This window comes from Trematomus bernacchii, unplaced genomic scaffold (assembly GCF_902827165.1).
Source record: "Trematomus bernacchii unplaced genomic scaffold, fTreBer1.1, whole genome shotgun sequence".
Lineage (NCBI taxonomy): Eukaryota > Metazoa > Chordata > Actinopteri > Perciformes > Nototheniidae > Trematomus > Trematomus bernacchii.
The window spans coordinates 12082853-12154157 of NW_022987803.1; the positions used below are offsets into that span (position 1 = coordinate 12082853).

General features: G+C 40.2%; 5 protein-coding genes across 9 annotated transcripts in view; 2 read left to right on the forward strand and 3 right to left on the reverse strand.

The window, feature by feature from the left end:
• LOC117498420 (E3 ubiquitin-protein ligase pellino homolog 2) overlaps window positions 1–11510 on the reverse strand; it is a 12140-nt gene extending 630 nt beyond the window's left edge. Inside the window, exons 1-8 of one of the 3 annotated variants that reach the window (XM_034150509.1) lie at window positions 11193–11273; window positions 10151–10588; window positions 6309–6438; window positions 5785–5886; window positions 5116–5313; window positions 4838–5023; window positions 3762–3979; window positions 1–3105 (exon numbers count right to left, since the gene is read on the reverse strand). The exon at window positions 1–3105 is cut by the window's left edge and continues 630 nt beyond it. In XM_034150509.1, coding sequence (XP_034006400.1) covers window positions 2721–3105; window positions 3762–3979; window positions 4838–5023; window positions 5116–5313; window positions 5785–5886; window positions 6309–6438; window positions 10151–10164 — 1233 coding nt within the window. In that variant the 5' untranslated portion in view covers window positions 10165–10588; window positions 11193–11273 and the 3' untranslated portion in view covers window positions 1–2720. Of the gene's footprint in view, window positions 3106–3761; window positions 3980–4837; window positions 5024–5115; window positions 5314–5784; window positions 5887–6308; window positions 6439–10150; window positions 10589–11192 lie in introns of all 3 variants that reach the window. The other 2 variants (XM_034150508.1, XM_034150507.1) reach the window with 2 other exon arrangements.
• A 9974-nt stretch (window positions 11511–21484) lies between these two features.
• arf6a (ADP-ribosylation factor 6a) lies at window positions 21485–24334 on the reverse strand. 2 transcript variants are annotated; one of them, XM_034150770.1, is made up of 2 exons: window positions 24179–24334; window positions 21485–24045 (listed from the first exon to the last, which is right to left on the reverse strand). In XM_034150770.1, the coding sequence occupies exon 2, from the start codon at window positions 23369–23371 to the stop codon at window positions 22844–22846; it is 528 nt and encodes a 175-aa protein (XP_034006661.1). In that variant the 5' UTR covers window positions 23372–24045; window positions 24179–24334; the 3' UTR covers window positions 21485–22843. The 2 variants fall into 2 exon arrangements, with proteins under 2 accessions (XP_034006661.1, XP_034006662.1); XM_034150771.1 differs by having other exon boundaries at window positions 24183–24315.
• Window positions 24335–26245: 1911 nt separating this feature from the next.
• On the forward strand, window positions 26246–34692 carry prpf39 (PRP39 pre-mRNA processing factor 39 homolog (yeast)). 2 transcript variants are annotated; one of them, XM_034150767.1, is made up of 15 exons: window positions 26246–26375; window positions 27335–27790; window positions 28048–28244; window positions 28362–28487; window positions 28793–28911; window positions 29077–29244; window positions 29400–29580; window positions 29993–30100; window positions 30210–30374; window positions 30800–30926; window positions 31540–31808; window positions 32166–32350; window positions 32445–32528; window positions 32724–32835; window positions 34030–34692. In XM_034150767.1, exons 1-15 carry the CDS (start codon window positions 26363–26365, stop codon window positions 34117–34119), a joined length of 2400 nt encoding a protein of 799 aa, XP_034006658.1. In that variant the 5' UTR covers window positions 26246–26362; the 3' UTR covers window positions 34120–34692. The 2 variants fall into 2 exon arrangements, with proteins under 2 accessions (XP_034006658.1, XP_034006659.1); XM_034150768.1 differs by having other exon boundaries at window positions 32445–32519.
• A 467-nt stretch (window positions 34693–35159) lies between these two features.
• On the forward strand, window positions 35160–37142 carry faua (FAU ubiquitin like and ribosomal protein S30 fusion a). The gene is made up of 5 exons (XM_034150812.1): window positions 35160–35254; window positions 36138–36219; window positions 36362–36506; window positions 36720–36775; window positions 36915–37142. The coding sequence occupies exons 2-5, from the start codon at window positions 36145–36147 to the stop codon at window positions 37038–37040; spliced, it is 402 nt and encodes a 133-aa protein (XP_034006703.1). The 5' UTR covers window positions 35160–35254; window positions 36138–36144; the 3' UTR covers window positions 37041–37142.
• A 615-nt stretch (window positions 37143–37757) lies between these two features.
• On the reverse strand, window positions 37758–39905 carry fkbp3 (FKBP prolyl isomerase 3). The gene is made up of 7 exons (XM_034150841.1): window positions 39765–39905; window positions 39254–39355; window positions 39037–39135; window positions 38786–38921; window positions 38512–38579; window positions 38311–38408; window positions 37758–38091 (listed from the first exon to the last, which is right to left on the reverse strand). Exons 1-7 carry the CDS (start codon window positions 39867–39869, stop codon window positions 38037–38039), a joined length of 663 nt encoding a protein of 220 aa, XP_034006732.1. The 5' UTR covers window positions 39870–39905; the 3' UTR covers window positions 37758–38036.
• Window positions 39906–71305: the final 31400 nt, after the last annotated feature.

The window sequence follows — 71305 nt, forward strand, 5'->3', positions numbered from 1 at the left end:
GTGACTGATGCTAGATTTGTGGCACTACACCACAGTACGCCCACTACAATTTGGCATTTTACATTAGATGGTTACTCTCCTATGAGAAAGACTGAAAGTGTCTTCTATCAGGCCTCGCCAGCTGTGAATCTGAAATCACTGATCCTGAGCTACAGTAATTATCAACACTACGTAAGTTATCCACCGCACTAAAGCAAGTTTAAATCTTGTATTGAGACTTCACATGGCATTTTGAAAATCAAATCTGGCTCTGAATAGCTCTGAATATACCACGATGGGTGTGAATACAAGATTGAAACGAGCGGACTTCTTTCCGCAGTGAGTTTGTTTGGTGGAAGATATTAGCATAGTAGTACAAAGTGGGATTAGGTCTCATTCACAAACGTCACACATCTATCAAGTATGAGGCTTTTTTTTCTTCTTTTCTTATAGAGAGGTCTTCCAAAACAAAGAACTGAAATTCTGAGGTTTTAACAGCCGAGGACTCGGAAGACATGTTGGTCTGCGACAGACGCTCTCAGCATGAAGAACAGGTTGGCGATCAACCGTGCAAAGTTTTTCAAAGTGTACGTGTAGTGTTCATACTGTGTGTGTACGTTCAGCACATGCAAGCTATACACAATGTTCCATGTGAGTGTGTATTATCAATTATACGTCTTCCACACTTGAGGCTATTATTGAAATTATCTGACTTTTTTTTTTCTCTCTTGAGCTAATCCACCAAAGCTACACCATAATAATCAGTTACAAAAATAGTATCACAATATAGACCATTCAATATGAGCACCAGGGAAGGCTAAATATAGCCTGAGTATTTGGCTACATTCATTGTCTGGGCAATGTTTTTTTATGGTAGCGGTGTGTATATAAGTGTGTGTTTGTTGGACACAGTGTTGGCAATGTTTTTCTCACTCACAAGCTCTCCTAGAACTACCACACGATAATATTTCCGAAACATACGGAACTTGCTTACACTGAGTAACAACGGTTAACTAAAACCCATAATCAGTTAGAAAAATAGTTTTTTTTTTTTTAACACTGAACATCTAAAATAATTCCCTCCCGCTTCCCCAAATAAATCCCTCCCCATTTCCTAACAAAATAGTTTTTCTTCAAAACAAAACAAAAGGTTATCTTTTGAGGTTATGCAGGTCAAACTTTCTGACACTCCACCGTACTAACATGGACCCTGTTTACGCATAATTCAATAACCAGAAGTGTGTTCAAATCATCACAAAGACGCTCTTTGATGACTTCTGCAGCCTAAAAACATACTTTAAACATTAAAATAATTGTTTAATCACTGATTCTGTTTCTCATCTTTCAATTCTAGTGCTTTGGTTACATCACACACACACTACATTTGGAAATAAAACAATTTGTGATATTGAACACACCTCTGGTTGAGCCCTTAACCTGGAAACCGTTTCAGCCACGTTCAAGAGTGACCACCGACCTCACACTTGGCTAAACATAGCACAACATCTAGCTTATCTATGGGAGTGCTATTATTGCTGTAGAGAGTTATGGAGTGGATTTCTTTTTACCCGGTTTCAATCCGAGCCCGGTGCTTATCCTCGCTCTGCTTGATTATCGGAATAGATCTGGCCTTAAGAGGAGAACTGGTAGTGGTGCGATCATACAGCTGGTAGCGTTCCCTTCAGAGAAGTCTGCAGGCTTTCATTCCAACCTTGTACTACACACGGGGTCTCATTCATGGGATCTTGCTGCATAGATTTCACACTAAAAAGATGCATGAGGAAAAAGGATGAAAAACTGCATACACTCACTTTAACAATGATTAATAATTCCCTGTATCAATCACTAAAAACGTAAAATTATGATTAAAAGACTCTGATTTCACCTCCCATATTCACAATTAGCAGTTAATATGTCCCGCTCAGGATTCAGATGAATCAGCAAGATGTTCAGGGGACAGGGAAATCAGATATAATATTATATTATAAAATAAGGAGTTTTTGATGAGAACAGATGAAAACTGTTTTATGAGTTGCAGCATTACAGTATTGTGTTAGGGATGATAAAAGTGGTCAGAGGTCAGGCCGAGAAGAAGTGCAAGAGGTGGGGTTTCACCGAGTTAAGGACACACAGGCGCTGCAGACGTGCAAGACAGCAGATCAACTGAGTAAAAAAGGCCATTCCCTATTTCTGTGCAAAAAGCTACATGTCATTTCATACATGGCTTCTGAAACAGTCAAATAAAAGGGTTGAGATCTGTTTGTTTCGCGTGACAAAGTGGAAAATTAGTGGGTAATTTCATCATGAGTTGAATTAATTTAAAATGGGTTAGAGCAGCATCGTTTAAGCTACAGTTTTAGTTATGAGAATCATCTCTTGTTGCTGTTAGCTAAGCAGTGTAGTGTTTGGTTGGAATGAAAAGCAGCTTCCCTGAAAGAGTAAACACTGTCCATGTGACCCTATCGATCACTCCATCATGTGTTTTAACCACCTACTCTCAAGATCTTACACCAATCAAGAAGCATTAAAGGATGAACAAGGGGAGGGATTTAGCTTTGAGCTGCATTCGGTAACAAAGCTGGACAGTGTCAGTGATCCACCCAGAAGCAGATCTGCTGTTGAAAATAACAGCACTCCTGATCCACTCCCTATCCCCACTGAACACTGACCCACGTTTGAAACATGAATGAAGCTCAGGCATCTTTGTGTTACTGTGTTAGTGGTTTGCCAAAGAGTGGCGGCTAGTCGATGGGGCCCTGGAAGATGAGCCGCGTCCAGCCGGGCGTGCTGAGTGCGCTGGAGCAGAAGGGGCAGACGGGTCTGAAGGCGTGCGTCCCGTGGGGGAGCGGGGTCTCGGCCCAGTACTTGGCTGTCCTCTCCGAGCAGACGTGGCCGCACGGCACAAAAGCGTGAGTGGGAGCTCCAGCGTCCACGTACACGGCGGGCTCACAGCCCAGCCACAGGGCCACGTAGGGGCCCACCGTCCGGCACAGGGGACACTCCCGCCTGGTGGTGGATACCTCGCCCTCCCCCGGCATCTCCACCCCCTCGGGTCTCTGGCCCCAGTCGTGGCGTCCGTGGACGTGGCCGCAGGTGAGGTAGACCCAGGGCTGACGCTCTTCAAGGCTGAAGCAAAACATCAACAGTGTGAGTATTTCAAACTTTGGGTGAACACCAGTGATTTATATTTTATATAAACTTATAACACTACAGATTGGTGCAGGAATGAGTCCTAAAACAAATAAATAAGTTAGCATTTTAGCACTTCCGAGGTCAACTGTTTTTTAAAGGAATCTGTGGTTAACACAGGCTAACAAGATTTTTCAATTTTAGGGTAAAAAACACGTCAGAAAAGTATCGTCTCATGATTTTCTAAAGCTTCTATGTGTTGTGAAAATGGTGGTTGAAAAAATGGCTAAATGACTTCTAGACATCATCACAACAAGTCCGACTTTAGCTTAGCGGTGGTAAGGTGCAGCAGAATATCAGGTAGTGTGGTCCTAAAATGTGGAGATTACGCTGCTAAACAAGACATGCAAGTATCAAAAATGTGTGTTTGCCACAGAGCCTTTTTTCCCCTGCAATATTCAAAAATCCAATCCAATAAAGAAATCCCATTAGCTTTTTGACAGGCCCATTGTGATGCTATCATTCGGGTCAGCATTACAAAAACACCAACTGTGCGCTGCTCCCGTATATTGAGGCTTTTTTATAGGCAGGCTACTGAAGATGAAACAAGACAAACAACCTGATAGAAAATAATGAGGATGATTTAAACATACTTTGGCTCCCACCTGTGGCTGCGTGGCAGGCTGGGGAAGGCCAGTGTGCTGAGGCCTACAGGACACTGGGGCCGGGACGCATTGAGCTCCTGGCGAAGGGCTTCCAGGTGACGGAGGGTGGGGGCCCGCATGAGCCCCTCACCTGTACGCCACAGCAAGGTGGCCCCACACAGGTCCACCAGAGAACCGTCACGTAGCGCACTGCTCTCACCCTCTGCCTGCACAGACACACACATGCTTAGGACCAAACAGCTGTAACCTCACAGCCTGAATGACGGCAAAAAGCAAAAAGGACAGTGGTCATTCTGGTAATGAAAACTATGAACAATATTATTTTAAAACCTTTTTTTTTTCAGGATGAGAGAGCCCCCACGTCATTAAACCTTAATGGTGAATATATAAAAATGCAATACGTAACTTTATTTATACTTTGTTGAAAATATAATACAACATTTTTATAGAGTAAAATAAAAAAATGTCTGATATGAGAATACAATAAAGGCTACAATCTAAAAAAATAAAGAAAAGTTATCATTGATTAAAATCATATTAAAATTGTTATGTTTTCTTTTGACTGTGAAATAGTGCCCTACTTTAAGTTAAAGGGGACCTATCATGCAAAATGCACTTTTGTACGTCTTTTATACATGAATATGTGTCCCCGGTGTTCCAGGGAACTCACCAAGTGTCAGAAAACACAACCCTCTTTATTTTCCTCCATACCCAAATCTCTAAAAAAGGGGCTGCAACGGATCTGATAAAAACTGATCCAGATTTGAACACTGTCCTGACGTCAGGACAGTGGCGCTACGGCTATTGGGCCAACTCCACCAATCAGGAGGAGACAGCCACGGCCATTGCCGTTCGAAAGCGCTGGAGACGCTGTAGTACATATGCCAGGCCAGTAGATGGTGAGATATTATTCAAATATAGCATGATAGGTCCACTTTAACTAAACCGACAAAATAATTGATTGGGGTTGACAAAAAAAAAGGACTTTTTACACAGGACTAAATCAACGAAATTGCTGACAAAAATGAACACTGGAGGACAAGATAACCAAACGGGTGCCTCACCAGTTTTCCCCGGGTGGGTCCAGAGCGTGTCTCCCGCAGGGCATAAACATCCCCGCAGACGGAGATCTCCCTCCACAGGCCCTGCTTAGGGTCCTCTGGAAACCCCTCCGGGTGCATCACCAGCACCCCATTGGTGGTCAGGCCGTCCATATGCCCATCAGGGTTTTTCCATTTGGTTGCTTTCTCCTGTGAAGGCACAAATACACCAGAGTATTTTTGAATAACTGATTCAAAAACTGTACATTTTAACAGAAACATGCGATCATCAGTCTACTCACCCCCAAGAAGATATTTTTGGAGGAGTCGAAGCCGGCGGCGTAGATTCGTGCGGTGTAAGGTGGGTTGCGTTCACACACTACTCTACAGGCAAAGCGTGAGATGGTGCTGGGAGCGATGGAGGGGTCCTCCCCCTCCTTCCCCCCTCCCGAGGTGTCTGTCACCACAAAGTCAATGGGACTTTCTGTGGAGCGTCCAATCTGCGTGGTAAAGCACAGACAGGGGGTCATTGTAGTTCATTGGCATTTCTGGACACTGTTCATCAAACCAACTGCATTCAAATCAATGTGTTGGTATTGGTATATTTAACTACAGAGTTATTAATACTTTCAGAATTACACTAGCTTGATGGTGTTTATGGAAATGTTTTTCTCCCTACGCTTGTGGCTTTTATCACCTTGTAGGAAAGATACGTCATCATTTGTTGATGGAAAATAAATAAACCTGTGATACTATTCTAAGAGCAGACTTTGTGTATAAAAATAGACAGATTTACACACTTTGTGGTCACAACAGAACCAAAATAACCTTCCTACTGGAGAAATTCCTTTGATGGCGTTACATAACATCATATTTCAGGAGAAATGTTAACGTGATCACAAATCTAGGATTAGGAGAGTTGTAAAGCGAGCCGTTGTTGACCCTGTTTTGTTGATTTCCTCGGTGGTTACCTGGAACATGTCTGTGCTGTTGTCATGGCAGTACTCCACCACCACTGTCTGGTTACGGGACAGCGTGAAAGAGATGCTGTGCTGCCCCCTGCTGTGGACCGCCTGCAACAACAATGGCAAAAAGCAGAGTTGATGAACACTCATCTTCTGTAAGAGTGTTTCATTTTCATCACAGAACACATATCAGACTTTTATTATGAATTCAAAGTCAATAATATATGATTTAATATTAAATTAAATTAGCCTCATTCTTTATTTTTAGACGTGACAGAAGCATTTGACAATGACATGATGGTTATAAAATCTTTATTCATCACCATGCGTCAATCATCATACAATCACACATCCGTATGTAGGCTGAAACACACAAAAACAACACACATAAAGGATAGACAGCCCACATACGCCAGTCAACATGCTTAGTCATCCTGCCTCTAGCACATTTATAAAAGACAACAGGGAGTCACAGGAAGGATGTTACACACTGATAAAACAGTACACACACGTCACACACACACGCCTACCTTAGTGTCCTGTGGGGTGTTGAGGATGTGCACAGCGCTGGGTTTGACACCGTTGGCCTTGGCCCTTCGGTACAGAGCGAAGCGGCTCTTTCTGCGCCCGCGGTCTCCGGTCGGTAGAGAGCCATTGTACCTGGAGAAAGAAATGTCAGCAAGAACATACACGAAATAAAACCAGCTTATATACATTAGCATGCAATACAGCTGAGAGGCAACAAGCTTGTTCGTGTTCATTCCAGTTTCTCTAGTTTCATTGAGAAAGCCTAATTATGGAAATAGATATCTTGTTTGCATATCGTATTTATGATCTTTCATTACTCGTGGGAAGAAGTTATAAATAAAAAGCCACTGATGGTGCCAGGATGTCAGGAAAAATAACTGCAATTAAGACTGCCGGCTCCATTGATTCTGTGCTGATTTACGGCTGCAGATTCTTTTGTAAAGCAGCACACGAGAACCACGCGTGATTCATACTTAACTGCTCAATGAAAAGGACAACCACCACTTGATCTCCCTCACTCAGCGTGTACTTGAGGCTCATGTGTACAGAAGCAGAGCTCACTCTTCATCTAACCTCGACTTATTTTTTTAGAATGAAAGGGGCTTTCAGCAGGACACAATCATTTTCACGACACCATGGGGCAATACCAATGAGAGGGAGGAGTTTCTCTCCCACACACTCTCTCCAATTTTTTTTCAATAAATGGATGTTTTCAGAGTAAATGGATAATCGTTTTTAATAATCGTGATATCAATTATTGACCCAAATAATCGAGATTATGATTTTTGCCATAATCGAGCAGCCCTAGCAGACTGGGATCTGGTTTCAGACAGAGGGTGAAAAGAGGTGCTGCAGCACAGGCAGTATGAGAAAAATAAAGACCTTGAACATTAAAACGTGTAAACATGTCAAAGAAAAGGCACAAAATACAAATATGAACCTGAAAATGAGCCTAATAGGGCCCCTTTAATAGAAACACTATTGAGAATTCAGATTCTTCTTACCAGAGTGGTAAATAATGTATTCCAGACCTTAAGAGTCTTATAATTCATTTACAAACCTTCTTAGAAGATGATGTCAGATTTGATGTTTTAATGAAAATAAGTGAGGCCCGATGTTGAAACCTTTTTGTTATTGGTGCGGACAAGATTATGACATTGTCCTTTTTAAAGTACAGTTAAATGTTCTTTTCAAAGTTGGAGTTCAGGCAGAAGGAATTATTCTGGTTTAAGGCTTTCCCGCTAATCAACAGGGCAAGGTCCTTATTAAAAACCATTCAGAGGACAACCAGCGGGTGAGAAGACTCTGAGGGACAATAGCAGACTTTACTGGCCTTCAGACTTGATCAGATCAGAGGACATCTGTTCTTCTGATCTGTCTCACAGTGGCCTCACGGCGTGGGCTGGAGAAACCACCGACTGCTCTGACAGTGTTTGTACAACAAAGCTGAACTAGGATTGATTCATCAAGCAGTCTCTCATAAGAAAATTAATCAATGCCAATTTTGAAAATTCATTAAATAATTAGTGCTTAAAAATCAAATGCCGATATGCTGCTGGTCAGAGCTTTTTAAATTAAAGATTATACTTGGATTTCTTAGTCTTCTTTCAAAAGAATTGTAAGACTTTTTAGTTTTTATGCTATCAGACAGCGTTAAGAGTTTTAACATGTCACTTTTGGCTCTGGTAAACTATAGTAGGCATTTGTTATTTATTGTGACATCATATAGAAGAGTATCAAATCATCTGACAACAGAATCTACAGATTCAAGTAAAATAATCACAACTAAATAATCGCTGACTATTAAAAACGTTGGTTTCGATAAATCATTAAGTATGGGAATTCATTTTTAGTGTTGAATCAGTCTTTCAATACACTTTAGAGATACACATATACATCTTTCACACTGGCAAAAGTATGTGTCTTGATGATAACACATAACAGCTAGGTTTAAATATTGGCGATCTTTATAGGAGGTAAGAGTGTACAAAGTGTGGCCATTGCCAACATAAAGCGTCCTCACAAACAGCACCTTCAGTTTTTTTGTTGTTTGATTATTATACATTCAAAAACTAAACTGAAGTTCAAGATTCCAATTGTTATCTTTTACTTTGAAACTTTTCTTAAAACACTTTTGAAAAATAACAAACCTAAAATCCATTCATCGACATTTCAGACCTGAGCTATGGAAAAGGCAAAGTGGAACTCACAATGGATAGCACATGTCTGCCTATATTAACCTCTCTTGTGTAAATGTTTTCAAATTTGAGTAATTTCAGTTACCAGTACTATGTTTGAGAACATAATTGTATTTGGATGATTATTTATTGGTTTTTTTGTTGGTCAGATGTCTGCCTGTGAGTTTGTTGACATTGTGCATTTTTTATGAGATATATTTCCATGAATTGCAGGAACAAAATTCCTTTTCTCTGTGAAGCACTCCTAATGCCAGATCAGGGCAGATGTTTGTGAGAGGATTGGGTATTTTAGTCAGAAAACACTTCAAACAGGCCACAATAACCTGTGATAATCACAGGAGATGCCTAAGTGCTACCTGCTCTCCGTATGGCCCTGCCTGTCAGTTCAAACTTAACCCAGGCTGAGAAGAAAAGGTCTGGGTCAGAAAAAGAAGAACATGAGGAGTAGGACTCTGAGGGGTCCAGTTAAAAGGCCGAAGGTTTGCAATGGAGTCGAGGATAAGAGGGCACAGGAGAGATATTCAGCTTATAGAAAGAGAAAAAGGTAAGCGTCTTGATAGAAATAGAGACAGAAAAGAAGTCAGAAGCTATTATGAGAAGTACAGATGGGAAAATAAATCCAAATGAATGAATGAAGAAAAGAGCAGGGTGTAGGGAGACATAATGGAGAGAGGGGGCTGAGAGAAGAGAGGGTTTAAGGGTGAAGGCCAGTGGAGGAGCAGCTCCACGTGGTAACATTTGCCTGGGCAGTTCTGGCCTCCATCACGCATGTGCGCACATCATAAAGCACAATATGAAATATTCACTCCTTCTGCCCCTCGACACAGTTTATTTTCGTTGCCACCAAGGAGGCCTGCTGCTGAGAAACTCAGCACTCAGCAAAACACTGGGAGGCTGGCAGGACAGGGAACTGGGCAGGAGATGGAGGAATGCGACACAGACGTTGTTAAGAGGTGTTACGGGTGAGATAAAAATGTGCGCAGAGAACAAGAGGAGGTAGTTACTGGAGTGGGTTAAGAGTGAGTTGCTGGGGGGATAGTGCAGCGCTGTACATGGTGTCCAGGCTAACGAGCGATGGCAGACAGCCACTGCAAAGATCACAAGGTCTGCAGTGACATCGACCACACAGGGCATGTGATAATCAAGGCTGACATAAGCAGAGTTGAACCACAGTTGCATAAAACAGACCAGGAAAATCTGATATCTGACAGGAAGTAGTTGAAGGACAGCCTGTTCTGACACCAGATGTTAAGAGTAACTTGCTGTGTTGAAAGAGGAACTGGTGGGTCCGAACCATAAGAAATACAGCTGACCTGGATATGGGTTTATATTGTTGTTAATAGGGTATCTGTAACTGTAACCAGAATGTGACATTTTAAACAGTTTACATTGTGTAACATAACCAAAAAAGCAATAAAAAAATAGCAAAATCTATTGTTTTCACTCAGCCCTTGTTCAAAACTACAGATATCTATAATAGTCTGCAAGCCTGTGGCCATCACTTTCACAGAATAAGATCAAACCAAACCTCCATCACAGTTTTAAAGTGAGCCAATACAAATGCATTTTCAACCCTCAATGAGGCACATTAAGCATTGCAGCGCACACCGCATAGCAGGATAGTGTTATAGTTGCATGCCCCAAACCTCAAATTAGGCATTAAACTATCAGTTCCTTATTCTGGTCTGGGGGATGTAAAAGGACCGCTGTGTTCAAAGAGTCAGATGACGAAGAAGACGACTAATCAGTATTCTTATGCAGGCGGGCTACAGCCTCCACACTCCATGTTCAGCCAGAGGGGAAGCGATAGGCCATTAGGTCAGTTATCTTTGGCATACACAGGAAGCTCTGCAGGGCAAGAAGAAGGCCTGTGTAAGCCTGGATATAACTGTGTGTGTGTGTGTGTGTTGTGGCATTTCTGGTCCCTGCAGACCCTGCAGAGTGTGAAGCTGTAGGGGTGGAAATGCTGTGGAAGCTGGTGGCTGTCATCAGCACATCCTGTCTACTGTGTGCTGGTGATGTCGAGGGGCTTGTCTCTTCCTCCTCCTCCTTCCTTGCAATGAGTGGTCATCTGGCTTTATTAACTAGTAATAAAAGAGACTTTATGACTAAATAATATGAGCAAGATTCATGTATTTTTCAGACAATGATATCACCCCCAGTGCTACTTTTAGCAAGCTCAGATCCAGCATAGTATGACATCATTGGGATTTTCAGCCTGAGCAATCCAGCGCTGCTGCTGCTGCTTACCCACACTACAACCATTGATGAAAAGCAGCTACATCCGTAGTAGCCTTATGTGCTATTGCTAAAGCTAAATTGTGCACCTTTTACACTCAAACGCACCACTCATAGTGTGGAAACAATACGGCGACGTAGTTTCAGAGAATATGCTTGCAATTGTGACATAAAGTTAGTTTGTAACACAACTACATAGTCATAGACTGATGGTATACGACGGCAATGTGCAATAAATGAGCTCAAATGTGTTACTATGATGGATTAACTATCCAAAACACGACTAATAAGAGGTTATATTGTTAAGGAAAGTGGATTAAACCGTAACTCACACGTCATCTGTTGGTTTATTGTGCTGATGGTGCCGTTACATGTAAACGTTAATTTGCCGCTGGACCTTTTCTCCGTCCTATTCAATTTTACTATCAGTTTAGGTTTCAAGAGACTTACCCCAAAATGACCAATTCGCCGTATTTTACCGGGTCTTTAACGGGCACATCATCATCTCCGTCTTTTTTCGGTGAATTCATCAGACTGGACTGCTCCAGAAGAAAAAAAAACGCGTCCAATAGTGCTGAGATAAAACAATGCTAACACACTCCAAACTGAAGGGAAGTGATTCGGGTTGTGGTCTAATAATGTTTGGGCACAGTTTGGCAAAGTTTTTCTAGACTTCTCGCTGTTTGTTTTATTGTTTTAATCCCGTGAATGAGCATCTTTTCGTGGCTTTAATGCTAGTGTGTAGCTAGTTAGTATCGCAACATATCTGTTCACTAGCATAGGATACAACAACGGCTAACGGCGGGGTGTGGGGCGTACCATATTTTGTAGGGGTGGTTATTCAAAATGTATCTAGAATTTTTGTACAGAATTTCCTCTACCAGGGGAATGTGTGTTTGTCAGGGGTTTCACACAACAACAATAATGTACTAGCGTTTTGGTTAATGAAATGCTTTCATATATTTAATATGCACATATACTTAAGCACAAACCCTCCTGTGGAACATAGAATGGAGGCAGCCTTGATGAGAAGCTGGCTCCCGCTGATAGAATAAAATGAGGCATTTCGAAATCCAGAGGAAGTGCCCACATCCCTTGGCATGTAGAGCCGCACTGACACATTTAACGTCAAAGACCCAGACCATTTCATGTAATTTAGTGAAAAACATACATCTGATCTCGTGGACCATTATGGAGTCTGACGTAATGAGATGCTTCGGGGGGTGTGGTGTAGATATAGGATGTGGGTCACCATTGCGCCCCAGACAAAACACCTTTTTTTCTTCTTTTCGGCATTTAATGTGGGCGATGGGAGACAGAAATAGGCCGACTGCTCTCTTTAAACATGTTGCGAATGTTCCCACACTTTTCTCTCTCTCTCTCTCTCTCTCTCTCTCTCTCTCTCTCTCTCTCTCTCTCTCTCTCTCTCTCTCTCTCTCTCTCTCTCTCTCTCTCTCTCTCTCAATAAAACGAGTAGTGTTTATGAATTTGCTCACAAGGCTGTGACCACATGAGGGCAGTGCACCTCAGTTTCAAAGTACAACTTTTCAGTCTATGACGAAGTCAGTCAACTAACTATTTATGCAAATGCGTATGTCCACACATCTTGTTTACCACCCACTGTATTCCACCATACAGGTTTTCTGATGGTTTTCAGCTATTTGACTCAAGTTCCTCCAATAACCTGGTTGCTGTTCATTGTTCTTTGATGAGATAGAAAGCAAAGCCTCAGCTGCAGGCTTTTTGGACGGAGCCAGGGTGTCCGTAACAGAATCTGTTCCCTCTCCAGCAGCCCGGCTTTCTTTATCTGGAACAGTATCCTCCTTCTTGGCAGGCGAGAGTAACATGTAGTGACTTGCATGCAGGGTAAGGAACATAGGCACCATGCATAATCTGCATGATTCTGCAGTGTGCAGTGAAGTTTGCCCTTGCTATCGGGTGTGTTTCCCTGTGCAAATGTACAGGTGTGACTGAGTGATATGATAAAACATTCAAATAGAAATGGCCGTGCCCCCTCTCCCACATTTCTGCATCTACAAGGAGACTGTTGAGGACACTGAAAGCAGGGATGACTCATGAATGAGTTTAAGCATAAACCAAAGCAAACAACCAGCCACACCCTTGATCTAGCAACGACAGCCCACTGAGTAACTAATCAACCAACTGGAATGCTGACTCACCTCATGAGGGTATTGGTACGCCAGTTGTTCTGTTTGTATCACATACTTTTCATGTGAGATACAAAGTAGAAACTGGATGGACCAGATGTGTGTGTGTGTGTGTGTGTGTGTGTGTGTGTGTGTGTGTGTGTGTGTGTGTGTGTGTGTGTGTGTGTGTGTGTGTGAGTTTCTCTCTTTCCCACTTGGGATTAAGGCCACACCCTTCACACTCTCTGTGTCTCTCTGTCTATCCATTCTCAATTGCGCTTTCCTCTGCTCTCCCCTTTTTCTTTCTGGTCGTCTATGTTTGACTGTATTACAGAAATAAACTAGAAAACATGTTTGGCTTCCGTCATGCAGGAGGAATCCTCGCATGCACCTAATTGATGTTGTTTATGACCATCATAATCAATCAGGTGGGGACTATAACCTCAGTTAAAAAGGAGTTTACAATGCAAAGTATGGTCTGAATGAATGACTTGCTCTCTCTAATGATTTTTTATAGCTTTATTATGTCCCCAAGATAATTTAACTTGGACCATAGAACACAGGGAGGGATTCAACAACTTGCTCAGGGATATTGAGCAATGCAGATGCTTGTCATTACAGAGTTTTGTTCATAAATTGTCATATTGCTCACAACATCGCCCACAAACAGGCAAGGAAACGGTAAATATAGTGACTGTCTTTCCTGCAGTTAATGTGATGAAGAGCAGCAGATGTTGTTATTAAAAAGAAAATTGGACATGACAGTTTTGATTGACAGGCACTTTGTACTATGATGGCCTCATCAGCCAGGAAATCTCTCAATGAGTGGATCACAGGCTTGCTTGCACATCTCGCTACTGTAGTTTAGTATTTATATTCACAGTTCACAATATAAACCAAAGTTTGACATAAGAATGCTGTACAGTAGTTAAAGTCAGTAAGTCAGCAGCACACAATTTGAAATCTCCATTTATGGCAGCTTGCTTTGACAGGTATGTCACCGGCATGATTATAAGAGATGTAACCGGCCAAATTGGAAAGGAATGTGGAGTCTACTTGAAGTCCACAGCGTGTTACAGCGAACACAATGTTAAATCACATTTAGAAGTTATCTAGGAACCATATTTGGTGAACATATCACAGATCAGATTGTATGCCTAATTTTGAACATATGGAATGCATTACCTTTGCTGTCATTACACATATTTCGGCAGGCTGTATTTCAACACAAGCAAAACACATTACAATGAGTGGCTACTCATCATTTTTAAGTGCATGCTCATAAAGAATGTACGCAAATATGACCCTTCTGGAGGACATGATAAATATATACATTTACAGGTAATCACAACAACATATTGAGTTCATATTTCAGTATGTGAGAGGCCCAAGTGTAAATCACATTTAGTTAACTTTCTATTTACACATAAATGCCACAGCTGATATGGCTGGTTTTATTTTTGGCCTGTGCAAACTGAACACATGTTCAGAAGGAGTTTATGAAAAACGTGACATGAATGTCAGAGTATCAGTGACGTAAAGATGCCTCAAGGCCGACTTCCTTGATCTGGATTTAGTTGACACTGATTTAAAAGATATAAGGCAGAAGAATGGTAAGTAAGGGATGGGAGATCCGACAGTCAATTTGACCGCTTAGATGTGCTTCAGCCACATGCTGCTGAGTCTTTGTTAATGTTGCCATAGAGACAAAAGCAAACAAAGAAAAGGTATTTCTGTCATTTAGTTACCCAGTTTATTTGAAGCTTAGAAGGACTTGTTAAGCAAAACCTATGACTTTTTGATATAAAACATGCCAAACAGAGAAACAATAGTAATTGAATCACTTTAATACAAAGAATGAAATCATGCCATGAACTATATTTTATAAGCCTCACTGTGTGCTAGGGTAAGTGCATGAGGTTGCAACAAAGAGACAGTGTGCTACCTGTGATGCACGAGTGCACACATGCCTACTGGGTGTGTGTCTGTCTGTGTGAGACACCATACTCCCTGTACTCGAGGAGGCAGACTCCTACATAGAGCAGGCATGATACTGCAGATGGCTCAGCATAATCCCGTTCTCGGACACTACAGGCTCCACTAGTGATTTTGGCTTCCTACAGGGAAGACTAATTACATACACAAGCAGGTTTGTTGCAAAACACCAAAAATGGATGGCATTAGGACCAATTGTGTATACTGAACATTATAACTACAGTTATGCAGTAGAGTTAAAATAGTTTTGATTTTAATAGTCCTGAAATGTGTGCTGATTTTTGGAGCACTTTAAATGCAAAAAAAAAGATATTGCTTTTAAGCCAGTCATTCAGCAAGACGAGTAAAGATCATGTGAGAAGCAGGAGATAAAGGAATTCATTCAATGACCATACAATTGACTTTTGAGCCAAATCAAAGTCAGATATAAACCAAAAAGATTGCTGCACATGTGAACGATTAACCTTTATAGTCAGTTGGTTAGGCATTGCATGGTTGATGTATTCCAGTTTTTAAATTAAAGCAACTATATGCAGCTAATTAACCTTTAAAAATGACAGCTTCAATATCATTTTGATGCTACACTGACTTGTAATAGGGAGAATGGTGTCTCTGTTATTCCCACTCGGGGCCCCAAAGGCAGTTTCTCACACTATGTAGAGTTAAACTCTTGTGAGCGGGTTGTAGAATTCCCCAGGGGCAGTGCATACTGCTTTATGGAACTAAATTGATTTAGCTGAAACTGGATAATATATTTTAAGATTGTTTTCTAGTTTGTCCTGTAATGCCCTCCGGCTGCTTTGCCTCAATTCCCGCTGATGTACGGAGTATCCTGATGGACCAGATGGACAGATAGGTTAACCTGTTGCTTAAGTAACGCTAACTGCTAACTGCTAACTGCTAACCGCTGCTTACCTGTTAGCTCGGTTAGCCATGCAGCCAGGACTGGGAGCTCTTTGCATGTTGGAGTCTTGATGGCTACAGGTTTATTTTCAGTCCAGAGCTGAATAAATGGAATCACTGCAACTAGAACCATCATTACAACTTAAATCAACTAGTATTTTGAGAAACAGGAAACATTGTCCAAGCAAATAATGCATTCTGAGGCCTTTTAGTAGGACTGCAGCTCAGCTTAAACACTGGCTAGTAAGCTAAGATTTTCTTCTCTTATTGCTTTCAGCACAAAGAGTCCCTTCACAAATCATTGAGCTCCTTGGAGCACCTGCCAACAACCTACATGTACATGACCTGAGTACTATAGGCTACACACACAGCTGCCGGTGCAAGTGCCTTACACAAAAGCAGATGGCTCCTCAGACAGGTCATTAGTAAGAGCCGTCGGGGAGGCTGTGTGTGGTGGGTTATTTTGGGATTTAGTGTTGTGTGTTATTTAGGGATGAAAGTTGTAATTGTGACTCCATTTCGGTGTTTGTATGGGTGGTTGCCAACAGGCACCAGAGGGGAAAGACAGAGACATTTAAGAGTAATTGGCTCACCCTGTTCATGTTGACAATATTCCACAGCCGACCTATTAATAATTACACAACTAGTGAATGGCAGCCTTTGACCTGATTCAACAGATTTTATTACAGAGGCTTTTGAAGAATGTAAGTTGCACTTGCTGATTCTGTTATTTCAACTAAAAATGAAGCAACAGAGGATGACTTACTGAGAGATAAACAGAGTTTTAAACCATGTTCTTTCCACTATTCTTGGTCCAACTCTTACTAAAGGCGGTCATGGTTTCTGCTTAAATAATGCATGATGTCCCTGCTTTATAACAGATAATCTGTCCAGGTAAGTACAGCACTGTTTAAAAGACACATTATCAACCTCAGAATAACATTGGTTGAACCCTGTGTGGTTGTGTTTGAGACCCAAGCAGACAAAACTATTGTATTCTCTACTACCCTGTTCATTGTTTTTTTTATTATCTCAGTGTCCATCTGTTGCTCTGGTGTGCCATGTATCACACAGGAAGGTTGCAGAATATGTCACTTCCTGTCAAAAATGAAAACACAAATCAACATTTACCCATATGGTCTTTATCTATATAGAGGAAGAGTACCTCTGTAGTAAGAGAATCATGTATCTTCCTGTTTTTTTAATACATATCTCAAAGGTCTGTTCGAATGGTAGTTTGTTTGTCTATCAGCATCATTACAGAACAACTACTGGATCGATTTTAAAGAAAAATAGTGAAAAAGTAAAGCATGGCCAATGGAAGAACCTTTGGAGCATATCAGAAACAAAGGGTGGATACATGCAATACATTATGTTTCACATGGGAATGGCCTTGGGAAAGGTCTGAACTTTCTGACCCTTTAGTTTCAAATAGTTTCAGCAACAGGGCCCCAAGTCATCTGTGAGAAGATGTTTTGACATTATGGCACAGACAAGACTCAAATAATAGAATCGATCACAATTGCATCGAGGACATTTAAAGTGTAGATTAAATACATTGTAAAACCTAATAAAGCAAATAGAAAAATCAGTTTCCCTGCTTTATGCAAACATTAGATCTCTCCACCTGCTCTTTTTTTTCAAGATGTTGGAAAATAAGCGGTTTCTATTTGAATGATGTCGAAAAACAATGCTTTCATTTCACAGCCTCCATTAATTACATCTGTGAGTCTGAGTCATTACTGCTAAACACATCCCTCCCACTGCACAACTTCGCCGCCAAATGCAAGCACAGGCCTCGGGCTCCCTGTAATTATTAGCACATTGTCCAAAGACGAGGGGAAATGCAATGTGCGACACATTCTGAGGAGCTTACAACTGTCTAAAAGCTGAATGTCATGCTGCACGCTGATTTTACGACACTGTTTAAACGGGCTCCATGACAACCGAGACATTGAAACTTTTTGAGCTGTAGCTTGGGCCCATCCAGCCAGTCCTAACGTCCCTCTGTGTGTGACAATAGTGGACGTTGTTGGACAGGAAATGCCTGTGAAGATAATCATTCAATCAAAAGACAGTTGTTTTTGAAGAAGATTGAAAACCAAAGCGTGAATTGTATCCTTGATGGACTGAAGAAGAATTGGTTTGATAAAGAAAAGGCAGGGGAGGGGTGTTGAGTTGGATAATCTATAAATATTTAGAATTAACTTCATGGACACTTTTCTTAGGAATTTCCAATTCAACAGTCCTTGAAATACACTTAATCACATTTTCGCAAAAAGTTAGATGGGGAAATGAATACCACTTTTTATAATTTGTTTATTTGTAACAACCGAAGTGTAAAAGTGCCAATTTGCCAATTTGTGGGGTTATGTATTGGATTATATCTTGGTAGCAGGCTAGCAGCCACCAGTGGAGACACCAGGAAGTGCTTGTATATTTGCATTTGGTGTGAAATTATACAAGCTTGTGTTGGTAATAATGTGGTGAGCTAAAGAGGAATTGGTCACATTTTGGACCGATCTGAGCTAGCTGTTGCTCTTGACTTAGCTAGCTTCATATTTAAATAACAGATACAATACCTTTTCTAACTCTCGGTACTGGTAAGTAAAACACAAATAAGCATATAACCCAAAGTGTCAAACTATTTAATTTGATCCCAAATAATGAAATAATTCATATAATGTGAAGTTTTATAACACAACATTCGGTACCACTTTACAATAAGATACCCTTATAAAGGATTCATGAAGGATTTATAATTAGGTTATGAATTAGGTTGTAAACACTTTATTAATCATTAAGAACCATTTATAAACCAGTTCTAACATAGTTTTCATATATCAACACAGGCTCACTATTTGGCAAGATGACTAAGCCTTATATTGGCTACTTAGCGAGAATCCACTCAGTGAACAACAGATACCAAGGATGCTAGCTGATGAAGAACACGAAGTAAGCTAAGTAGCCAATATAAGACTTAGCAGTACAGATAAATGTGGGCTCTCTATTTGGCAAGCAACCGGTCACAGTTGCCCTGTTTATCTCATGTCTTATAAAAGATTATTAATGATTTATAAAGTGTTCACAACCTAATTAATAAATAAATTACAAACTATTCGTAAACCCTTTATAAGGGTATCTTATTGTAAAGTGGTACCCAACATTCATTACTGTTGTTGTGTCTACGCCTTAACTTGCAGATTCTGTGCATATCTACACCAGCCGATGAAACTAACTCTTAAGCACATTTGTACAAACCGAATGAGAAAAATCTTGAGGCTGACACCCTCATCGAGAGCTTCACTTGGCCTCTGACTCTTCAAGTAAAGTGAGAATACCATCTCTAAACTCCCCAGCGCTATGGAAACAACTGTGGGCAGACAGCGACTGCCTGAGGTGTGAGGAAAGCAACGTTGAAAAGTGTGATTATTCAACTCTATATCTCAGTACATGAGTGTATGTGGGGTTGTAGTGACATCAACACAATCAGTGCTTGTACTGCATTCATGTACACGATGTATTTACTCAAATAATTAACTTCTAGTTCAGGTAAGTACTCCCGCAAATAAATGTTAGAGGTTTTGATGTCATATTTTACTTGATTTAAAATCAGCTTCATGTTGAAATATCTTTATGTAACGGTGTCCTGGTTAGCTGATTGAAGAACTGAAATGAGATTAAAATCAAAGAGGAACGCCTGAGTAAACACATGACAGAGGAACTGCCAATGAGTTCCATTTAAAAGTATTGTTTCGAAACCACCCCCTTCAAAGAGGCGTACAATAGTCAAGTCCACCCCCACCCGGCGACATACAATGGCAGTGCTCGGGGCTAAAGCTTAACACGAAAACAAAATCAGCAGGTCTGCTCGGGCTTTCATTCAAATCCAACACTTCCGTAGTAAGTTTTTACAGGGAGGCTGGTCACAGGAAACACATTTGAAGTGAATCACTTCTGATGTGACTGATGATGAGGAACTGAAAGAAATGTGTCATTGTATCAATGAGGTTTCAGGGGAACTACGGACAACTTTCAAAGCAAAATGAGTGCAACTTCTCTGCTCGCACTGAAGTCTGAGTGACATGTTTTTTTCTTGACACAAACGCACCTTAAGTAGGAGTGACAATCTTGTAAATGGTGTCCTTTAACTGAGGGCTACAGGTGAGCCTGACAGCCAGTGACACCAGCCAATGTGTGTGCAGTGCATCTGCTGCTTAGTGCAGTGACAGCTGCACAAAAGGCCTCTGACATGTGCAGCATGACTCACTGGCGCGCCGCTGACGCAACATCAGGAGTCCTTTTCAAACGGCTCTCTGCCTTTCCATATTTCCTTTCCTGAGACACGAAAAACCGTTTGTAGATTTCACTTTAGAATGTCCACATCCACAATGGAAGCCATGAATTGAAAAGTATAAGCAAACAAGATCATACTTGACACAGCAGAGGCGCTGCCCTCGACTGTTCAAATAAGGAGATTTCAATACAATAGCATGTTCTGAAAATGCAGGAAATTCCTGTTATTGATGCTTCACATTTCCAAAAGATGTACTGGAAAGTGAGCAGTTTCAGGAGAGATGTATTGGTATTTGTGTGTCTATCTCAGTGTACCTCTCCCTGTCCTTCATGCTGGACACGTCACATGCATGATACTGCTTCAACCGAGCAACAGGTCAAACTTCAATTCACCAGCTAACAGAACAAACACCACATGAGCAAACAGAGCAAATACTGAGATAGAGAGCAGGCATTCCTGTAACAGGAATTCATTGACTCAGTTTCTCCTGGACATTGCTAGAGTAAAAATTAGGAGAAATATGCAATACCTTCAAAATGTGACATTTTCAGAAAATTGGAGAGTGATAACTGTGCTGCTACTGCTTAGCACTTTCCGGAATAGAGAAATAACCTGCACTTGAAATTAGTATTTTACCTGTTTATCTTTACAGATCAACCTGACACTTATACTGTCACTGTTCTTGCTTTCCAAGAGACAACAACCCATAAACCCACCGATTTACATGATAACTATTTTCCTATTTCAAGCATTTCCTGACTTCACACAGTGATGTCACTTCACTACCCACAATTCACACCTGCCTCTTTAGACGCGTGTTAAGAGATAGGGAGTATTAAACGCTATTTTGATTCTTCTTACAGTTTAGGAACATGTACAACTCTCAGTTGCAATATACATTAAGTGGTTTTAACAAATAAAAGATGAACGATCAAGTCTGTCCCTTATGGAGATTTAGAAAGAAACCAAGACGGTCTTTTAGGCTGTCACCCTAAACCTCAGTGAAACACAAGAATAAAGCACGACACCGCTCTTGTTACATTCTCTGTGACCCAATTTCACTCTTTCTAAGGACAAATTCTTACAACAATGTAAGATATATTTATCATAATGTTATTGAGCATGGTTTGTGAGAAATGTGTAGTTTCCTGCTTTAATTAGCACCTTAAAATATGCAAAAGTGAAGTTACCCATTACCAAGTACATACTATAAGTGTCCTCACGTACCCTACTGAAAAGTTCAAGCTTGTTGACTTTTACCCTTTCCATGGTTCAGGAGTTCGGCCAACTCCACATTACTCTCCTCTGTTAGAAAATATCAAAAGCCATGAGGAGTCAGCTCCCCGCTGGACAAAGGGATACTTTAAGCACGCTTTACCCGACAATCACAACTCGGAAACTAGAGATCTCATCATTTATTCACAGCCAGTGAGTCACACATGCAAGTGCAGAAAGCTAACGGGCCTAGGCTCCCTTCACTTTGTCCTTTGAACAATTCTAACGCCCTGAACTCTCACTTCCTCCTTTATGAGTTACACTTTTTCAGAAGTTAAATATGACTTTAGCTTCTAACGGCTGCAGCTGCTTATAGAAAAGGCATCACATTTTCGTACTGATCTGGATATATTTTTTTATTATTTCAACAGCATAGCAAAAGAGAAAGGGAACACAATTAAAACAGCGCAGTATCTTTTGGAATTTTAACAGATAGATAACTTAACTTCCTTAACTTAGGAACTTAAGTGTACAGGCAAGACACTGAGCACCTACATTGGAGGTGGAGGGGGGTTGGGAATATCGTTAACATTTGCTGGGGTCCAAAAGTCAGTCGTCTGAAATGTGCACAGCCAGCTAACTGGTTACCAACCCCCCCCCTCCCAAAGTGCAAACTCAACATTTGAGAATACCTTCTGCCGCTGTCTTGATTTTGGGGCACCTGTAACCCGGGTCGCTCCTGAAGGCAGCTGAAACTACAAATACTCGACAGTAATGGAAGCTCTGGGTGAAACACAAGTGGCAGAAATGAGACTGGTGGTAACGAATTCAGACCCTGAAACAACAAAAATATATATCCATATCACAGTGCGAGTGTGTGTGAATATCCAGCGTCCACATAGTGTCTTTCAAACAGACCGCCACAGTAGACATGATGGATGTGATCACTGCACAGGAAATAAGAACAAACACCTCTCCTCAACCATCCCAGTACAATCAATTATGAAAACTGTTTTTTTTTTTTCTTGAGGTCCAAACATATCCAGAATACACATTCTTACAAATTACAGAGGCAGTTTGGGCCATGAAAGTGATATGCTGATGTAGGCAATGGTTTCTGGACTTTCCCCATCCTTTGGATATGTAGCTGGGTCATGAGAATACTGAATGAGAGTCAAGCATAGGCAAAAGTGTCCCAAAGAGTCCCCTAAAAAGACATTATACAAAGAGAGGAGAACAAAAGAAGAGCTCAAAAGAAAGCGTCTTGTATATTTAAACAGTACTGATTATATAGAAAGTGAACCAAAGCAAACTAAAGAAAAATAAAGCCAGAAAAATAAATTGTCTTTTGTTTAAATGAAATCTGGGGTTATATTGAAGTCAATATCAAAAAAGGAAAATAAAACAAAAATATAATTGCTACTCTCTTTGATATACACTCAGCAGAGAGGTCATGGTATTAATTGCTTCAGATTGCATTTTTTTTTTTCATTCTCGGCTACTTTATTTGCCTCAAAGTGTCCAGGCTGGTGAATGGAGAAACATTAAGATTTGTAATTTGAGGTAAGCCAGGTCAGGCCCTCGTATAGTCCATCCCCTGTTGTCGCACACGAGGGCTGAACGTACCAATTCCTATCTCTGATCCGGGTAAGGCCCAGCTTCTCCTGGATCTCATGGGGTTTCATGGCGTCTGGAAGGTCCTGTTTGTTGGCGAAGATCAGGATGATGGCGTCCCTCATCTCTCGGTCGTTGATGATTCGGTGGAGCTCCTGCTTCGCCTCATCGATCCTGTCCCTGTCGGCGCAGTCCACCACGAAAATGAGGCCCTGGGTGCCTGTGTAGTAATGTCTCCACAGTGGTCTGATCTTGTCCTGCCCCCCCACATCCCACACGTTGAACTTCACATTCTTATACGTGACCGTCTCCACGTTGAAGCCAACGGTGGGGATGGTGGTGACCGACTGTCCCAGCTTCAGCTTGTACAGGATGGTAGTTTTACCAGCAGCATCAAGTCCAAGCATCAATATTCTCATCTCCTTGTTGCCAAAGATCTTTGACAGCACTTTGCCCATCTTGTTTGCCGTGCATAAATACTTTGATGGAGGGAAAAAACTTCTCTTATGAGAGACAAAGTCAAAGTTGCTTTCAATACAACTGAGAAGTTACAGTATCAGTGTGTCTGAAAGTCCACGTGATGGCAGCGGTGGGCTGACAGTGTCAATATTCAAAAGGCGGTGACTTTCAAGTTTGTGCAGTTTGATAACCGACAACAATTAGCTGGATGATCTGACCTGAGAGGGTGACTTCAAGGGGAGCAGTATGTGGGTAGCCCTCGCAGAATTGGCTGGGGATATATTTTCATGATCCACTGCCCTCCGATGTAAGGAGAAAAAATGACATCCCGTTGTTTCAAACTAGACTTCCTTCAAAATCCACATTTCAAGTGTTTCTTCTCGGTCAAAAATCTTCTTTCTCTCATTTGATTTTAAAAACAGAGTGGCTTTTTTTGTTGCCTAGCTTACTATATAAATCAGGCCCTGACCAAGCCCGGGGTTCCCACTTCCTCCTTGGCTGCCGGCTGTCCAAACTTGCCCTTAGCCGATTCCAGTCGATTGATTTCCAAGCACAGTGTTTTTCGTATCAAAACACGCCCAAAAATGAGCTTCACGTTCCGTTTCTGCACCGGGACATCCACAGGAAGAGCGTTCAAAAGGTCATTGATTCATCCGACTTTCTTCTCTTCCCCCTGTGTGACACAAGAGCGGTCCAGAGAAGGGAGGGGTGTTAGTACAGAGGACAACTTTGAATCCGAAAAATAATTATATCTGCGGATAGAAAAGCGAAACAAAAGAGTAGAAAATAGAGAGCGGGATTTATACCTACGTCTGCGGCAATCATCCCCCAGTCCCCGGGCCGTTTCTCCCCGCTCTTGCCGCTCTCTGTCTCTCTTCCTCCCTCTCTCTCTCCAGCCTTTCAGTCACAGCGGTGCTGTGTTACCGGAAAAGGTGCGGACCCAGATCAGCCGCCACTTCCTCTACGCTGCTCTCACACACTGCTGCTGCGTTCAGGGGCTGCGCAATAGCTCAGACATTTCATAACAGAAAAAACATTCTACCACAAGGGCGTTGCATGAAAGCCTGGAGTGTGTTAATATATTTTGTAGGTAGTGTTACTCAACGTATTATCTCTATTATAATGTTAGTGTGATTATATCAGATTATAATTAAATGAATGTTATAATAATGTTAACATTCGCAAGTAATATCAGTTATAAGAAGTATAGCTATTGTGTTGTTGGCTCTTTATTCTCTTATACCCATACTTTTCATACCACAGTCCATACTATACTATAGAGTATTCATTTTTTCTACCACTGTAGGCTGGTACATTGGATATAAATTACATCCTATTCACATCCTGTTTATTCTGAAAGGAGTTCTACTATTACCATTTATTGTACTTACAACTGCACTATACATAAGTATATCTATTCAGCCTACAGTAACTGCTGGACATATTTTACTGTTCATACTGTATCATAATGTATTCATTACTCACATGTCAAACTGTTCATAGTGTATACGTTAAACATATTCATATCTCACTTTCCTGTATTTAAATGTTTTCCATACATTACTGTTCATAATACTCATATTATACATCTGGTTAAATGTCATTGTTTCAATACATGTAGGCCTACTCTTTGCAGCGGTTCAAAGCAACTGGCGACGGTTGCAAGCGGTTGGTTGCAAAGCAACTTCAAAAAAGAGGGTGTGACCCACAGTCCTGATGAAGTAGAATATTTGAGTTTATGAGTAATTTATGATGTTGCTTCTTAATCATGAATATTAACTGTTGTGGATAGCATTGATTCAATACTACGTTTCCAAGGGCTTTAATGTTACGTTGAAGCAGTGTTGCAATGGTCTTTTGTTGAAAATATCTGCCCCTGATCACACATCACACAGCATCGGTACTGTCTAGCTTGACACTTGGCATGACACTTGGCATGTCATCTGGCTTATAATTCAAATTAGTATTAATTATTGTTTTAAGAGAGCAATAATAAGTAAACGGCTAAGTTTTACTTAACTAGGGAAGGCAAGGGAAACAAGCACTACTCACTTTTATTTGGGATTTCCGACCGAACTTGAAGGCGCCATACGCCATTTCGCATGCGCGCTTCAAGCAACTGAACTGCAGACTGGTCCATTATTAGACCAGTGTTGACGCCATTTGAGCTTTCATTGTGTATTAAATCACCTTTAATATGACGTCTGCTACAATATTTACTCATAGGACTCTACATATGAAGCAGATCTAAAGATTTAGTAGGCACAATGATCTGGAGAGGGTTTTACAGCCGGGTTTTCCCCGACATGTCTGATCATTCATTCAAAAGCGTTCCTTGCACGATTAAACTGTGACGTGGAGGTTGTGTAGTGCTGGGGGAACTTCAGTTTCACACGTTGTCGAAAGCAGCCCATTTCTTGCATTTAACAAATACATAAAAATGAATACAAACTATTATCGTAAAACGTACACTGCTAGGGCTAATATATTAATAGTGCAATTACTAAAACTATGAAAAGGCCTACTGATATTAGTAAAGTGATATCGAAAGAGAACTGTAGGCCTACTTCTAAATAATGGAAAGGCAACACTTGTTAAGTATTGAAAAATGCTGAATTCTACCTACAGTCTACAACCCAGCTCACAACTGTATAACATGTTGCTGTATTATAGGCGTAATTGTTCTACCTATATTATATGGTTAACCACGTGTATGCCTCTTTCTATTTCTGTTTCTTTAATCTCATGACCTTGCACGTACACTTAATCAAAAATGTTGCATGAATGTTTTTTCACATGGATGTATCAAACCCTCAACCCAACACACATATGGGCGGGGTTAGACCTAACTGAGCATGCGCACACAGCCTTTCTAGGTTCTTCCTCCAAGTCAAGTATGGTGGGCAAAGCGCGCCGGGCCGTAGTGGGTTAGACACAAATAAAGTGACTTCGAAGACCGCTCACAAGTCCTTAAGGTTGGCCAACATTTCATGGAAGATACTGGTAAGACTCCTTAAACGCATCTTTGTTTATGAAATTGGTTAAATGTGACTAAAATCATGGAAACTTAACAGCCAGCTTATACTAGCCATTAGTGGTAACGGTAGCTAGGGAAATTGCCGACGTTAGCTCACTAGCGAACGTGGAGAAGCCGTTGGTGCCGACTACTAACTGGAAATGGATGCAAATACGTAGCACGTTGTAGTTCAAGTAAGCATTAGGTAATGAAATTGTATGGTTATCAATCCCTGCTGGGTACAATTTATATCAACATTTATGGCCATGGTAAGCTAGACATTGTAGTAAACTGACTAAATGCTAGTGTTAGGCTAACAATAACCTCTGGTAACTTGAGTACCGCGGTTCATTCCAGGATATAGATGGGACCCAAAGTAAGGCCCAACTTATGATTTGAACTTTGACTATCCAAACACTCGCGGCTGCAACAGGGCCTCAAACAGCAAACAAGGCTAAAGCTAACATACCGATTTCGAAAACACGCACGGTAGTTAGCCTTTTAAGTTCAGGAGCTTATCGTATGGTTATTTAACTAAGAAGCCGATCACGTGGCTACAGTATTTTTAGTAGCTGTATGTAAGGGTCTTATCTTAAGCTTCCGTCTGTTTTAATGTTAGAACAAGGAAGTATCCTGTAGCAGCAGCTGCTGCTGACGGGGTGACCTTTTTTTTTTGTTGCTGTGAAGCTACCTAACTTAGATACCATTTCTTAAATCTGCCCTAATTCGGAATGAATTAGTCGTTTAGTCAAAATCTATGTTATTATAAATATCGAAGAACAAAAAAAAAAAATACAATGAGGAAATCCTCAAGTTAGGAAGCCCAAACTGGTATTTTTCCTTTTAAATTACAGAAACAATTTTACCTCATGATTGTAGACGATATGTTAGCGACCAGCAACTTAATGTAGCTTCTCAAGTGATGATCCATCCTGCTTCTCTACAGGCCTGCAACTCTCAGACAACACTTTTATTGGAATGCTGGACACTGAGTCCCCTGTCATGGAGAGCAATGGGGATGCATTTCTTCCTGACCTTCCGGTTCTAGGCCAAACTGCAGACTGGTCCCCAGACCAGGTTACTCCTGACCCACTTGCCAACATCTTACCTGAAGACTCAGATGAGTCCCAGGACGCTCCCGAGCAGCACCAGCAACCAAATGAGCAGATGGATTCCACAGAGCTGGGATCTGTGGAGAAAGCTGTGGAGCAGTTTCAGATTGCCAGTGCTCAGCTTTTCCAAGATGAGCAACCACCACCACCGCCTCCACCTCCACCTCCTCCCCAGCCAGAAGAAGAGTCGGAGCAGCCATCATTCCACAAAGCAGACTCTGGAGAGTCTGATCAAGACAGCCAGGAGATGACCGTTATGCCAGAAGCTTCTACTCAGGATAGCAGTCAAGGTAATCAAAATATCTGATGTTAAGTTATTGCAATTTATCTGATTCGATTAATATATATACCTTGTTTATGTACTGCACATGCACAAAAGGAGGCACGTTTCTGTTGGCTAGTTAATATGCATGTAAAGCTTAATTTAAAACTCTCAATACCGTCTAAATAAAATTCCTCCAGTTGCCTTTTTGTATTAAAAATGTGTTTTTTAATTATTATTCCTCTACCTCAATGCCCCTTCATAATTCCTTGTTAACTTCTCCAGAGGCGAGCGAGGCACCACAGGTGACAGAGGAGGGCATGGAGCTTGAAGAACCCAAAGAAGCCACACAAGAACCGGCTGTTCCTGCCGAGCCTGAGCCAGAACCGCCTAGTGAGTTTGAAAAACTCTTTAAAGCATGTGAGGAGAGCCCAGAGGACTTCAATGGTTGGGTCTACCTGCTGCAGTATGTGGAGCAAGAGGTAAGCGAAGACATGCTAATATTTTCTCTTTGTATATTACAAAAATTGACCAGAAGCATTATTGTACTTTCTGGGAAATACTAATATAATTAATCCTATTGCTCGTCTCCCTTGCAGAATGCTCTTCCAGCTGTGAGAAAGTCATTTGACATATTCTTCCTACGCTATCCCTACTGTTATGGCTACTGGAAGAAGTATGCTGATATTGAAAAGAAGCACGAGAATATACAGGTTGCAGAAGAGGTAAATATTGATATATTTGGCACTTTTACTTATTTGCTTTCTTTTCTATCGTTTTGCTGTATGTGCTGCTATGTGTAATAAAATATTTGGCTTGTGACAATTGAACAGTTCTGGCATTGGCCTTATTTATTTTGAAGAGAACAATTATCGAAGACTTTCTAGATGTTCCTCACTCTTCGTTGTTTTAGAGAAACAAACAGCAACTGGTACATAAATAAAAAAAAGGGGCAAAGAGCTACTTTAATGAATAAAGTCAAATCATTCAAACTGTTGACATGCTTTTCTTTGGTCTGGTCTCTTTCAAGGTATACAGAAGAGGCTTGCAGGCCATCCCTCTCAGTGTGGATCTGTGGCTGCATTACCTGACCTTCATCAAAGAGAACTCTGACCTGAGTGACCCAGAGACAGAGGGACGCATTCGAGCGTAAGTCAAACACATTTATCTTAAAGCATTCTTCTGTTATGTGACTTTTTTTGACCGCAGAATTTACAAAAAATCTCATGATTGAATTTAACCGAATACTTGAGGCATACAAAGACAAATAGTTGCATAAGATTCACAAACTTTTCTCTTACATTCTACCATCAGTGCTTATGAGCATGCAGTGCTTGCTGCCGGCACAGACTTCCACTCGGACCGCCTGTGGGAGTCCTACATCACCTGGGAGACGGAGCAGGAGAAACTGGCTAACGTCACTGCCGTCTATGACAGAATCCTGGGCATCCCAACACAGCTGTATTCCCAGCACCTCCAGAGGTAGACAGAAATCTGAATAACAACTCTATTTATCTGCTTTATTGTTATACTCCAGAAACACCAGGTCTAGTTGGTTCTGTTTAATGTGTGTAATTACTGCTACATGTACACTATTTGATGCCTAATCTTGTGTATCTGTTTTTTCATCTTTGCAGGTTTAAAGATCACGTACAAAACAACAACCCCAAGCACTTCTTGTCAGAAGAGGAGTTCATTCAGATGAGGCTCGAGCTCTCCAAAGCCAGCCTGTCGGCGATGATCTGCGAGAGCGAGGACAAGCCTTCTGCTCAGGATGACCTACCACCCGGTACCGAGGACCTTGCGGACCCTGCTCAGGTAAAAATCCACTTTCCTCCTGCAGGGGAGACACATTTACAGTAGCACCGCCTCCAGGCATTAGCAGGAGCTTGCCTGCTCTCCATGATGAGTAAGCTTTGTTTAGGTTTGAAGAGGTGTCTTTATGTCAGCAGCCAAGCCAATGAATGCCAGGGGGATTCAAGTTGGCATCAGGGACTCGCCCTAAAACTAAAAGGATCAACTGAGGCCCAGCACCTGCACCCAGAAGCTGATATGCAGGGTGCATACATACCTCCCCCCCCTCTCCACAGGCTTCTTGTCTCTGGCAAGCTCATGGTGATGTAAACCCTTGGCTGCAAGACTTGCAGTTTCTACATCAAGTGGAGAATGTGATTGGGTGACAAATGCACAGGAGTGCTGACCAGGTGTTTTTCTTTGTGTCTTTGTGTAGAGAGTGACGGAGATCGAGAACATGCGCCACAAGGTGAACGAGGTTCGGCAGGAAGTGTTCAACCACAACGAACATGAAGTCAGCAAGCGCTGGGCTTTTGAGGAAGCGGTATGTGTTCCTTTTCCTCCACAACTCTGAAGCAGAAGACACTTTTTTCTTAAATATTATCTCATTGTTATGAAGAAAATGTCTAAACGCTTTACTCTTGTATTTTCAGATTAAGAGACCCTACTTCCACGTCAAATCCTTAGAGAAGAACCAGCTGAACAACTGGAAGGAGTACCTGGACTTTGAAATTGAGAACGGGACTCCGGAGCGCGTGGTCGTTCTTTTTGAACGATGCCTCATCGCCTGCGCACTCTACGAGGAGTTCTGGACCAAGGTAATTCAACCTTTAACCTCTCCTTCACTCCCGCTACTTCCCTGCACTTCCCCACCAACGATGATATCACATCGACACAGTAAATCGTCCTGCACTCCTCTTTGCGTGTAACGTTGATATGTGACTGTATCTGTTGTATTAGGGGATGGCCAGCTTGCCACACAAGATTTGACTGCAGCATTTGCCAACTACTACGTTGCATCTTCTTCGTCTCCCACTACCTTACAGAAACTTATCTAATTGGTTCCATGAAGGTGCTGATGGGTTTACACAGAAAATTTCTTAAAACGATCTTGTCAATGAAGAAATTCACTGTTTCTGTCAACTGAAATTTTAGGTTTAAAATGTTTTGTCTCTTTTGCCTTTCTCCTCTGTTTCTTTTTCCTCTGTCCTCTCCTGCATTTCTTCCAACTCGCTGTCTCAAGTATGCAAAATATCTAGAGGGCTACAGCACTGATGGTGTGAGACATGTCTACAAGAAAGCGTGTACCATCCATTTGCCCAAGAAGCCAGCGATTCACCTGCTGTGGGCTGCCTTCGAGGAGCAGCAAGGTAATGACGCTCATTCAACCAAGCATGCAAATTAAACAGTCAAATCACCAAGGACTTTGTAAAGGGAACGAATAAACTACATCTGAGGCCAGTGTAAGAACAAGTTTTTAGAGAGTACTTGTCCATGTAAAAAAAGATCGAACGGCATCACATTTTCCCACGGTTTTTAACGACACCGCTGACGTAAGTGAGCGGTAAGATTTTACTGCATCACACATAGAGTTGGGTATCGTTTGGGTATCGTTTGGATTTGAACGATTCTGGTTATGCTTTGCGAAACTATAACTAGTTTAGGTAGTTTGAGAGGTAATTAAAATAGCTACGTGTGATATTCAACCTGAAGTGTGTGTTTTGCTCAGCTCACCGCTGCAGGTGATCATGCAGAGCTTGTCAATAAATAAGGGCGAAAAATGTCACTTGTCCATCGGACAAGTCAATTGAAAGATCTACTTGTCCGATATTGTAAATAACACGTCCAGGACGGTGGGACGTGTGCTTTTTTTCGCACACTGTGAGGGTGTTGATATATGTACATTATGATTACAGACTTTTAAATGGCAACAGTTTCCATGATTTCACATGTATTGATAGCATTCTGCTTTTCTTGGTCCAGGTAATGTAGAGGAGGCTCGTGACATCCTGAAGTCCCTGGAGGCATTAGTCTCCGGTCTGGCCATGGTGCGTCTGAGGAGGGTCAGTCTGGAGCGGCGCCACGGTAACTTGGAGGAAGCGGAAGCCATGTTGAGGGAGGCCATGGAGTCTGCGAAGAATGCTACGGAGACATCGTTCTACGCTGTGAAGCTGGCCCGGCAGATGATGAAGGTGCAGAGAAGTCTGAGCAAAGCCAGGAAGGTGCTGCTGGATGCTATCGAAAAAGACCAGGTGAGATGCATAATGGTCATCATGGAAACTTAAAGAGCCAGCTAGACCTTTTATAAAATCATAAAATATTGCATTATGGCAACGTTAGTGTTTTCTTCCGCAAAAAAATTACCTTCTATGCATCTGTGACTTTTTCAAGAGTAGGTTATATTTGAATTCTACCAGATGGCAAGTTTTGCATTTGATGGAAATCAAAGGTTACACTGCTATTAAGCTATATTCTTGTAGAATAAATTAAACTAGGAATGCCAAGAGAATCTCCAGTCCTCATGCAACAATGGTGAATTGTACCACATTCCACTAAGGCTGTTTTGCACTCGTTGTGTGACGCGCATTAAAACTTTTGTGGCTTTACAGACAAGTCCAAAGCTCTATCTGAACCTGCTTGAGCTGGAATACAGTGGAGACGTGACACAGAATGAGGCTGAGATCTTGGCCTGTTTCGACCGGGCCCTGCAGAGCCAGATGCCTCTGGAGTCCCGCCTCCTCTTCTGTCAGCGCAAGGTTGAGTTCCTCGAGGACTTTGGCACTGACGTCAATGTGTGAGTTTCATTACTTTAGGAGTAATGTCTAAAATTGTTTCCTTTTTGTGTCATGTTTGATACTGACTATTTTTCTTTATCATACACCTTTTAGGCTTGGCGCTGCGTATGAGGAACTTCAAAAACTACAGAAAGAAAGCGAACCCGCGAAGAGGAAAGCCGAGAACGGGTATGACAGGTGGATAAGGGAACAGGGATGGGCCACAACAACACATTTTCATGTCTTCAAGAACAAGATTAATAGCAGTCAATTAAAGTGTTTTATAGTGTATTAGTCATTGTATCGCAGTAAATGGTAATGCACTCCTAAAACTTTGTTTCTTTGTGAACTGCTTTACAAGGGATTATACTAATTTGACATTTTCGTCTCCAGCGCTCAGGAGCCTGACTCTAAGAGGCAGCGGGTGGAGGACGGTTCAACGGGTGCGGCAACAGCAGCGACGGACCCAGCGGCAAACAACACTGCATACAACAACTGGTACCAGGTGGGTTTTCTACTTGATCTCTAAACAGGTTTTCACACCAAGCACGCATGGCCATTTACAGATGTTATTATGAGCATTTTTAATTATCTATTTTGATCAAAAAGGACTGACGAGGTACACTGAAGTTGTGGGTAGAGCTGCAGAGGACTAAGGCTCCACAAACATCTCCCTTGTGGCCAGGTGTTGCAGATTGATAGATGGATTTCATGATATTATCATTGAAATTAGTTTATGCTAGCGTACGTAAGCACCATTGTTAATTTCGTCAACGAAAACTATGACAAAATGTTCGTCAACGACCTTTTTTTACATGACTAAGACGAGACGATGACGAGCTAAAAATATATTCTTGATAATAAAAACTATGACTAAATGTATATTTAGTTTTCGTTGACGAGACTAAAGTGTTAATGGTGGACTATCGGACATTCATAATGCAGGATATTTCCCCCCAATTGTCCGTCTTGTCTGTCAAAATGCATCTTACGTTTCTAAATTGCAATATCATTATTTCCGCTCTCTTCACTCCAGAAGAGCGATCTCCGTGTCTCGTCTGTGTGCGGGGGCGGGGCCTAACAGACACGCTGCAGCGGCGTGCACACAGATTTTTGAGAGTAGTACCGTTTAAAAAAACGTAACGATACCCATCCCTAGATATTACACAAGTAAAGTGTTGAGAGTGAAATGTTGCTATACGAATTTCAACACTTGATACTGTCACATTGATTCCAATTTCAGATACCTGTATTTAACTGAATTATTTTAAAGAGAGAAAACATTTTGACTAAAATCTAAGGATTTTTCATCAACCAAAACTGGACTAAAACGTTTTGAGTTGTCGACTAAAACTAGACTAAAACTACGAAGGATAAAAAGGACTAAAATGTGACTAAAACTAATAACCATTTTCGTCTTAAGACTAAATAAAAAATAGCTGCCAAAATGATCACTGTAAGCACACATCGTGTTATGAATACAGGAAGAAAATATGATTGGATTTTTATATATAAAGTACAGAGAAATTGAGTTTTTTGTATTTTTCATATATTGCTTAATACCGGGATTGTGATTCTAAATGGACATTTCTCCTTTTACCTTGACTTTAAGTTCATGTTTTATTTAACCATGCTGAAATGTTTTTAGTATTTGTAGTAATTTGACTAACATTTTCTCTTTTCTTTCCCTCTTCATCAGCAACAGTACGGTGGTTGGGGACAAAACTCCTGGGGACAGTACAACCAATATGCCCAGTATAACCAGTACTACCCCCCTCCCCCAACATAATGGACAAACCCCTAACATGAAGATGAAGACTCAGAGGAAAGCATCCATTGTGACCTGCCTAAATCTCTGTTCATGGTTACATAACATGATGCCTTAGAGATTTCAATCCAACCATGAAAGCTGTTTTGTTCCTTCTTTCTGGATTAAATTGTACTAATAAATTCAACTTTGTACCAATTGGTTGGAATATAATACTCATTGCCCTCTGTGACATCGTGTTGATCAGTTATGATCTTCAAAGAACACTCGATATGAATTGTTATTTTTTTCATCTCCAACACTGGCTGTTCCGAGTTCTTTAATGCATGTTATTTGTGAAGGCAGATATATTTTTCTTGTGTGATTAAAGCTTTTCAATTTTTAGTTTTGATGACTTAGTTTGGTCTCTTTCTGTGTTTAACATTTGAACTTGTAAAGGAGGCTTTCATGGATGCACCTCTTGAGTCGTGTTTTTCTCCCTCCCAAAACTGAAAGATTTTTAATATTACATGGTTACGTTTCCATACAGAAAATGAACAGTTCCTCCTTTTTTTATTTTGAATTTATTTCATAATAAAGAGATTGATATCCTAACGTGTCACTGGTTGAATCCATCATTCATTTCATTCCTTATTGGTAAATTATGTTCAGAGGCATTACACATTCTTAAATTCATGTTTTTAGTACAGACACATTACAATAATCACTATGGAATGTAAAAGCAATTGTGCTCCATAAAGCTGCTGTGTTAGAGCTGATGGCTTTTATATTTATTTGTAATTGTATTTTAGTGAGTGAAGTGAATTGAATCTATAGTTATAAACCGGTGAATTGCCCTGATAAACCAAGGTCTGCTCAAGCCACTGCTTGTTAATAGAGACCTGGTTGGCTAGGAAATGTATTGATTTGGTTCTAACTTAAAATAAAGGGATATTTATAGAGCTTTTGAGCATAATGTTTTGATAAATCACATGCACTTGATTAATATATGGTAAAAAACTAATATTTGCAACTACAATAACTGCAGCACCCGACTTCAAAACGTAAGGGGAGTGGCCACAGCTTCCGACGTGGCTACGTAATTCAGCACATGCGCACTTTCAGCCCTTAAACAGCCCTTTCTATGCCTAGCGTTGAACGACTAGCATCAAACGAGGTAAGGCCTGTGCAATTTTAGTGAAAAACCCTATATTTGTAAAACCCTGAAACGTTTTGGTTTAGCAATAATGTACCAATATCCCCATTTCTACCAAGTTATACTTTATTTGAGCAGTTACGAGACATTCAAGGGTTTTTAAAACGACTTTTTGAAACGCGTTCCCCATGTGGCTAGTTAAGCTAGCATAGCATTAGTGCTAGTACCGATAGAGACAAGGCTGTTCCAGTTCCCGGCATGTTGCTTTGCACTGCTGCTCCTGAGGTTTCAACATTTCCCTTTTTATTTCGTGCTGTTCTTTTTTCGTTTATTACGTTGACGTTAGTCAACAATTCCTGTACATCGGCTCAAAGTTACGGGCCTGCCGTACAACGTTTACTGTCACAGATATTTCTTACGCCACTAGCTGATATCCCCAATACAGCTATAGTAGTTTCCTTCCAAATCATATTAAATACTATTCTTAAAGTCTGATCAGTTTGAAATGTACTTCACAAATGCTGCACTTGGCAATGTCCCTTAGTGACACATTGTGTAAAGACCTAACTTTATTCTGGAATTCTTTGGATAACATTGACTTTTTTCTTTACTGGGAAATGTATAAATATATATATTAAAATGAAATGTTATTTTTTAGCAAAGTATTATTCAGTCATGAATCCTCTTAACTTTATCTGATTTTGAAGCTTCCCCAGGGGTAGTGCATTCTAAAAAAAACTATTTTAACTTGACAAATAACGCTGCAAACATTTGTGTTTGTTTGTCAGCTTTAACGTTTTGTCTGAATTTGAATACATTTGATATCAAGAACAAAAACAAGTTTCCTAGCAGAGTGACCTAGTAATGACTAATGTTGCTTTGCTCTTTTCTTGTTTTCTTGCAGCATCAAGATGCAGCTCTTCTTGCGTTCCCAGAGCACTCACACCCTTGAGGTGACCGGACAGGAGACAGTTGGCCAGATTAAGGTAAAATCTTTACACGTTGTTGAAAAGACGCCACACCTTTTTGATCTCGAATAGAGTACTGTTTTCAATAATCTATATGAAATCTAGCAATGATTTTGATGCAAAGTGCTTTGATTAAAAACGTTCTTGTTGTGCGTCTTAGGCCCATCTCCAGGGTCTCGAAGGTTTCCTGGTTGAGGATCAGGTGCTGTCCCTTGCTGGGTGCCCACTGGAGGATGATTCTTCCCTGGCATGCTGTGGAATCTCAGAGAACTGCACCCTGGAAGTAGCTGCTAGGCTGCTCGGAGGTCAGTACACTGATGCAAACCTTTTCCTTTTCTATTGGTTTGGTCTGGCTATACTTCTGGCTGTCATGTTTCGAAAAACCACCACCCCTAAATCACAAGCCATAATTTGCAAGATCATTTAGCCTAATGTTTTGGAGCAGTATTTGGCCTGAACAATTGCAGGAGCTTTAGTTAGTCAGGAAAATATAATGAACCCTTTCCTTTCCTCCTCAGGTAAGGTTCACGGATCTCTGGCCCGTGCTGGAAAAGTGAGGGGACAGACACCCAAGGTATGACTTTTTCTTCTTTCAATATATTAACTCATCTTTTCATATGAACAACTTAACTGGCCTCAAGAATACAGTTGGAATGTGAATTTGTTAAGAATAAAAAATGATAAGGGATTTATTTTTCTGTCATGTTGTCCAGGTTGAGAAGCAGGAGAAGAAAAAGAAGAAGACCGGCCGTGCTAAGCGTCGCATCCAGTACAACAGACGCTTTGTGAATGTGGTGCCCACCTTCGGAAAGAAGAAGGGACCCAACGCCAACTCCTAAGTGCACCAATGCTTAACGGGAGGAAAACGACCACCGCTCTTTTTTGACCAGGCATAATGTTATCTTTCTGTACAGAATAAATATTTGGCTTGGAAAAAATTGTTTTGTGTTATGTCCTTTAATTTAAATGATTCCCTTACATTTGCTGGGAACTGTTAATCTTTAACGTATTACCCGGTTACAGAAATGTACTGGTTAAATAGTTGAACTTTATATGCAGTTTGCCTGCTTTTTTAAAAATAAATTGAGCATCTGGTATTGATGGACAAGATACAGCTGTGACCAGAACATGTAAAATATCTGAGACTAAAACAACTTATTTTGTGTATGTCCTTCAATTTAAATGATTCCCTTTGCCGGGTTTTGCAGAAACTAAATCAACGTATTACCGTTACAGAAATGTATGGTATCCCTTTTCAAATGGCAGGCTTAGTTTGTTAAATGGTACTGGCTGAACTTTATATGCAGTTTTTATAAATTGAGCATCTGGTATTTTATGTTCAAGAGATACGTGGTTGTGACCAAAATATGTAAAATAACTTTGACGAATGCACATTAACTAGTCATGGCTTTTATACCAGAACGGTAAAGATATCGATGTTCTACTTAATGGATCAAAATAGTTTTCCTATACCAATGACACCTTTGTGTGTAATTAAATTACACAATTGTCATCCAAACCTATAGTTGTACAATTGACTGAGATGGAAGCCATATGTTTGGTCTCTGAAACAGGTTTATTAATCATTTACATTACACATGCAAAAGAACAACAAAAGAAAAATACAGAGAATAAGGTTTCAGGGTGTCTCATTATGTACAATATTGACAAGCCATCACATTCTGGCCAAAACTTACAACGCTGCAATAACTGGTAATCGTATTGATGAATGAGACAAAGTAGGAACAGTATGGCGCAATCCAAATGCCATTTTAACATGATCCTTTACAGCCAGGTCATTTGAGTATTTATTTTCTTTTCCTGGCACTTGACGGTTAGTCCACAGCAACCAGCTCAATCTCGAAGAACAGTTTCGCGTTGGGTGGAATTCTGGAAGAGCTTGAGTTAAGGAACATTTGGCATTCAATACGAAATGAACATGTTTCCAAAAAAATCAGATTACAGCTGCAGTACATGAGAAAAAAAAAAAGTACCAACCATACAATACCTGATTACACATGTAGGTGAACAAATGTGGGAACTAAAATGACACTACATAATTTATATTTTCATGACATAATAATACCACAAGTCCAGCAGAAAGGATACTTTGAGTCGGGGAGACCCTTTCTTCCGTAGGCCCACTCTGGTTCAATCTCCAGGCGAGATGTTTCGCCCTTGCTCATCGTCAGAATGCCTTCGTCCCACTGTGAAAGTAAAGGATTATCAATAATGGCATGCGGTGGAGGAGAAGTGTCATGATCAGGAATTGACAAGAGTTTATATGCAGAGCCTAAACATCCAACTTACTCCTCTGATGACTCTGCCAAGGCCAACTTTGAAGCTCAGGGGTTTAGATTGCTTCTTCTTTCTTGCCGCTGCAGAGAGAAAACACAGTCAGCTAAACTGGCACAGATTTTATCTGTATTCATAACCATAAAGGACAAATGCCATTACAGATCAAAAAGTGAAATTGGTAATGTAAAAAGGGATGGTTACATTACAGGTCAAGGTTTCTCACAAGCATTGTTTCTTAAAACATATTATGGGTGCAGTATCACTTTAAAGTAGAAGTTTGTCATACTTGTGGGAAGATTAGTGTCAAAGACGGTTCCATCCTCCAAACTACCAGTGTACCAGCAGCTCACGTTCTCGCCTTTCTTTGGAAAGTTGGTTTTGTCACCTTTCTTCAGCACTGCCTTTTTGAATTTGGGCGGACCCTGAGAAAAAAGCAACACAGGAGTGGTTAAAAGTAGTTTGAATGTGTGCAAATTAAAATATTGCAAATAAAAATTCTTCCCAAACCCCTCAAAATTATACACCCTGGACCAGTACCTCATCAATAACCTCTGCCGGTAGTTCTTTCTTATCTTCGATTTTCACAGTTCTAATCTGCTCGGTCACATCTTCAACTGGCTCTGTGCCTTTAAACCGCTGCAAAGGATAAAGCAAGTATAAAACACATACATTTTTTATTGAATGTGAGGCAGTCCACATAGATTAGACCATCCCCACTTTCATGTGTGCAACATCAAATCTCATTATCACTTACTTTGCTCTCAAAGAGCTGATTATAGGCGATAATCAGTTGTTCTTTCTTTGCCGTTTTTGCAACACTTTTTAAGTTTCCCAGCAGCTTGTGCTCGTTGAGGAACTAAAAGGGAAACATAATGAAATAACAAAGAGAAAGTTAGCAGAAAGTTAGCAGATGATAACTTATTGCACCATCATGCGTAGGCTCTTGCTCAATGAATAGTTTCGGTCATGGCAAAAATAAAGACACATAAAAACCACGTTTTCATTTTTTTTTTTTTTTTTTAAATGCAACCGTTTCTGATCCGGGTCCAACTCAAGCGAATTAGCTGTGGTTACTATTCAAACAGGGCATCACATTTCGTATAAACATGTCTGTGTTTCTGCATTGAGTGCTAAAACACAACAGCATTCCTGATGTTGCTACGCTAAGCTAACCACGCAGCATGCTGCATCTTAAAGTGTGCGTTAATGTTTATCCTGCAGAATTTCAAACTAAAATAACATAAAGGCTAACGCTATAAACATACCGAGTGTGCTGCATTGTCCTGAATGAACGTTATTACGTCTTTTTTGGGCAAATCATCACTTTTGAGCTGCTCATCGCTCCATTCCCGTGTTGGTTCATCCGCCATTTTGAGAGGCGAATGGTTAATTTTGACCCTCCTGGCGTATCTTAAAACCCGCAATGACTTTTATTTTTTATTATTTTTATTTTTATTATTATTTAAGTGTTTTAATCATTGAATTATAAACCTTTGACTATATAATCAATTGTAAAGTGTTATCCTTCACGATTTAATAATTTTAAAAAAACGCAGTGAAGTGGGTGAAATGCCCCCCCCCCCGAAAAACATTAAATATGTGAGAGAGGGAAATTACATCTCTCTGATTTGTGTCCTGCCACCTAGTGGACAAATACAAGATTACACAAATAGGCATGCACTGCAGTGGAAGCATACTGGAACTAAACATAAACAATAATAGAACTATTTTATTTGACACCATTTTTGACATACTATAATATGTTGTTTTTATTGATATTTTTGACATAGATACTATTACTTTTTAACTGATATTTTCCACATACTATACTTTGTCGTTTTATCTGATATTTTCAACATACTATATTTGTATTGATATTTTCAACATACTATATTTGTATTGATATTTTCAACATACTATATTTATATTGATATTTTCTACATACTTATACTATTTTGTTTTTTCTTATATTTTCAATTTCAACCAATTATATAATGACATCGGATATTTTCGACATGCAATGCTTTTTGATATTTTTAAAAGCGTATACTATGTTTTTCTTTCTGATATTTTGACATACTTTACCATTACTGTTTTTGTGATATATTTTGACATACTATACTATTACTTTTTTGGGGATATTTTCGCTTCTGATATTTTTGACATACTAAACTATGACATAATGTTTGATATATTTTGCAATACTATGAATTTTTTGGGGATATTTTTGACATACTATACTATGACTTTTTTCAGACATACTATAATATGACTTGTTTTCGACAAATTATACTATGCATTGTTTTCTGATATATATTGACATACTGTACTATGGTTTTTTTGGGGGATATTTTCGACATACTATACAATGAAAAATGTTCGACAAACTATAATATGACCTTTTTTTTCGACAAACTATACTATGCTATGTCTTTTTTTCTGATATATTTTGACATAGTATACTATGATTTTTTGGGGGATATTTTCAACGTTACTTTTCATTTTTTGTTAAATCTTTCAACATACTCCGTGGATTTGTATGTTGTTTCAACAAACTATTACAAGTTGTTTAAATGATATTTTCAACATACTGCTATATGATCTTTTTGAAGGCAAGGCAAGGCAAGGCAAGGCAAGTTTATTTATATAGCACCTTTCAACACAAGGTAATTGAAAGTGCTTTACAAAAATGGAAGACATTTTAAAAATGGCATTTAAAATCAGTCATTAAAAAGGAAAGATAATAAAATAAACATTAAAAGAAAAAATACATGGATAAAAGTTAAAAGTTACAGTGCAGTTTAAGATGTGAATAGTTCAATTAAAAGCAGCGGCAAAAAGAAAAGTCTTCAGCCTGGATTTAAAAGTAGTAAGAGTTGCAGCGGACCTGCAGGTTTCTGGGAGTTTGTTCCAGATATTCGGAGCATAATAACTGAATGCTGCTTTACCATGTTTAGTTCTGACTCTGGGGACAGAAAGTTGACCAGTCCCTGAAGACCTGAGAGTTCTGGATGGTTCATAATTTAGCAGTAGGTCAGACATGTATTTTGGGCCTAAACCATTCAAAGCTTTATAAACCAGCAACAATATTTTGAAATCTATTCTTTGACACACAGGAAGCCAGTGTAAAGACTTCAGAACAGGAGTGATGTGATCCACTTTCTTAGTGTTAGTGAGGACTCGAGCAGCGGCGTTCTGAATTAGCTGCAGCTTTCTAATAGATTTTTTAGTGAGGCCTGTAAAGACACCATTACAGTAGTCGAGTCTACTGAAGATAAAAGCATGGACAAGTTTTTCCAAATCCTGCTGTGACATTAGTCCTTTAATCCTAGATATGTTCTTTAGGTGATAGTAGGCTGATTTAGTAACTGTTTTAATGTGACTGTTGAAACTCAGGTCAGAGTCCATGACTACACCTAGATTTCTGGCTTTATCTGTTGTTTTGAACATTGCAGACTGAAGCTCAGCGCTAACTTTTATACGTTCTGCCTTGGCTCCAAAAACCATTACCTCAGTTTTATCTTTGTTTAATTGGAAAAAGTTCTGACACATCCAGTCATTGATTTGTTCAATGCACTTACTCAGTGTTTGAATTGGAGCATAATCTCCTGGTGAAATTGTTACGTAAATTTGTGTGTCATCCGCATAGCTATGGTAACTTATTTTGTTGTTTTTCATTATCTGAGCCAGTGGTAGCATGTAGATGTTAAAGAGAAGAGGCCCCAAGATGGAGCCTTGAGGTACCCCACATGTCATATTTGTCAACTCAGATGTGTATTTACCTATAGAAATAAAGTTTTTTCTGTCCTTTAAGTAGGACTCAAACCAATTTAGAACTGTTGCCGAAAGTCCCACCCAGTTTTCTAGTCGGTCTAGTAATATGTTGTGGTCAACAGTGTCAAATGCAGCACTGAGATCTAATAATACTAACACTGAAGTTCTGCCACTGTCTGTGTTTAAGTGGATGTCATTGAAGACCTTTACAAGAGCAGTCTCAGTGCTGTGGTTTGGACGAAATCCTGACTGGAACACATCCAAACAGTTATTTAAATGCAAGAAGTTACTCAACTGTTGAAATACTACTTTTTCAATGATTTTACCTAGAAATGGCAGGTTTGATATTGGCCTGTAATTGTTCATTACTGAGGCATCTAGATTATTCTTTTTTAAGAGCGGTTTAATGACTGCAGTTTTCAGGGCCTCTGGAAAAATACCTGAGTGAAGAGATGTGTTTACTATATGAAGTAGATCTGAGGCCATGCAAGGAAAAACATCTTTGAAAAATCCTGTTGGAATAATATCAAGGCAGCAGGAGGAGGATTTCAGAAGTTGAATAATGTCCTCTAAGTTTTTACCATTAATCTGATGGAATTGTGTCATGGTGTTTGAATTGATATTAGGTGGACATAGGGACAAAACATTTGCTGTACCTGATGTAGAGGCACTGACTGCTTGTCTAATTTTCTGAATTTTGTCAGTGAAGAAGGAGGCAAAATCATTGCACGCCCTGGTGGATAGAAATTCAGAGGCTACTGACACTGGGGGGTTAGTTAGTCTGTCGACGGTAGCAAACAAGGCACGTGCGTTGTTTTTGTTTTTGGTAATGATGTCAGAGAAGAAAGACTGTCGTGCGTTTTTCAATTCCAAATTATAAATTATAAAGGCAGGTAACCATAGAGTCTCATGTGTTCTGTCAGTTCGCGGCCTCCTGCTGCCTTTCCAGAGTTATCATGTCAGTCTCATCTTTACTGCATCACTCTGCCTTTCAGTTGGTGCCCCGCTGTTGGACTAAAAGTGTTGCCTCTATTCATCAATAACCTTGAAAAGCAGTGAGATGATGATTTGCCACCACTACAGCTAGCTGTAGCACAGGATCACACAGAGATTTTACATTGTTGGTTACGAGGCAACTGTGAGAAGCTTTTGAAGGAAGAGGAGAGGGCTACATATCTTTAGAGAAAATCTACCAGAGGCCTGGGGGGTATACTACGAATCAGGATTTTCGTTTAGCAAGCTAACTTCAGGGGCTTCCGGTCCTACGAAGCTGGTTCACTTTTTAGCGGGCTAGATAACTTATTCTGAACGGCTAGCCTCCGGAGCAGGATAGGTTCCAGGATAAAAGCACTGCCTGCTGACCAATCAGAGCTCAGTGTGCGGAGTTTAAAGCGATCAATTCATATGACAGGAGGAGAAAGGAAATACAGTTTAAACTGCCGTTGCAGGAAAGACGGCCGGCCAAAATCACCGACTGTGTGAACGTGAAAATGAATAGAATATCACCTCCCATCTTCAGAGCAATCTGACTATTATAACATTAGCGTTAAGAAAGCTTACTTAAATATCTGCCACGACATAAGTAACCGGATCAGAGTAACATTAAGTACAGTCCGCGGCACTGTGAGTGCAGACGTCGATGTGTCCCATTATCATTCATATCATATCACATCATAATGTATCATATATTTCCTTATTTGAGTCAGCTTCTTGAGCCGTATCTGGCCGTGCAACACTCACAGTGTCACATACTGTATGCAGAAGTATTATTTTAAGCAACACATTAAGTTGACGAAACACTCGAGTCAAATGTAATTAAAGTCAGATCCACTCGTGTCTTGGACGGGGCAGTGATTTCATAAACCTGTTAATGTACGCATTCAAACGCTTTTTCTTTTACCAGCTGTATTCACCTTGCAGGTGCAGCTATGTGGCTTTTATCCTGGATAAAGTGTTTAAGTCATGGATGTTTAAAGTTTAACTTCTTCATATTTGACTAATATTAAAGTTCACTTTTCATTCAGGAAGTATGACGCTGTGCTGTCAGTACGCTTGTCCATGTTTGAGATTGGTCGAATGCTCCAAATACCACCCCTTTCATGTGAACGCGCACCTAACTAGATAGGACACGGCTGGCTTGAGCGATCCACTTGATATCCAGCGTCGTAGTACAGCTTAGCGAGAGCGCGTATGTTTTGGATTGGGCCAACCGGCTAACTCAAACATATCCAGGTTAGGTTGAACCAGCTTCGTAGTACAGGCCTCAGGTCTCATTCCATCTCTTTGGATGCCTGTGAAGGAAAGATAGTCACAACAATACAAGCTGTGAAGGTGAGTTGGATTCAGGAGAATATAAATCCTTTTACAATGTGGACTGTATAAAATAGGCCTCCACTGCCTTTTGATATTGCAATGTGATGTTTCTTTATGGTTGCATATACTTCGTATGAATCTGTGTATAGTACACCCTTTAGTTACACTTGGCCCGTGGACATACTTAAAATCAATTGTTCTCCTTTCTCTCTGTCTCTTTCCTTGATTCTTGTGCTGCCAGCAGTACCTTTCTTTTTGCATTAAGAAGCGACTAGCACGTCTCTCTGTGTTTATGAGTGTCTGGATGAAAGTTGCATTACAAGGGGTTTCAGGAGACAAGGTGACTGAGGATCATATCTGGTGCGTTGTGTTGTTGTGATGAAGTATATCTTAAAAAGCTGAGGAGCTTAAGTGAGCTCACATATCACACCGGGGAAGAATCTTACTTGATGCAGCCCTTGAGAGCTCTTCACATACAGGTTACACAAACAAAGTGATACACATTCTCAAAGTGATGTGCCTCTCAGCACAGAGATGGCAAACAACATAATCCTCACATAATCTTTGCAGAACTATGTCCTTAGTTACACTCCATTCAATTCAAGCACATGCACTGTCAGGAAATCAGGCTCAGATGTAGAATGGCTACGCTTTAGGCAGCTAAGAAATAGCTTCACATCACAAATAAAAAGTGCTAAGTCGAAGTATTATCTGTCAGTTACCACAAAAAACCTGAATAACCCTGGAAAATGTTGGGAAGCCATAAAATCGATATCCACCGGTGAAATCCGTAATGAGCTACCTCCGTGCCGTACCACAGCATCTGGCACTATATCGGACAGGGCTTCTATGTTAAATTGTTTTAATGAGCATTTTGTGTCCTGTGGCTCTCTGTTTGATTCTGTCACTAACTCTGCTTCTGTGAACACCACAGTCCGTGACTCTGAACAATGTGGTTTGGAAAACCCTTTCAGTTTTACTCCTTTTACTATTGATGTTGTTCGTGAAGCCTTAACCAAGTTAGATCCTGAGAAACCGGCCGGCCCGGACAACGTGGAACCTTTCTTTTTAAAGATAGCTGCAGATTTTATTGCTCCACCTCTCACTACTCTTTTTAACCTCTCCCTCAGCACGAACACAATTCCAAAAGTATGGAAGTCAGCGTATGTCCTGCCTTTACTAAAAGGAGGGGAGGCCACCTTATTAAATAATTATAGGCCTATCTCTAAATTGTCAGTTCTGGCCAAGGTTCTTGAAAGCCTAGTGAGTGAACAAGTAAAGGAGTTTTTATGTACAAATGACATCCTGTCTAAACATCAGTCAGGCTTCAGAAAGCAACATAGCACCATCACTGCCACAATGAAAGTGGTGAATGATATTGCTAATATCTTAGACAAAAAGCAGAGTTGTGCAGCTCTATTTGTTGACTTGTCCAAAGCGTTTAATACCGTCGATCATCGCATCTTGAATCAGAGGCTACTCAGTATTGGCATATCCAGCCATGCAGTGGGGTGGTTTGTGAACTACCTCTCTGAAAGGTCCCAATGTGTTCATTTTGATGGGCTGTCTTCTGAGTGGTTGAACATTACACTGTAAGAAACATACCATGAAATTCACAGTATTTAACTGGCAGCAATTGACAAGTTACTTACTGTAAAATGAATTACAGTAAGTAACTTGTCAATTGTTGCCAGTTACTTACTGTGAATTGAATTACAGTAAGTAACTTGTCAATTGTTGCCAGTTAAATACTGTACAATGAATTACAGTAAGTAACTTGTCAATTGCTGCCAGTTAAATACTGTAAAGGTAATCACAGTATTTACAAGTTTTTATTTACAGTAACAGTGTAAAATGAAACACAGTAACTTCCAAGTACTGTATTTGTGTTTACGGTAATAGTGTTTTAACTGTAAAATGAAACACAGTTAATAGCATTTACTTTATTTGGTATTACAGTAGTAGTATTATAGCTGTAAAATGAAACACAGTTAATAGCATTTACTTTATTTTGTATTACAGTAGTAGTATTATAGCTGTAAAATGAAACACAGTAACTTCCAAGTACTGTATTTATGTTTACGGTAATAGTGTTTTAACTGTAAAATGCAACACAGTAATATTGAATTACTTTATTTTTTGGAACAGCAGTAGTGTTATAGCTGTAAAATAAAACAGTCATTTCCAAGCATTGTATTTTTGTTTAAGGTAATAGTATTTTAACTCTAAAATAAAACACTGCCATTTAAAAAGTACTGTATTTTTGTTTACGGTAATAGAGTTTCAACTGTAAAATAGAAACTTTAATGCTATCATTTTAAGTTACAGTATCAGTATTGTAACTGTAAAACAATTTATTATTGTATACTTCATGTCATGCTGGTAATTTACATATTACCAGAGATTCTTGACACAATTTTAAAGCTCACCAATAACTGCAGGGAGACAGCAAACAATACATTTTAACAATGTATTCTTAATTGTTGAACGGTATCAAGACCATGTAGTTTCTTGTGCTAAATGATAAATATTTTCATCCATAAAACAATCGATATTAATATCCAAAAACATGGAGATTGCATTTTTAAAACAGTGGCGATAACAAATCAACACAAAAAATATGAAGCCATTTCTTCTGCCAAGCCATTTTAGAGACGTGCTGTAGTTGAAAAGGTGTCACGACCTCGACACAAACTGGAGAACCCAAATGCACGACCCAGAGACACAGTCTTGAATGTAACAAAAATGATCTTTTTAATGTCATTGAACAGAAAATCCCTCTTAACAGAGTAAGAACTGGAATAACAAAAAAAACGCTCACAAGGAGGAAAAAACTAAGCATAATAAAAAGAGAACTTAAGACAAACTTAAGTCTACAAAACAACAAAACCTAACAAGACTGGAAACGATCCTCTCTTTGCTGAGGCCTGGCACGACCACACGTGGGAACAAACAAGACGAACTGACAGGACAGGGGGGAGACAGGACTATTTAAACATGAGGTGAGTGGGAACAGGTGGAAACAATCAGGGGGTTAGGGTTAGGGTTAGGGTTAGGGTTAGCAGACGCTGACGATGGCGGGAAAACACACAAAGGGAGGAAGTAACAGGGCCTGACATGAGAGACAAGAGGTAAGTACAAAATGAAACAGGAAATGGAAAACGAGACACAACATGAAACACGGGGACTTAACTAGAGATGAATGACAGACAGACCTGACATGACGTGAATAAACATGAAAACCTGACTAAACATGAAATGACAGACATAATACATAAACATAACTAACACATTTGACGAGACACAACAAAAGGCACTGTTTGGCAAATGCATTATCACTATTCTTAGATAATACACAATATTTGAAAACACTTTGAATACAAACAACCAAATGCATGCAGGAATGGACCCTGTACTGAACTTACAAACCTTACAAAGACATTTTGATAAGCTTGCCGAGTACAGTTAGCTTAACTTGCTTTTTCACTAAGCGGCCTGACGTCAGACTGTCAAACTTTGGCTACGGTTACATAAATGAACTGACAAAATTGTTTGTATTAGATTGTGTTTTAATTATCCCTTGGTTTCAACTTGGTTTGGCCAAGCCACTATATAGGTTCCTTGGTTTTTCTTTGTAGCAGGTCAGTTTGTTGAGTTAACACCTGTTAAGTTGATGCCATGTTTCTTTGAGGTATTTTCTGTTGACCTCTTTTATAGGCCTAGTTATTAGAAATTATTGATTTATGATGTTTTCTGTGGACTTTTGGGTAAATAAAAAACCCAGTTTATGTAAACCATTCCTGTGTCCTGTTGTTCATACCCCTCACTGTTTATTCATCATTCAATTCATTCTATATTTTATTGTGTACATCGTCACTTTACTGCTTTTTGCACTCCTGGTTAGAAGCTAAACTGCATTTCGTTGTCTCAGTACCTGTAATCTGTGCAATAACAATACAGTTGAATCTAATCTTGAGCAGGAACAAATGTATTTACTTAGTACATATCTGACATTAACGATTAAACACATTTGTGCATTCTTTATAAATGCAAAGTGGTCAAGACCACTGACGGAAGTAGTTTTGAAAAGTAATAAGTGGTTCTGTCTTTTACATGTAGGATTCAACCCCCCTTGTATTGATTTGTTTTCAAATTAACAGACATTGTGGGATTTCTATTGCATCCACTTAATCTTCAACGAAGAAAGCCAACGCAATTTCCGCCATTGCAAACCGAGTCAAGCCGACTCCGAGCTGTCCAACTTCAGGCGAGCTTTTTGAGACCTCCCCCAGCTGCAATCGGCTATTCTCGTCTACTTTCGAGGCGAGCCGCAGCTCATCTCAAACAAGCCTATTTTTTTCTGTTGACCGTTTTTGTCCTTATAGTTTGTCGTTAGTTTTTGTTTATTAAATATTGTCAGACTATATTACTTCGGTGTGGACTTTCTCTTTGAAAACGCGTCACAGCCTATAGCCAAACTTAGCGTCTCAGCGACTCAAACTGGACTGGGAATTGAGCCGCCACAATAATAATAAAATTGATGATTATTACCTTACTTTTGTCTATTTTTATTCCTCTGTGTTGCGTTTTTAAGGTGCAATGCAAAGACACATTCTTTGTATGAATCAGCATCACATTTGTAGTTCTTCCGGTTTAAACATATATATCTACTAAGTATATAAAATATCTAGTATAGTCAAACTAGTAATTACACTGCATCAAGATTATGTATATTAAGAAAGATATGTTGGTTTATTTAAGATATTTTAGATATTTGAGCTATTCTAGAAATGTTTTTTTTTCGGTTGGTTCTTTCTTTTTTGGTTACTTTGATCTTCTACAGTACATTGTTGGTTACTGTGATCTTTTACAGTACATTGTTGGTTACTGTGAATATCTACAGTACATTGTTGGTTACTGTGATTATCTACAGTGCATTGTTGGTTGTTGGTTACTGTGAATATCTACAGTACATTGTTGGTTACTTTGATCTTTTACAGTACATTGTTGGTTACTGTGATTATCTACAGTACATTGTTGGTTACTGTGAATATCTACAGTACATTGTTGGTTACTGTGAATATCTACAGTACATTGTTGGTTACTGTGATTATCTACAGTACATTGTTGGTTACTGTGATTATCTACAGTACATTGTTGGTTACTGTGATTATCTACAGTACATTGTTGGTTACTGTGATTATCTACAGTACATTGTTGGTTACTGTGAATATCTACAGTACATTGTTGGTTACTGTGAATATCTACAGTACATTGTTGGTTACTGTGAATATCTACAGTACATTGTTGGTTACTGTGATTATCTACAGTACATTGTTGGTTACTGTGATTATCTACAGTACATTGTTGGTTACTGTGAATATCTACAGTACATTGTTGGTTACTGTGAATATCTACAGTACATTGTTGGTTGTTGGTTACTGTGAATATCTACAGTACATTGTTGGTTACTTTGATCTTTTACAGTACATTGTTGGTTACTGTGAATATCTACAGTACATTGTTGGTTACTGTGATTATCTACAGTACATTGTTGGTTACTGTGAATATCTACAGTACATTGTTGGTTACTGTGAATATCTACAGTACATTGTTGGTTGTTGGTTACTGTGAATATCTACAGTACATTGTTGGTTACTTTGATCTTTTACAGTACATTGTTGGTTACTGTGATTATCTACAGTACATTGTTGGTTACTGTGAATATCTACAGTACATTGTTGGTTACTGTGATTATCTACAGTACATTGTTGATTACTATGAATATCTACAGTACATTGTTGGTTACTGTGAATATCTACAGTACATTGTTGGTTACTGTGAATATCTACAGTACATTGTTGGTTACTTTGATCTTTTACAGTACATTGTTGGTTACTGTGATTATCTACAGTACATTGTTGGTTACTGTGAATATCTACAGTACATTGTTGGTTACTGTGATTATCTACAGTACATTGTTGGTTACTGTGAATATCTACAGTACATTGTTGGTTACTGTGAATATCTACAGTACATTGTTGGTTACTGTGATTATCTACAGTACATTGTTGGTTACTGTGATTATCTACAGTACATTGTTGGTTACTGTGAATATCTACAGTACATTGTTGGTTGTTGGTTACTGTGAATATCTACAGTACATTGTTGGTTACTGTGAATATCTACAGTACATTGTTGGTTACTGTGATTATCTACAGTGCATTGTTGGTTGTTGGTTACTGTGAATATCTACAGTACATTGTTGGTTACTGTGAATATCTACAGTACATTGTTGGTTGTTGGTTACTGTGAATATCTACAGTACATTGTTGGTTACTTTGATCTTTTACAGTACATTGTTGGTTACTGTGAATATCTACAGTACATTGTTGGTTACTGTGATTATCTACAGTACATTGTTGATTACTATGAATATCTACAGTACATTGTTGGTTACTGTGAATATCCACAGTACATTGTTGGTTGTTGGTTACTGTGAATATCTACAGTACATTGTTGGTTACTTTGATCTTTTACAGTACATTGTTGGTTACTGTGAATATCTACAGTACATTGTTGGTTACTGTGATTATCTACAGTACATTGTTGGTTACTGTGAATATCTACAGTACATTGTTGGTTACTGTGATTATCTACAGTACATTGTTGATTACTATGAATATCTACAGTACATTGTTGGTTGTTGGTTACTGTGAATATCTACAGTACATTGTTGGTTACTGTGATTATCTACAGTACATTGTTGGTTACTGTGAATATCTACAGTACATTGTTGGTTACTGTGAATATCTACAGTACATTGTTGGTTACTGTGATTATCTACAGTACATTGTTGGTTACTGTGAATATCTACAGTACATTGTTGGTTACTGTGATTATCTACAGTACATTGTTGGTTGTTGGTTACTGTGATTTTATACAGTACATTGTTGGTTACTGTGATTTTATACAGTTGGGACGTTACTACTGCTATTTCTACAGTAACTCCAGAGTTACTGTAATTTTTGGTTGGAAACACGGTATTATACTCTAAAATGGTATACAGTAATTTACTGTGCACAAACACTGTAAATAACTGTGGATTTCACAGCCATTTTCTACAGTGTACTAATGGTGTACCACAAGGTTCTGTTTTAGGTCCGCTATTATTCTCCATCTATATCAATAGTTTAGGTGAAAATGTCGATGGAGCAACCTTACATTTTTATGCGGACGATACAGTTATGTACTGTGGAGGTCCCTGCATTAAGGAGGCTGTTGTTAGATTGCAAGCTGTTTTTAACATTATTCAGACTCAGCTCTCTGAACTAAAGCTTCTTTTAAATGTTGATAAAACCAAGCTAATGCTCTTTTCAAAAGCTAAAAAGACACCAGAGCCTGTTTTAGATATTGTAACGGAATAAAACTTGAAGTGGTTACCTGTTACAAATACCTTGGTATCTGGCTTGATGATTGTCTCACTTTTAAACTTCATGTCAATAATCTGCTTAAAAAGCTGAGGGTTAGGCTAGGTTTCTTTTTCAGAAACAAGTCCTGTTTCTCGCTTGAGGCCAGAAATAGGCTAGTCACTGTGACCTTTTTACCTGTGCTGGACTATGCATGTAGCATTTTTTAACTCTATCTACGGTACATTATAGGTAAGATACTTTTGAAATAAAAATCTTGAAATCAATATCACTAACAATCAATTAAACACATTGTTAACGTTACTGTGAACACCTGTGCTTTATTCCCTGTATGAAAGGAAACATGTGGGTACTGCACCAATAGCTACTGTCACAATTTAACCCTAACATTGGGAGTTCTTTTAAATAAAAATCTTTCCAATTCCTCAGGTTAATAAAAGTGTGAATTTTCTCTGCGGTTAGCTGACATTTACCTTGCATGATTGATTCTGAATGTATCACAGTGTTCCATTGAAAGGGCCCATGTCATGCTTTTCCGGTTATTACCGGTCCCCTTGTGTGTTATGAAGCTTTTTATGCATGTAAACGGTCTGCAGAGTCAAAAACCCTCAAAGTACACCCTGTAGCGAGTAAAACTCTAACACAGAAAAGACCTGTCTATGCTGCCCCAGAACGCCTCGTTGGAGATTTCTCTTTTTCCATTGTTTTCTTCCTGGGTTCTCTGACGTGTGAACACCCAAATCAACAATAAATGACAGGATTGGCCCAAATGGACCAATCTGGGGAGCACCTCACACACCAGGATCCCTTGGCTAACTAACAGGGAGTCCCCATTGACTTGCATAGAGCTCCCTGAACGCTGGTAATAGACGAGTTGGGATCGCGGAGAAATGCTCTCCGCAGACCCATTCTCACAGCGTTATAAACCTTTTTCTTACTCAATATCAAGCCACACTTATTGTTTTTACTTAGCCTGTGAGTGTTTGTGTGTGCTCAGGATGAGTTTAGCTGTGTCTCGCTGTATCGCGGACCCGGAAACCTGTCCGCTCCTCGCAGCAGCGAGCAGCGAGCCTCGCAATGTCCCGACCAATCAGAGCACACTGGGCTCACAGGGAGGGGGAGGGCAGGAGCTCCAACAAGCCGTTTAGGACAGAGAGTGAATACACATACTATACAGAGATGCTGTATGAGAAACCAATGTGATTTTGGAAAATTGCACAATTTAAATCTATTCTAGTAGACCTCAACAATGGAAATATGATCAGTAGAAATGGCCACGACATGGGACCTTTAAGATCTGAATCTGTAGTTATGAAGGAGTTGTGAATTGGCAAGCTTTCATGTCCTCATGGAACTAATTAGCTGGTTATTAAAAGCCGCTGCACGTCCTTTAAACAATTAAGCCTTGCATTTAATACCTATCCATCTTTTTAGCACAATAAAGTGAAATTGCACACTTGCAATCCCATACTTCTAAATAGATATTCTAAATATTTAAGTTTTTACTAATATTTGTAATGCTAACAATATTTTGTTAAGTATGGATATTTAGATTTAGTTGTATTACCTTATTCAGCACAATTACAAGTAATATGAATTGTCTGACTTCATATCTTATAAAACAAAGATATGATCAGCTATGCCAAGTAGATTTTATAATGTCTTTCAAATAAAACTCAACATTACATCTGATGTTGATCTAAACCCATTCTAATGCTTACATGCTTTTCTATCTGTTCACATTTTCCATAACTCTAGGCTACATTGTGTTGACAGTTATGCAGTTAACTATGAATGTATTTAATGAGATTTGATAAGATTTGTAGCTCGAAATCCCCATCATAATAATGACAAAAATGAAAATATGCATCGACTGCAGATGGATGGATTACTACAGAACTTCACTCTGAATGCAGTGACACATTCTGACCTCAAGGGGGCAGTATGTACACATTGTTGACATTGCTGCAGGTAAAGCAGCTTCTGTTCTACATTGACAAAAGATTGAGCTTTACAATATATGATGTTTACAATAAAGTTTGACAGGAGTGAAAATGGCCATGATTCACCCTGTTAAAGAGCGCACGAAAAATAAATACCATAAACAGTGTAAATAAATAACAGGTGCATGGTTGGGGGGGGGGGGGGGAAGGTTTGCTATGCTGCAGTCAACAATCCACTGCCTGGGTGGAAAGTGTTGAGTGTTCATGGTTCAAGCCCCAACTGGGAATTTTGTTTTCATGTATGTGCAATAAGAAAAATAAATGGAGGGATCAAATTTGTAACCATTAATTTGTCAGTTTTCAGAAATGGGTATAATACCTTGACACTGTAACCCTCCTCCTACCTGCTTCTATTGGTTTGTCGTGTCTGTGTGATAGCTATGTCCTTTACAAGTTGTCAAATCTATAATAATAAAAAATTGAATGTAAAAAGTAAATAATAATTTGCCGGTTTCTTTGAGAAATAGAACCTTGAAACATAATACAACTTTTGAGACAGGTCTATTGCAGATGCATTGTCTAAATCTATCATGAACTAAACCCATAAGCTCTCATCATGTTGTTTACCATTGAAACCTGTGTAAGTACAGGAAGAAACATTTTTCAAATCTATTCACTATCAGGCCTTGAGTTACCTTCTGCAACAAACACCCTGAGGGTACATTGATTATTTGTACACATTCAAAGGAAAGAGAGCAACTCAGAGATGGAGAGGAAAGGCATTGTCAGACAGTGGGTCATTTGTAGTATCAACAACTTACAAAACTGTGTTCATGAAACCAACCGGATAAATCACATGTCTCATTCAATGCCAGTCAGGAGCGGATAGGGCTTTTGAGATATCATCCTCTTGTTTATTAGCCACCTAGCCGTACATCTTGTCTCTTGAAGCATTTTTTTCCAATTCCACTTCGTCCTCCAACTCATAACCAGTGGAGTTAAAGGCTTTCATAATATAAATCATCCCTCTGTGGCCTTGGTCCACTGTGGAAAATGTGTTTCCTGCTCCGAGCCTAATAAGCTCCCTTTAAGCCAAATGGCAAGCTGAGTTCACCTGCCTGTACACACCGGGCTGTGAGAACAGGTCTTTAGCTTCATGTGGAAGATGATGCTGCTGCAGCTCACACTTCATCTGATGTAGGCAAAGCACCTCCAGGGATCCAGAAAGGATGATAGGTCAGCAGTTCCACCAACATCTGCCAGCGAGAAAGATGAAAACTGTTCCATAAAATGTCCACCTATAGCCGTGTCTCTTGGGAGGGGGAGAAAAGGTTGGATTAGAGTGCAGTATGGCAGGCGGGCTGGTCAATATGGAGCGTGGAATTTCACACAATCATGCTGCTGGTATCTTCAGGCAGCCAGGAGCCGTGCATCCAACAAGCTGCACCAGGCTTTGGAACATTTCCAATCCAGAGCTTAGCCTGCAGATCTGCAGTCTCAGTACTAGCCCACGCCTGCCCTGTCAGATCTAATCTCTTGGCTGCATGCCGTGAAATGGGGCTTATTAAGAGTTTAACTGAGATCAGCCCAACCCCCGATCTGGAGCGTGCAGAGGAAAAGGGAAATCACTCACCTGAAAAATCTCAAAATCACAGGAACAGGGTGGCATACGGGGTTGGTATCAGTCACCAGGGGCTTTGCTGTACGCCACTTCGTGCTCTCTCCCGTCTGTCTGCAGGAAGCATCATCTGTTTACTGCTAATTGGAAACCAAAGAGAAAATAAGTCTCTGAAGTTTCAATTGGAACTGGTCCCAGTATGATATCTCACACGGCTTTAAAGGGACAGACTTCTGAGCCACATGCTACCAAAACTCTTGTCTCCTCGCATTACTCTCACGCTGTCTGTTAGCATTTAAAACAAGATGAGAAATGAGACTCAAGGCTAGATCCTCTGTGCAAATTATCAATGTAAAACTCTGCATTATAACTTCCTGTAGTCCATAGCTCATGATTTACTTGTTGCAACATCAAAAAGGACAAAAAACAAGAGAACAGACAATTAAGATAACATTACAAGCACTGAAGACATATTATCTTTAAGACTGTTTAACGCCCATTTACCTTGGAGTGATCTCTCTATTTAAGGTAAGCATTGACTGGTGCACATAGAAGTGCACACAAGCTGGACTCTGTTGGTGAGGAAAGAGGCATACCAATGAATCAAGTATGGCAGTTATTTCTAGGTCATTTTTGACACCTACACCTTCTGCTTATAGTGAATTCAAAGCAGGTCAAAAAAAATGGTTTACATAACTGCACCAGTGAAAGCTTCTTTCAAAATTGTTCTCTTCTTCTGTTATTTCACTAAGTCTGTATACAGCCTGAATTCACTCTCATATAAAAACTAGCATAATAGAGCATAACATTGCAGGACCACTGAAAGAGAAATGTTGCCTGAATGATGTTTTTTATCCATGCTAGTAGCAGACTCTAGGGATGCCAATGTCTGTCTATATTAGTCGGACTGTCAGCCCAACAAGGGAACATATCAGAAACTTTTGGTTGTTTGTACCACCACGATGTTCAAATGTGTTGAGTGATGTACAGATATCTTTCCCCCCTTAGACTAGTTTGTTATATCTTTAGAGAACCTTTGACTCTTTCTACAAGGCAAAGCGAGTCACCTTTCAACACAAGGCAATTCAAAGTACATTAAGAGCATTAACATATAGTGCAACAAAAACACATTATGAAATTACATTTATATACATTTATAAAAAGTATTAAATGCATTAAAAAGCCAGAAGATACAAATAAAACATGCTAAAATAGAATAAGAGATGTTTTATGTACAAGAATAAAAGTAATCTAACCCAATCCAACACATACAACAATGGAAGAAAAAATGGTAAATGGTAAAACATCAACTAGAATTTACCATATTGAATATTTAATTGGGATAATACATATTTTCATTTAGTTAAACCTGTTCTGCATGTAAACGAATGTCAACATTTTTTGCTGATGTCATTATATAGCTTTTAACGGTCTCTGACAGTTATCTACTCCTCACAAAAAATATTCTGGTTAACATTAAAAAGTGGACGTTGCACTGCTGAGGGTTCAATCACGTCTAAACTTTTAAAAACATCCGCCACGGTCACAGTCAGCCATGGATTTGCTCACATTAGTGTTGTGCAAATTCCAACCACTGAGTTGTCTGAAACGCATCATTAGCATGCATAAAAACAGAGCACTTAATTTGACTCGGAGCTAAATGGATGCAGACATCATTACTGATAATAATTCAGTCCAAGCTTCTCCTGCTTAAAAAAGTCAAAATGTCCGCCTTAAAACAGGTGGATGTCCTGCTCTTTGTACGGTACACAGACTACCCCTAAAAAAAAAAAAAAAAAGTATCACTATGAACAGAGATGGGGTCGTTACTAAAAAAAAGTAATATATTACACTACTTCGTTACCCTCTACATAAAGTAACTCGTTACTTTACTCGTTACTTTACTCGCAGGGCCGGCCCGCCCCTCCCTACAGGCAGATCACGCAGACTGCTAAAGTTTCAAATGTTCTCTTTAGTTCAGTTTCCATTGTCGCATAAGACTGATCCAGATAGCTCTGACCATGGCTGATCCTCTGTCTCCTGCTATCTGTATTTTGCGCAGTATATCTCTGAACGATGCGATGGTGATTCCACTGTGCAAATGGGCAACATTTCCTCTACTATGAAGGATGCTACAAGCCTGTCCATCTCTGCTTTGGTTACCGGTCATTTTTGCTGCTTCGGAGTCGGCGGCGGCGCACTCACAACATCCTCACTCTGGGTTCGGGGGTCCTTAGCTATTAGCTTCACCTTAGCATGTGTTCTTTGCAGGTGTTTGTTGAGGTTTGACGTGGTGTTTACAGCAGTGGATAACAGCTTCTGGCCTGGACACAGTTTGCACCTCACCGTCACATTCCTGTCTATTCTTCGGACAAACTCAAAATAATGGGCATACCTCCACCCCTCGAAAGTTATCGCTGACTCAGCCATGTTTATGCAGCACTGCACGTGGAGATGTGGACGCGCAAGTCGCGCAGATTACGTACATATAAACCTGCGGCGGAAACCCCTCTTGTCTGTCAGTGTGATTATGACTGATTTGATAAAAGTAACGAAGTAACGCGTGTCGGGGCAATGTTAGTAACTGTAGTGTGATTACTGAATTATAAAAGTAACGCGTTACACTACTCCGTTACCGACAAAAGTAATATTATTACACCCAACTCTGACTATGACAGTGTGATATCTAGAGACCGGTTTGTTAAAACATATATGCAACAACTTTGTGTGATCTTTATCAAGCATAGCTCGTGCTACATCGAAGAAGATACACAGTCCATTCAGACATTCATAAATACATTAAACACACACTTGCCTGTCCCTGAAGAGATGTTGCATCCACCCTTCACGCACTGATACAGCCGTGCAGCCTGAGATCAAGGCCTCATCTCCCCGAGTCACGCACATCATCCACTCTCCATACCCCTGCCCCAAGGATCCAGAGCTTTGATTTGTGTTTACCAACCTTGAGGTACACTCGAGTGACCCAGAGTTACATGGTGTAAACTCATGCAATTCTCAAAGGGGAAACCTCAGGATGGAGATGGTCGATGCGGGGTGATGGTGAAGGGAATGCTGATTGCAGAGAGCTTTTGAGTCAGAGGCAGAACTAAGTGACACTGAAAGGCATATGTCAAGACTGCATGGTTGGGATTATGGGCTTTCTTCTCAGCTTAATTTGATTTGCATGTCACACATCGTGATGGAATGCTAGTATTTTTTCACCAAAAAGGGAATGAATGTTGGACAAATGTATTACCTTAAATCCCAACACAAATTTTTTAATTTTTTTGATTTGTTCATCACTTGAAAATAAGCCAATTCTGAAAGCTGCACGGTTTTGTGGCTGAATATATTTCAAGGGGATACAGACTGACTTAAACACCTTGGCAGTTTCATCTAGCGGTGTGTGTACAAAAGGGATTCACTGCCTGCATCAGCCTCCGTTAAATTCATGCCAGGATACCCAACGTGGCCTGGCACTAACCCACTCCTGCTCCTGTAAAACAGTAAAACCTTCAGATGTTTTTTTTCCCTCTTCTTCTATACCTTGCCTTAAAATCACTTAGCACTTTTGCAGAACGTGTTTTGAAACTTGGGATGTAGCAACCCCCAACATTTGTTCAAAGTTTGGATGGAATTTAAAGGGGACCTATCATGCAAAATGCACTTTTGTACGTCTTTTATACATGAATATGTGTCCCCGGTGTTCGAGGGAACTCACCAAGTGTCAGAAAACACAACCCTCTCTATTTTCCTCCATACCCAAATCTCTAAAAAAGGGGCTGCAACGGATCTGATAAAAACTGATCCAGATTTGAACAAGTGGCGCTACGGCTATTGGGCCAACTCTCCACCTATCAGGGGAATGTGGGGTTGGGCCACGGCCGGCCATTGCCGCTCGAAAGCGCTGGAGACGCTGTAGTACATATGCCAGGCCTGTAAGTGGCGCTGTAGTCTGCCACAAAAGCAGCGAAGAAGACTTCCCGCGCATAGTTACCATGGTTACCCTTCTGTTTATTCTCCGCTGTGGCTTTTTTTCTCCCTCCCCGAGGCAAGTGTTTGCTCCCGCTGCAATGCAATCCCTCCCCGTCGAGGCAAGCACTGTAATTCTCTTCGGTTAGTCCACCAGCAGATGACAAACACCCACCTCTCCGCCTCTTCCAAGGAACGAGGGGACCGTGCGGCAGAGTTTTAGTTTCAGTTTCTTTCGCCAGTCAAGATGTCCGTTAAAGTTTCAATCTTCCGGACAAAATTAGAAAAGTGCCGGTCAAAGGTCTTCTTTGTTATTTATTGAGCTTTAAAACAAATGAATAACGACTCTATATAATAATAGGCTATAATAAAACACGGAAGACGGAGATCTATTTTTCTCCCCCTCTTCTGACAGCCCAGCAGCTGTTCAGAGCCCGCTCCCCTCTCCTGCAGGGGGGTGTGGTCAGCTGCAGCTCACAGAATCAGACCCCTGCAAAAACAGTGCTGGAGAACAACAAATAGAGCGAAATGAGGCATGGCTTAAAATCATGATCTGTTTGGTATTTTGAAAACAGAAACGTATAAATATACCTTATATAGGTATGGCCCTACAATATATAATTTAAATATAGCATGATAGGTCCACTTTAAGTGCAACACAAACTCACATGGACATAATGTGCATGACTTTTTTTTATGTAATTGAAAATTGGTTTGCGTTCAGTAGATGGAATGCATCTTCCTGCTTTCAGCTCCATCACCAGGATGGAGCATGTTTCGCTGAGGCTGCCATGTAAAATACACCATGACTGCGGAGAGAATGCTTACTGGTAACATGTTTCTTATATGTAGTATTTATGAAACCTCTCCCAAAGGTTTGAGGCATGATCTTAGGGAGGGAGCGTAACAGGAAAGATGGGCCAACCTGTGACGGATAGTGTCATGGAACTGCTGAACCCATTATGTTGTTTGCACTGAAATTGTACTCCATGGGCCGCTTTGTGTTCTTTTTTTTCCCTCCTGAGTACACATGCATGTGCTTCAATGCACTTTAAAGGCCGGTGACTGGGGAAGAGAGGGCGTTTGAGAGGCTGAAGTGCTGTGTGTAAAATCCTTTGCATGCTTAGGGTACACACCTGGTGCAAAACCATGGGACATGAAAGAGCACAACAGCCAAAAAGGTGACCCTTTTTTTTTGTTTTATGTGCCGCTTTCATGCCCTGTCTTCTCCAGCCAGCTGAGCCACTCATGCTCAGAGTTTGATCAGTATGTGAAGCCTGACACAGACAAAGCACCATGCAATGAACATGAAAGGCTCACACACACACACACACACACACACACACACACACACACACACACACACACACACACACACACACTCACACACACACAACTTCTTGTATATGTCTGCCTTTATCCCTCTCTCTATTTTGTTCAAAGAGGCCAACAAACAATAGCGCCCTGCTGCTCTGCACTTCTCATTCACTCCCAGTGTCCCATTCATCTCAATAACGGAGAAGAAAAAAGTACAAGTCCCAGATTGTGTGTGGCACCTTCACCACCTTGCATTTTTGAAGGTGCCCACCACTCTGTCTCTCTGACAAAATTCATGAAGGTTCCACTTTTAAGGAGGAGGTGGAAGAAAGGTCATGATTGAATAATGAATCTGTCCAGGGAATGGACTACAGCCTTGGTGGCTGTCTGAGTTTTTGCAAATGTTCTTCAGGTGGGTGAGGCAGTGACCACAGGTTCAATGTCTGCTAGGGACACTTTGGGAATGACTAAACTTTCCATCTGAGAGAGTAAATTGCTCAAATGAGGAACAAGGAAGACGGTCTGAATGAATAAACAGACATAAAACTAGCATTAAAAAATATATTATTTATGCCCTCTCAAGGCCGTACATGTCAAACAAAAGAACGTTGGAGACAGATGGCGAAGATGATGATGATGATGAGGATGACTGAGATATTATGGCATTGTTCACTGGTATTAGCAGAAGGTCAAAATCTGTCCTGTCAAAAAAGGAAAGTCATTATCTGGAAGGGTGAGATGGTCCCCTGGGGATCAGGGCTCATCAGTGTAAAGGACAGAGAGGCTGCAGACGGTCTGTCCCAGGACGGTTATAACATCCATTCAGGTGGAGATAGGTGTCATCAGGAATGGGCAGAGATCTTTAGCATCGTCACTTCTGGCACAGAAAGAGACAATACCATAAATGTAGTGCTGTATTTCTTTAAAATGAAAACTTCAGTCAGATGGAAAATGCAGCCTTGTGAAAATGGCATCTGTGTTGAACAGGAAAACTCTTCTTCCAGTGATCAACATGATCAGAATATTTAGTTTGACATTGTGTCTTCTTAATAAGTAGTTAGTATTTCAGGTAGCATCATCTGCTTCCATGCTTTAGTAATTGATTGATGCATCAAGATTTCTTACCAACAAAAAAGAATATATAAACTGGTATGTGAGGCTTTAAAGCTACAAACAAAACACGGTCATAACCACCTTTTAAAGCAGTTTTAATGCAAACAGTTGGTAAATTACACATTCAACAGGCATGTGAAATACTATAATATAAATGATATCCTTGCAAAAGGTGTGCTATATTTTTCTCACTAACCAATCACAGGAGACAAAGGCTTTTCCAGAGGGGCCCTTACAGAGCAGGCGCCTAAACAGCATTTCAGAGAGCTGGTAAACTCAAGTATATTAAGAAAGACAGTGAAAAATAATGTGCTTCCTTAACTTTAAAGGATGTTCTAGTTGATGACCAATTCAAACTGAGCATGTGACGTCCCAGTTAAACTCTTCTTTCAGTTCCTGCCTGGTGTTGCCAACTCCTGAAAAAACGTTTGTTTTATCTATCTGTTTATCCAAGATTCTGCGCTAACAACAGCCACCTGCTGTGTCTGGAAATGAGAATGGGAGCAGAGTGAAAAAGGATTAAAGCTGCAGGCCGTAAAAACCAAAACAATAAACAGAAATAAGTCTTCGTAGAGCTGATAGAACCGCAGAGTTACAGCATATTTGTCTTTGGGTCTGCACATTGAGCCTTTCCATTACGTGAACTTTTAACGTCGTTGTTAGTCATTTGATTCATTGTTATTGTACAACGGGATAAGTGTTGCTAGAGTGATTTGTGAAAAGCTAAATCTTTACACCACTTTATTTTCTGTACACTTGATGCAAAACTGAGGCAACCATGAATCACACGGATCCCATGATGCATCCCACTTAAGTATTTATCATAGGAGCATGTTGGAGTAATAAACAGCCTACACTTGAGCAGCCATAAGTATAAAAATGCTTTAATCAGCCATTTGCAGAATCGAGTGGTGGCCTCCAGTGGACATGAGCATCTGCTGAGGAGTGAGTGATTCTCTACGTATAAATGAATGAAAACGTAGGCAGGGAGAGATGTGTATGTGGGGATGCCTTTAGGCACGGGCCAGGATATTACACTGACAGTGCGTAATATAGTGCAATATGTCTATATGTCTCAGTGTCAAGTTTGAGCACTCTTTGGCAGGTTAAAGTAACAGCTTACATGTAACGTTTCCACAAAGCAGCAAGTGAAATCATCAGCGGTTTGACTTTTACTGCTTGCCTTTACATGATCCTGCACAGAGTTTTGGAGTAGTAAAGCACAATGATGCAATTTTATGAGCAAACCTCCCCTGTAGGAATATAAAGTGAAGGCAGGAGGGAGTTCTGCTTCTTAAGACTTGACCCTGCTCCCTGGTGATACTGCATTCAGGAAGACAAGACTATACAGCTCATCCTAATTATTTCTAACTGATGGGCCAATCCATCAAGAGAGACAGTCTTAAAGAGGGAGGGGAGGAGGAGGAGTAGGTGGGGGGGGGGAAACAGGGAAGGACGGTAAGAACTCATGCTGAGGCTCAAATGTATTTTCTTTACCTCTTTCTTTTTCATCTTTCCCCTTTCACATCTTTTAGTGCTTTCTCACTCATACAGTCATCTCATGCCTTGCAGGAAAACATTCTTTCTTTAGTGTCACTGTACATCATATTTGGCAGGTTGCAGCCGCTAACACAAGTAAACCAGGTTGTCATCTCCGAGAAAATATAATGCACAAGCAAGCGATCTCCTGTCCGGATGAGTCAACGTGACTTCAGAAAACCTATTTAGCTTTATTCCTCATGTGAGGATTCTATGACAAATGTCCATAGTCCGGGTACATTGGGTCATTAAATTCAGATTTATAAGATTGATATCAATACTTATCAAAACACTAACGCCCCCTTACGCCATCAAAGCCTCCAGGCGCCAATTCTCTGATGAAGAGAGAGACGGATAGTCCCAGAGAATGGAGCGAGAGAAAAAGAAAGGGATAGATAGAGGGAAAAAATATCCTCGGCCACAGCAGCTGAGTACGATTCACCATTAACTGACGTCTCCTGATAACAATGGTAAGGGATTAATCAATATTCTATGCATAGCTTAGGGCTGCACTAGTCCTTTATCACAGCAGCAACTGCAGCCTTCCTCTAAAGGTAAGGTTAAAATGAAGATTACGCTTTGTTCCTGCTCACCTCCTCTAATGAACCTTATCTCCCCTCACTACCCATCTCTTCATTCTGTTCCACTCACACAGAATAACAAACCTACTGCCCCTTTTCCCATCTCCGGAGAAAAACTGTGAAAAGCTCTCGGTATTCTCTGTCTCTTTTTAAGTGCATTGGGCCAGTCACCCTGTTGCCTCTTTCATTTCCACTTTCAGTCATTCACATTGAAGCATTTACACCTTTCCGCTGCTTAGAGGCTATCCTGTCCAATGTCTAAATACTGTCTAAAAATCCCTGACCATTTGCTTAGAATTACTTACTGCTTTCATCGAAAAACCAAAGTAAAATCCACTCGTACAAACCAGTAAACACTATGTCTACACATGGGATGGAAATCAATTTAGTCTGACTGAGTAAAACATATTGTTGCTTATCCAATGCCATCCGTCTCATTGGCAAAGAAAAAACCAATCACATGTGCTAATTCACTGCAGGAAGATATTATATTAAATTACACAGCCAACACCTGAAGGGAAGGAACAATCTGTTCATATTTTAAAGCATGTGACATCAATTTAACCTTGAACATGTCAAAGAATTGGGAGTTGTTTTCAAAAGCTCAGCCATTCAAATGATGAATCTTAACAAAACATGTTAACCAAGAGGATATTTATGTATCACATATCAAACAGTTCACACTACAAAACAAGCTTACAGCATATACTCTTACATAGAAATGAGTTGATAAGAAATGTTAGGTCTATCTGCCAGGTGTATTTAATGTAGGCAAACTACAACACTAGCGTTAGCTTGCTAGATATAGATGACTCAGATCCTGATTGTATACAAATTCTGTTTAATAATGGTGTTCTCAACTTATCAAATAAAAAAAACAGTAAGCTAAACATGCTAAAGGTTAAGTTGCCTCAGATAGGTCGGCAAAATCGGATATTCCCACTTAGGCTATTTCTACATTGCAAACTAACCTTCTAAATATTACATGTACACATCAAAACAGACTGATACCCGAAAGATTGCATTTTCCAGTATTTTTTATTAAGTAAGTGATAGTTATTAGCGCTTTGCATCATTAGCACTTCAGAGGGTTCCTAGCATACTGTTTTTTCTAGCTAAAACATTTATTAAGTTTGATGGTGAAACTCAATTCAGTAAGCCACCTTATTAAAAAGCTAATTGTTACTAAGAACATGTGGAAGCACTTTACACACAAATGCAGGGATGGATTTACGGGGCAACCCACTTCCCAGTTCTCATACATGCTAATGGTAATCAGTAGGTATACTATATGGCTGTGTCAAGGCCACTTTCGAAATGCCACTGAATACATTTCTTCAGAATTCATCAGGGTCACATAAAGACATTTTAAATGCACAATTCATCCCTTTTGTTCAATGTTCCCCCCAGCAGGCTTAAACGTAAGCAGGTCTCAGGCATATGTAACATGGTGATGTAACATCATGTCTCTCAATTTAAAGAGCACTTTGTACATGGAGGTTGCATCTTTCAGAACATCAGCCTTCATCCTCTCAACTATTATCAGGCTGAAAAGGAGTTGCAATGAATCACACTGTAACTGCCTTTTAAGGGTTCCCTTTGAGAGGAAAAGTGGCGGTGAAGAAGCTGAGACACCAACATATACAAAGATAACATCCCTATAATGTATTGTGTTGTTCCTCTGTATTTTAAGACATGTAAATATCATTTCAGAAACAGAGATTTTCTTGCAGAAGGGAATTGCATTACCTTGATAAGGCGGTATTCATATAGGCAATGTTAAAAGAGAGGTCACAAGAGATGTTAAATGGGTATTCTTGAATATTAAGTAATGTTGTAATTTCCTTAAGTTTCTATCACTCGGCTACAATTTAAAAAACATTTTCTTATCTTTACGGGGGCTTTGTACAACCTTTCTATTTCTCGAGACGAGAGTGCTGCTGAGGGCCAACTCAATGAATGCTCGGGCAATTTGGGAAAATGTTTAGCTTTTACCGGTCTGCTCTTAGAAGGCAATGGTTTCTCTTGAAAGAGTTCCATCCCAATGTATTCATTGTTTCTCCATTCAACTGAGGATTTCTCCTCATCAGTCTCCAAACCAGATGCATGTCTTCTCTGAACGCAGAGGTTGCTGATTTTAAGGAATAACTGCAGAGCCATGAATCACAAGCGACAACATCGGGTGTGATGTGAATAAAATGTGTTGCAAAAAAAAGCACTGAAAGAAAAGCCACAACACATTTGTCCTTCTATTTACTTTTTGCTTTCAAATCAGCAGCCTTTGATATGACTTTTACTGAACTATATCTGCATCACAACTTTCCCAATTGTCCATTTTCTTTTAAAAAGCGTCTGTCTTATGTTTACAGGCAACTTCCAGTGCTACGTAGAAATGATAGAAGTGATGTTGTGGTTAGCCTGTTACTTATAAAGTACTTTTTTTTACCTTTCTATGCCTTGAAAGAAGGTATCACAGTCATATTTTAAAGGGGAATTCCAACCACTACACTCATAAAACATGGAACAAAGCCTTTTCGTGGTTTCAGAGGGTGCTGTAAGAATCCTGATGAATGCCGTATGTGATGTCACTAGAGGCAGCATTGGTTGGTGCCAAAATAACATCAACTACCTGTTTGGACATCTGTGGCATTATAAGAAGGTAATTGGTTTAAGTGTTTTTCCTACAGTGCATGCTGTTCTGTTCCTGCGAGGCTATAGTCTGCCATGGTCAATTATCATTATAAGTGCTTATAGGTAAGAGCGTAAGTACTGTAAGTGCGTAGGTAAGTGCGGAAGTGTCTAAGTATATGACTTATATTGCACTTTTCCGATATGTCATTTTCTTTTACAATTTCTAACCTTTTCCCTTTTTGTCTTTACATGGTATCAGTCTGGTTCCCTTGTTGTGTGCAGCTGAAAAGAAGACCTCAGGAATCATTTGCATAAAAAAATTGTAAAAAGAAATCTTCGGCTACAGGCGACATATCTTTCATACATGCACTATTGTTCACGTCGAATCTCTGCGAAAGAAGCTCAAGTCATTCCTCTGCATGAATGGCCTTTCTAAACCAACAGGCTTTAGATGAATTATAAATCACTCCACACTTTCTCTCTCAGACCACTCACATCCAGAGCTGGCATGATAAATCTGTATGCACATCTGCCAAACCATCCCTGTCTCCTCTCCATCTCCCTCCTCCTCCCTGTTGCACGCCCCCCATCCCTCTCTCACTCCCAGACTCATTTGATCTGGGGTGTAATTGCGGGTGCAGATCTGTGGCAGGGTGTGGAGAGGAGTGATTGCTGTGCTCCACTGAGTGCTGAGGATGAGAAAGAGGAGAACAGTGCCCAGGAGACTCCATGCTGCTATAGCTGGTTACCTAGACTCATACCTAGCTCCAAGCGCACAACAGTGCCAACTGGAAGCCGAGGTTGGCTCTGCCAGTTTAAGTCGCTCTGTCTTTGCTTTGCTCTCCCTTGTTCTCAGTCTCTTTCACACATGAGTCTCTCCCTGTGGTACCTCCTTATTCTCTTTTATCTATCAAGTATCTATCTAGCATACAGGTCCAAGATGTAAACCTAAAACACAACATATATCTCTGTCTTTCTCTTCCACGCTCTTTCCTCAATGCATTTCTTTGTTCGTTGAAATGGATTTAGTGCCTCCAGATTTATCCTGGCTAGGGCTGGAGTTGCCAAATACCACGGCAGGTGCCTTCACATTTTCCATTTACACATTCACTTGGCTAGAAAAGTAAACCAGAATATGTGTGAATGCATATTACAGTGAAGCCCATCAGGGAACCAGACTAACCTTGAACACAGGAAACATTTTGTAGGTTTACTTGCAAAAGCTGACATGATCTTTTGAAAGAAAACAGCTTCTCCATGCTAAACAGGCTGTAAGCTAAGCCATCAACAATGTGACAGCGTTTGTGATGATGTTTGCTTTTGCTATAATGGCTAGCCTGAAAACTGTAGCAATCTCTGCGGTGGAAGCTGGTAATCAAGTCCCTCAAACTGGATAATTACACCAACAGCCCACTGTTAGAAACCATCAGCCTCCTGCGGTTCCATGACAATGTATTAAACAAAGGTATAGCCTGTAATTATAGTCAAGACACAAAGAGGATAAAGTGAAGTGCCTATGGACAGAGGAAAATATTAAGCCAGCTTCCCTGTGAGTTAACACCCTTGCAATTAAGTCCCAACATGCCACAGTACATAGCAATCAGACACTGGGTTATAAGGCTTAATTGCATGACATTGACATGCAAAGCTCTCCCTAATTTGGCTCCCATAAGAAATGATCTGGTGCTGTGATACATTTTCCGAGTCTATTTCAGTGAGGTGAACATACAGACTCAGCTCCCTGCTCTCTGTCGCGGCCTTGACATCCACGCAGGAGAGATTCAGGAGGGAAAAGGTTTTGAGTGCGGGAGCTGTTGCTCCGCAGGACACTCCAGGCCTTCACAGGAAATTATTTATTCAGGAAGTAAGCGCAGCAGCGGGCCACGGGGCCTTCCCTGCCATCATTTAGGTGCCTGGGCCCGCTTAATTTATCCTCCCCCTTTTATTGATTAATTCATGGCCCCAATTAAATTTTCACTAGTTTCCAATTGTCCTTCACAACGTCTGACTCCCCTGTCGATCCGGAGCCATTGGGGATGACTGCCCTCCTGGTAATGGGAGAAAAAGACGCCACTGCTCTGGAACGCTTACTCCCTCATCACAGATATGAAACTGCTCTCAGAAATCCCTTCTCTGAATATTTTACAAATTGCAGCCCATTATAATCTTCCTTTTTTTGTAACCCAGCGAGAGATGATTTAAAAATTGATGATATGGTAATTCATCAATAATTGCAGGCTGCTGGGATAACAGCCCACATATAGGCAGAGGAGAGTATCAATTAAGCAGTCAGTCATTTCTCACTTAGAGTGTGCAGGGATTCTTCATTAGTCTAAGGCAGGGGTCTCCTACCTTTCTTCATCTGAGAGCTACTTTGAAAAAATGAAAGTGGCCAAGAGCTACTTGCATCACATCGCTTACATTTATTCACATAGCCCTCATCAGTTGAATTAAGCTATGCTTTTGTACACGTGTGAAATTGCAATACCTAAAGCTTATCAAAAATCTTAACTTCACATCAAGGTCCAAGAAAACGAACATTTATCACATATTATTATGGCCCACACAGTAAGTACATCTCTGACAATTCACATAAATGTCCTTAATCACCACCTTACAAGCATTTCACTCTTTTTTTACAGTCAGTGAGATGATTGGCACTGCATGGAGTCCACCATAGAGGTGTATGCTGGAGTGTACCCACTTAGGTTCACTCTAATAGAGTCATTTAAATGTTCATCAGTCAGTCTTGTTCTGTATTTAGATTTCATGACATTCATGTCAGAAAAAGCTGCTTCACAAAGGTATGTAGAACAGAAAGCAGACATTTTCAGTGCTGCTTGGTGAATGTTCTTATCGTTTTCTGGGTCTACAAGGCTCCAGAAATGTTGTGCTGAGACTTAAGCTGAACATTATTTTGGAGATCTCCACAGGATTGACACTGAACAGTTGTTCAGCCATCTTTTTCTTCTTCTTCTTCTTCTTCTTCTTCGTCTTGACATTAAATTATAAACCATAATAAATCAATTGTATAGGTCTAGCCTCCCTATATCTGTGTGTGAAATTGTTCCATCCTCAAAAACAAAAAACTAATACTTCTGCAGTCTAGCTGCAGCTTCTAGCTACGGTCTTCTGTTAAAAAAAAGACACTGAATGTCTTGAATGTGGCATCACACACATGACTTGAGTCTGAACACAGCAGACAACAGGAGTATTTACAACAGCATTATAAAAACAAAAATAGTGCATGTGGGTGCACACTTACATGCTCTGTCTTACTGTTACATAAATCCCATGAATGTATGAGATTAAGTTAGCTTCATCATATCTCAATCAGTGATTAAAGGGGACCTATCATGCAAAATGCACTTTTGTACGTCTTTTATACATGAATATGTGTCCCCGGTGTTCCAGGGAACTCACCAAGTGTCAGAAAACACAACCTTCTCTCTTTTCCTCCATACCCAAATCTCTAAAAAAGGGGCTGCAACGGATCTGATACAGACTGATCCAGATTTGAACATTTCTCTGACGTCAGGACGGAAGAGCTGACCTATCAGGGGAATGAGAGGTTGCCGTGGCATGGTAACAGCATGGTAACACGACGCTCGTAACTCGGCTCCCTCCTTTGCAGGGGGGCGTGGTCAGCTGCAGTGCATGCAAAGACAGGGTGGAGGACAGCAAAATAGAGCGAAATGAGGCATGGCTAAAATGCATGATCTGTTTGGTATTTTGAAAAAGAAAACGTATAAATATACCTTATATAGGTATGGCCCTACAATATATTATTCAAATATAGCATGATAGGTCCACTTTAAGTGAATAATAAAGTTTCTATCGGGTCACTATCAGCCATTATTTTCAGGGAGGGGGCGGGGTTTGGAGGAACGGAGAGGAGACGGTGATCGCGGAAGCTTTCCTCCTGCCTTCACAAACTTTACACAAGTATTTATCAACTGAAAATAGCAAGAGGACATTCATACTCTGCAATCCAAGACTTGATTAAATCCACCAAAAACCTGACGTGACGATAACGAGTCTTTTGTGTGTCTCTGAGCCGCAGCGACAGGGCCTGATTCAGAGCGGGTCATTCTGCTGTTGGTTCTGGACTGGTGTTGGTGGAGAAAGCAGACTGCTCCGTGTGTGGTGTCGCTGTGCCGCTGTCACGTCTGTTCCTTGATCTCTGCGTCACCGACCAATTTGATATTCGTGTGACAGAAACAATTCTAAAATAAAAAAACGTTATTGTCCTGCCGCGGCCGAAAAATCAATAAGCAACCTTATTACGCTATAATCGATAATCGAGCGGCGATCTACTGAAAAGCTGCCCGCGAGCTACCGGTAGCTTGCGGTCGACGTGTTGGAGAGCCATGGTCTAAGGTGTTTCGCATTATGTTTGGCATTAAACAAAGTGTTATATGGTGAAAATGTTGGATACCCCATCTCCACTGAGATGTATCTCATTAGTCATAAGGCCTTGAAGAAGTTCTGGAAGGAAAATAATGTGCAAATACTAAGATTTCAAAAAGTAATTATGCAGATAGCAGCTCCACATCTCAGATGGAGCCGTAG

Excerpts from the sequence above, each read along its gene's own strand:
- arf6a (XM_034150770.1), bottom strand. The coding sequence starts at position 23,371 with ATGGGCAAAGTGCTGTCAAAGATCTTTGGCAACAAGGAGATGAGAATA.
- prpf39 (XM_034150767.1), top strand. Across the intron at positions 29,581-29,992 it reads ACCTTGCGGACCCTGCTCAG|AGAGTGACGGAGATCGAGAA; the intron begins GTAAAAATCCAC and ends GTCTTTGTGTAG. Across the intron at positions 30,375-30,799 it reads ACGAGGAGTTCTGGACCAAG|TATGCAAAATATCTAGAGGG; the intron begins GTAATTCAACCT and ends CGCTGTCTCAAG.
- faua (XM_034150812.1), top strand. The coding sequence starts at position 36,145 with ATGCAGCTCTTCTTGCGTTCCCAGAGCACTCACACCCTTGAGGTGACC. Across the intron at positions 36,507-36,719 it reads AGCTGCTAGGCTGCTCGGAG|GTAAGGTTCACGGATCTCTG; the intron begins GTCAGTACACTG and ends TTTCCTCCTCAG. Across the intron at positions 36,776-36,914 it reads TGAGGGGACAGACACCCAAG|GTTGAGAAGCAGGAGAAGAA; the intron begins GTATGACTTTTT and ends CATGTTGTCCAG.
- fkbp3 (XM_034150841.1), bottom strand. The coding sequence starts at position 39,869 with ATGGCGGATGAACCAACACGGGAATGGAGCGATGAGCAGCTCAAAAGT. Across the intron at positions 39,136-39,253 it reads ATCAGCTCTTTGAGAGCAAA|CGGTTTAAAGGCACAGAGCC; the intron begins GTAAGTGATAAT and ends TATCCTTTGCAG. Across the intron at positions 38,580-38,785 it reads TGACACTAATCTTCCCACAA|CGGCAAGAAAGAAGAAGCAA; the intron begins GTATGACAAACT and ends TTCTCTCTGCAG.